We start from the raw sequence: 62,278 nt of genomic DNA, 5'->3' as shown, positions 1-62,278 counted from the left end.
ATCAATGTGTGGTTGCCTCTCACACACCCTCAACTGGGGATCTGGCCCACAACCCAGGCATGTGCCCTGAATGGGAATCGAACGAGCAACCTTTCAATTCACAGGCCAGCCCTCAGTCCACTTAGCCACACCAGCCAAGGCTAATGGGACTCTTTTAGATTCTCTATGGATCTCTTTCCATCTGGACACACTTTTTTTTTTAAACTTTCTCTGGTGCAAGAGAGGAGTGAACGAACGACTCCAGAGATTTTGGGCTCCACAATTATTCTTCTGTATAACTCTGGTCTCCAAAATGACTCATGGATGCATATTAACACATATAGGCATGCTCAGAGACCCACATATGCACACTCACTTTCATAAACACCTTTGTGTCCATTAACTCATATGGCACACGAGCACATACAAAACACCACACTCATACCCCACACTCATCTCAGGATCATGGTTGGCAGCTGCTCTGCTAAGATTTTTACAGAGCCTAGAAAGTGCATCCTTTTCTACTGGAGGGAACCAAAAGCCAGAGGCTGCCTTGCCCAGGACCACCCCTGAAGTGGCTGGTGGGCCAGACCTGAGTTAATTGACAGATCATACGGAGAGATACTGAACATTTCGCATATGACAGAACAGCCATTATTTGCATATCACTCTGAGACCAAGGGTTGTGATAAAGAAGAATTAAACACTTGTCAAAATGAATTTAAAGTGACAGCAGCGAAGGACACCAATTTGACCTCTCCAAGTCCAGGACAAGCCAAGACAGAGTTGTTGAGAATTCAGTCTGTGGGAGCAAGTTCCAGGACTTTGGGCCCAGAAGGCGGCCCCCTTCCCTCCCTTTCCTATGGCCAGTAGATGTCCATCATTCCTGCCCTTCCTTACAATATCAGTTTGGGGATCTGGTGTACTGGTGTCCCCTGACCCTGAATCTCTCCATTGCCTCCCACTGCTCACATGCCTCAAGGGTTTGCCTCTCAGACTCATCTTCCAATTGCTACTACAGAGTCAGGAGTCCCTGAGCTGCAGAAACCCCATCATTCAAGCACGTGTCTGGTTTCTGGAGGTCTGCACTTCTTTACTTGTCTGCACAAAGGTCAGTTTTATATATGGGTAACATTCCTGACCCCAAGATTCCAGAGTTGATATTAAAAGAGAGACTCGGCTATTTCTCTGCCATCCCAGTCCAACGCCAGAGGAACAAATAGCTGAGTGAGGCAGAGCCTACTTCCTTTAAATTTCCTGCTCCCAGAACTGAGTAGGTGGATGGACTAGCGCATCGTGCTGGACTCAGCAGAAGATCATGTAATAGTGAGTGGCGAAGATTCAAGATCTCTGAGGGCTGCCCTGGCTGGTGTGGCTCAGTAGATTGAGTGCTGGCCTGCACACCAAAGGGTTGTGGGTTTGATTCCCAGTCAGGGTACATGCCTGGGTTACAGGCCAGGTCCCCAGTTAGTGGCACAGAATAGGCAACCACACATTGATGTTTCTCCCCTTCTCTTCCTCCCACCCTACTCCTCTCTAAAATAAATAAATAATAATAATTTAAAAAAAAATATATCTCTGAGGGCTAACACGCTCATGTAATCTCCTAGGAGGCATGCCCAGCTTCTACAACATTCTCACACAGGACCTATATTGTCTCCTTATTTGTTCTCTGGCGTGAAACTTCGATTCTTTTGGGGGCATGGAAATATTAGTGGGAATTTTAACTTTCAATTTGCTTTTCTAGTTCCCAGGTCATTTGTCAGGACCTGTGTGGTTTAAAGGTTTCTAGGGGAGAGGAGGAGAGATGTAATTATTGTTATTTTTCAGGTGAGCTCAGAGAGTGACTGCCTGGGTTGGCTGAGCTACGCAGCATGCAGAACCGGGTCGGAACCCCGGTTACTTTAGCGTGCTGATTGTCCTGTTGGGTCGGCTCTCCAGACGCTGGAGGAAACTGCTTTCCCACCCCTCCTACCCCTCGTTCACCTAAGCGCCAGAACGCTTCAGTCTGGAAGCCAGTCTTGCAGCTCAACATCCTAGCCTTTGAATGGAAGGACCAGAAACCCATGGAAAACCGTATCTTTGACAACTTTATGCAGTTTTGAGGGAATTATCTCGAAAATATAGAGTTGCACACGATGGAGGAGGGTGCCGATGAAAGAGGCGGTCAAATCAAATTCTGCAGCTTTGAGTGTTTCTCCGCAGCCCGGACCCACACCACAGCCCTCTGGGTCGCCAATTCTCCAGCACCCCAAGTCCCGGGTTGGCCCAAGCCGGGGTGGGTACCGGGCTGCAGCCTGGGACGGCGCGGGCCGCTCCAACCACAGTTCAGAGCGCAGGGGGCGCGTCCGCCGAGCAGCCGGGAATGTCCGGCCGCTTAAAGCGTTCGCCGGCTCTTTTGTTCCCCAGACCCGGCCTCCGGGGAGAGGGGGCTGGGGGAGGGGACCGAAGGGGAGGGAAGGGGGATGGCAGGCAGCGGGCGGAGGGAGGAGGGCGGGGCGGACGCGGGCAGTGTGATTGCGGAGCGCGTACCCCGGGCGAGGCTGACAGATCGCCCGGGTAGGTGCAAGATGGCGCAAGCGGCGCTCCCCCGGCGCCCTCAGAGCTCCTAGGCAGGCAATGTGGCCCCAGCCCCCCGCCGCCCGGGCTCGGCCCCGGCCGGTACCCCGGCCCCGGCCCTGGCGCCGGTCCCGCGGTACGCTGTGAGCCGCGAGGGACCCCGGAGCCGCGCGTCGCCGAGTCGAGCGGACCGAGAGCCCCATGGCTGCTCCACGCGCCGCGCCCCCGCGCCGGCCCTGGCTCCTGCTGCCGCTGCTGCCGCTGCTGGTGCTGCTGCCCGCGCCAAGTGCTGGTGAGCGAGGGCGCCCGCTTCTGTGCAGCTGCGGACCAAGCCCCGGGAAGGGCGAGAAGGGAGTAAGCGGGCACGAGGGGCGGACCTGGGGAGAGCGGCGCGGACCTGCGGGCGGACCCAGGGCAGGAGCGACTTGCCCGAGACCGGGAGCCAAGCCGGGCGGGGCGGAGCCAAGGGAGAGGGCACCGAGGCCGAGCTGCTGGGGGCGGCAGTGGGATGCTGAGGACCCAGCCCTTGGAGGGAGACCGGGCTTAGCCCGAAGAGGCTCCAGGACTCGGGGACAAACCCGACGCCGGACCGAAGGTCAAGGAGCGTGGCAAAGCGGGAGCTAGGCAGGAGGACAGAGTTGGGGAGCGGGAGAAAGCAACCGGGGGGTGGGGATCAGGGCTGAGTCCCGTCCGAGGGGGCGATTTGGGATGCGGGGAGCCCGGCGGCGGGCACAGAATAGTCCGGAGCGACCAAGAAAGAGACTGGAGACAGCAGATGGAGAGTGGAGATAGGGGGAGGCCGGGACCCAGCGGGCCGCGCGGGGCAGACAGGACTGGATTTGGAGGTAAGACCGGGACTCGGAGTGCGCGGAAGGGACAGAGGAAGAGAGAGAGGCAGATTCCCGGCGGCTGCGCCAGGGGAGGGGGCACCCGAGAGACTCGCTGCGGGCTGAGGAAGGGGAACAGAAGCTGACCGAGAGCGAACGAGCGAGCGAGGATGCCCACGTGCCCGCCCTTCCCCGGAGTGTGCACAGGCTCCGGGACCTGCCGGCTTTGCTGCCCAGAGCATCGTCACAACACCCTGTTCTCTCAGTGGCTAATGGGGGCAAATCTAGTCCTTTATCCTCCTATCCTGGGCCGAATTGTCTCTTCTCTCAGCTCGGAGAAGCAGGCTATCACGTCTGCATCTAGGAGAAACTTTATCCCCCAGTTGCTGCACGAGGGTTAGGTTGGGGGCTGAGGCAGTTGAAACAGAGGTCATGGGAAAGATGGGTAAGGGTTTGAAGGGGCTTGATCCTCAAATGTCTTAAAATATTACATATCCACGAGGGTGTGGTGACCGCCTATAATCCCAGCCCTTCTTCTTTCTCTCCACCCGGGAGGGCGCTGGTCTGCCAGGGAAGGAGAGCTAAGGGTCGCTACTTTTCTGGAAATGTGAGGAGGGGTCTGTGGCTGCCCTTTCAGCCTAGGTGGGTTCGTATCTCCTGCAGTGAAATTGTAGCTGGTCTGTTGAGTTGCTTGTTGGAGAAGTTGGTGACTTGGCATCATGCCTGGGATTGGAGCGCTTGTCTTTCCGTTAAGGCTCTGCCTGATTTCTCCATCACGCTCTTTTCCCTTTCCTCCTTCTCCCCCTCTTCTTCCAGCTCCTCTCTCTTCTGCAGGAATGAATCTGTTGCTGGAGTAAAGGTTCTCGGAATCCCCTTTCCCTGAATTTTGGGAAATCTAAGTTGACCTTTGGCACCCCTCATTTCTCCTTAAGACAAAAGCATAACAACGGGGGGGGGGGGAGCATGGAATGCCCAGCACATCCTAAGGGAGGGGCAATACCATTGGGCCTTAGCCTAGCTTGTACTTGGTACTGGGCCCACACACCCTGCTCCTGGCCAGGCATCCACCAGGCCTTGAATGGTTTTGCCAGCAAAAAGAAGCAATGTTTTATTTCTATCTCACTTTATATTTGTCTAGAACTTTTTAATTTTTTTATTTATTGATTTTAGAGACAGAAAGAAACACTGATTTGTCGTTCCACTTATACATGCATTTGTTCATTGATTCTTGTATATGCCCTGACCCAGGACACTTTTCATAGTGCCTTTAAGTATGTTCATCATATTCACAACACTGTGACTCAAGCTGTATTGTTGTTGTTCCTGATTTAAATAGATGAGGAATGGGAAACCCAGACAGGTTGAATACTTCACCTAAGGTCACACTCTGAAAGTCTGTGATGCTTCATTGCTTAACCACGATGACCACAGAAGTGGCAGCAGCTGTGTTGGAATCGGTCTTGCTTTGGGATCCCAGATTTGCAACTATTAACTGTGAGACTCTGGACAAGTTGCTTAATGATCTCTGGGTTTCAGTTTCCTTGTGAAAGAGGAAATAGTATAAATAACATTCATCTCTCTGAGGTGGTGTGTTAAGTAAAATAGAGACACTTCATAATGCATAATGTTCTACAAATTAATAGATATTCCTGAGAACATTACAGAAAGATGGGGATGGGATGTACAGATCCAGAGAACTTAGAACTCCTGTGTGTGGAGTTTTTGTCTGCTCATTTCACACTAACCTCTCCTTTTCCTCTTATCTCCCCTGCACAATGCAGGTCTTGACCACTCTGCTGAACTGGCATTTGCTGTGGAGCCAAGCGATGATGTTGCGGTCCCTGGGCAGCCTGTAGTGCTGGGCTGCAGGGTGGAGGGGACCCCTCCAGTGCGAGTCACCTGGAGGAAGAATGGAGTGGAGCTGTCAGAGAGTACTCACTCCACAGTGCTGGCCAATGGGTCCTTGATGATCCATCACTTCCTGCTGGATCAAGGGGGCAGCCCTTCAGATGAAGGTGATTATGAGTGCGTGGCTCAGAACCGCTTTGGGCTGGTGGTCAGCCGGAAAGCTCGCATCCAGGCTGCAAGTAAGTGGGCACCTTTTGTTTTTATTCCTAGGTTGGGAGTCGAAGGCATGGGGAGCAGGGGGAGCAGTTCCATCTTATGCAGCCTTCTGGAGGACTTATTTCTCAGCATGGGTCAGTTGAGAGGGGCATCACAGTGATTTATGGTGGTGAAATTAGTCATATACTCACTTGACCGATTAGAATGTGATTTGGCAAGAATATAGCCAAACATGGTAGGGGGTAGAGGGAGAGAGAGTGAGCACTTCATCCAAATTTGTGCGTCTTAGTTTCCATATGCCTGTATACGGTGAGCTTCCTGGTCCACTGAGTGTGAGTCTTGTGTTTCAAGATGAACAGCTGTCATAGCTTTGGGTTATTTAAGAGATTTTTGAAGGGAAATTTTGGCTACATGGAATTTTTAATTATGTGCTGACTTTCAAACCTTTTGGGTAGGATAAAACCTCATTATACCAGCAATGACATTCTGAAGCTTGTCAAAAATTTGCTTTACAAAAAATATGGTAGAATGATTTTGAGTTATCACAATAATGGCCTAAACAGTACTCCCACTCACCTTCATGCAGACATGCTTTTTAAAAATTTTTCAGTTTTATCGAGGTATAATTGACAATAAAGTCATAAGGTACTTAAAGTGTATATTATGGTGACTTGATATCTGATGCGCTCTTTTGAGTAGGAGAGAAAAAGCCAGGCATGGTGCTTCAACTCTAGAATTGTGCTTTGCTTGAGCTGATGGTGGGTGATGGGAAAATGGCTGTTTCATTGCCCTGTCCTGCAAAATTCTCTCGTTATTGAGTGTAATCTGTGAACACTCATAGAAATGAGCTGCATAAACCAAAATTGTCTATGTATCTGGAGGAGATGGCAGACTGTTGGGGGGGGGCAGTGGGCATGGATGAGAATCACTGCTCTTGGAGAAATGACAAAAGTTTTGGCAGGTGTACATGTTCTCCATCCCATATCCCTATACTTCTCGGGGAGAGGGTTCCCTTAAAGAGGCTGCTTTAACTTTGGTTGACAATATTCTAGCTGATACTTATTAAGCACTTGCTGCATGAGGGGCATCCTAAGTGCTTTGCATGAATTATCTCATTTAGTCATCACAACAACCCAGAAAGATAGGCAGTTACCATCCCTTTTTTATAGATGAGAACGCTGACACTGAGGGGGACTTGGGGACATTCTGGTAAGCAGAGGAGCCAGGGCTGCAGTCCAGGCAGTCTGATCCCTACACCCTTCAGCTTAACTCCTATGGCATGCTGCCTCTTTCCTGTCTGATCGCTGACAAGTTTCTTCCTGGCTCTGAGGGCATTTGCACAGTTGCTCTGAACGGCTGGTGAGTGATGAATCGTTCTGAGGCAGGAGCCTTCTCGTTGAGTTGAAGATCCCCTTTGTTCTGAGGAAGGCTGGTCCAGGCCCCCATATGGAGCTCTCTGGGAGGCAGCCCTGGACCTTGAGACTCAATCGCTTCTGGCTCAGCGACGCCTCATTGCCTGGCCCTCCTGGCAGAGCAGGGGAAGGCTGGTGCAGCCTCTGAGCAGATGGCTGGGTGTGAGGAAGAGAAGCACGGACAGAGGGTAGGGACCTAAGGAAGCTTGCGGATGGGAGAAATGAGGCATCTCAGGAAGACCGCCCCATACTCCCTGGCCTGCATCAGTGCCAAGGGATAGCTAACCTCTGCATCACCAGCCTAGAATTCTGGGAAATAAATCCCCAGGTGTTTCTGTATAGTTAATTGTAAGTGTGCTTTTCTATAAATGGTAATACTTTCAAGATGTTTCATTTCCTTAAATTTCTAACAATATAAAAAATGGCACCAAGGGCTCTGCCTGTGGGAAGCAGCAGTGGATAAGGTCAGCCTGCTTAAGCTTTTGGCGTCTTGGGGACAGATGGGCGTGTTGCCCCCAAACACCGGCTGGCTGGTATGGCCTCTCTCTCCCCACAAGGCTGGTGGCCACAGGGGGGAACCAACTGAGTGGCTGGATCCCCTTTTCTCACTTCACAGGCTGATGTCCCTAGAAACCTCCAAAGCTGCTTAGCCGCCCAGGTTTTCTCCTTCAGTAATAACTCCCTGCCCATGTGCCTGTAGGCACTACAGATGTCGCGTGACATGAGAGGGTGCTTTGCTGAAAAGGTGTGAGGAGCCCTCTTCACTGCCTGCTTCTCCTGCCTATTCCACGGGACTGATGGGGAGGGGGCGTGCTAAGCACCCCTCACAGACACACAAGCCACCAAGAAGACTGACCCCAGTGAGGCACGTGAAGTCCAGGTCTGCATGGGCAGATCTGCTAGGGCATCCGAGGCCAACTGCTGGGAATATCCCCTTCCATCCCAGTGGGTTCAGATACTGCCTTTGGAAGAGGGCTTGACCAGGGAGGGCTAAACTATGGGCTGATTCCTTGGGGGCTTCAGTTCCAAGTGTCTCCCTTTTAGGATGGAATGGGTCAGGGTCCTAAGAGTAGGTGGGCTTCTAGCATGTCTGGCTTCCCTACCTTGCTTTTCCATATGCTGATTGTTTGGGTGCTGAAAACGGAGACACTTGTTAAGGAGGAGACCCTGGGCATGTTGACCTCTCTGTGGCCCAGTTGCCTCACCTGTGAAATGTACATCCTACTTTGTGAGGTGGTTGTGGGGACTAGCATACCCCAAATACTGCCTGACATGTAGGCACTTAGTAGTGAGAACCAGTACTTTAATCTTCATTTAAAGGCAGCTTCATGGACATGGCTAACAAAAGCAAGCTGCCCCAGTCTGCCCCCCACGCCTCCAGCTTTCTCCCTGCCTGGGATTCAGTCAGGGAGCACTCCAGGGAAGTCTATCAGAGTGGAATGATTGGAGCCCAAGTGGGACTTGTTCTGTTTTAACCCCTTCCTGGGAGGGCCTGGGGATTCTCCCAAGCCTTTGAGTATTGACTGAAACTGTTGAGACCCTTTGCCATCCCTCTGGAGGAGCTGTAGGGAGGGCGTATGGGTCACCTGACCCAGGGGAACATGTATACTGACTCATAGGTATTGAGGTCTGCATACCTCGATGACTCAAAGAGGGACAGGCTAGCTATAGGAGAGGTGATAATCAGGGGACCCACCCCGGGCTCCCCTCAGGCAGAAGCCCTCAGTTCCTGGTGTCAGGCCTCTTGGGGGAACTGGAGTGAAGAGCTGTGTGATCTAGAGCAGGATTTCTCAAACTTGATTATGCCTGTGAATTACCTGGGAATCATGATAAAATTCAGATTTTAAATAAGTAGGTCTAGGCCAAGAGGGGTTCTGCGTGTCTCGCAGGAGCCCAGATACTGCTGCTGCTGGTCCACAGGTGCTAGAGAAGAGCCCACTCCCACACCATAATCAGTGGTGTGGGGTCTGTAAGCAGCATAGTGAAGTCTGAAGCGCATGGGCTTCAGGGCCTGACCTAAGTGGGTGGGTTTGAACCCCTCCTCTGCTACACCTTGATCATGTGTTCTTAGCACAAGTTACTTAATCCTTTTGACCTCTGAAAAAAACTGGCATAATATCCCATCAGCCTATCAGGGCTATTGGAGGACTGAATGAGGTGATGTATGTAAAGCACCCAGCATAGGCTTGGCATCTAGGAAGTGTTCATTAAGTATTATTGTTAGTGTTAGGTACTGACCACTAGTCTAGGTGAGGTCCAGTCTGTTTCATTGCCTCTGTCTGAGCCTGGGGCCATCCTGCCTGGGCATGCTCAGTGGTTGTTATGAGGGTGGGCTATGGAGTATGGAGGCCACGAGAGCCTGGCTAGATGGACTTGGACAAGTCACTTAACCTCTGTGAGTCTCTGTTTCCTCATCTTTAGAATAGGGAAGTAATACTTACCAAGGAGAAATCTGGTGAAGAATACCTAAGGATAATATGAGTAAAGAACTTGGCAGGTACAGGGCACATAGAGAGTGTTCCTTAAAGAGTAACTATTATTATTCTGGGGAGGTATGAGAGATGAGAAATGTGAAGTTCTAAACTCTGTTAATTGTGGTGGTTCCAACAAGCCCAGATCCCTAGAAAGAGGCAGTGGGGGGTGTGGTGAGAAGGGAAAAAGTCCAGTTCTAGTCTCCTGCTGTCACCACCACCCTAGTAAGTCACCACTTCTCAGGCCCTCAGTTACCCACTTCTAAAGTCCAAATCATTCCCAACCTGCCTGAGGGAGGACAATTTAACCAGCTACTCTGAAATCCTCTTTCAGCAGCAAGATCCATGGTTGTGTGGGTCTGCGGGTAGAGTCTGGGCATAAGTCTGTGGAACCAGGTCTAGGTGGGGGTCGGGAAAACCATGGGCTGAAGCTGCTGGGGAGTATAGTTTGTGTGTGGGCTCATTGGATTTAGGGGGTCCTGGAGGATTTCTGTCCAGGGCAGTGGGTTATAGAGGGAAATGGTTCCTGGAGCATTGGCTGGTAGCTCTGGAGGCTTTTGTCACCTGGAGGTTATATGCTCAGATCTGGTATGTTGCTCCTCTCTCCTGAAAGAGCAGCTCAGGTGATGTAGCCCCAAGGAAGTCTCCCTCCCTGGCCCTCAAATACATGTGTCTGCCTACCCACTTGGACAGTAATAAGGCGCTGTAGCTGAAGTGTCACTAGTGAGTGAGTGGCCGTGCCTAGGCCTGCTCTCATGCCAGGCAGCTTACCCTTACATGCGCCATGGCACAGAGGTAGGTGCAAATGGGTGAGGTTCAGGCCCTTTGACCTGCCAGTCAGCACTCCACAGACCAGCCCCTTCTGAGGCTCCTGAGAAACTTAACATGTGATGGAAAGACCCTTGCCTGGAGACCAGGCATCCTGTGTAGCTCTGGGCAAGTCACTCACTCTCTCTGGGCTTTGCTTTTTCTCATTGTAAAATTGGGCTGTTGGATTGAGGTTCATCTCTGCCCTAAGGTATTAAGGCTTCCTTATCATCCAGCCAGTCCTTGGGATATGCCTGCCTTCTTTGGGCCTTTTCCCAACCCATTCTTGTCCCTGCTTCTCCTTACCCAGTCCTTCCCTAAAGACCACTTAGCTTACAGTAATTTCTTCTGTCCCTGCTAAGGCAGGCAGTACTTGTGGTCTGTGGTATTCAGGCTCAACCTTCCTGTCAGAGATGGCTGCTCACATTGCTAAGTAATTGTTTTGTGGCTGGATATTCCATCTGTCTCCTCAACTAGATTTTAAGCTCCTAAAGGGCTTCTCTTTCTTTTGGATTTCTCACTTTTCTTTCTTTTGTGTTTCTCACATCTCCTGCCTGTGGAGCTTGGTAGAAACTAAATGAACATGTGGCCTTCCGGGTGCAAAGCTCTGTCTCTTGTTTCTCTCTCTGCTTCTCTTTCGCTTTCTCTCTCTCTCTCGCCCTGTCTGTCTCTCCCCGGCTCTAATTGATAGCGTAGCTCAAAGGAACAGAAGCTGGTGAAGAGGGAAGATCGGCAGGGGAATATAACACACTCGGGGCACGCACAGGCTCGGGGTGGCTGCTGCTGTGTGTTTATCTCTAGAGGAACTGAGACTCTCTTCCTCGCCAGATGGGGTGTGAATCAGAGACCAAATTGCCTTGGTATCCCTCATGGCTGGGTCTTGGGGTCTCCTGCCTTGGACTTTTTTCCCTGGCTGAATGAGGCCTATATCCCCAGGCCCATTGGTCCCCAATTGTTGGGGAAAGGCCCCCCTCACTTCCACCCTCAGGACTTGAGTGTGGAAGTCGAATGCTTCTGGTTCCCACACCTTGGCTCCACTGTCGCAGGCAGCCAGCTGGCCCCTTGAACACAATGTGCAAATCTTCTCTGTTCCTGTTCCCGGCATTGTCCCTGGCCAGGCGCCTTGGCTGGGAATGTGGGCCGGTGAATAGGAGAGGCATTTGCAGCCTGCAAATGAAACAGGCCCCCAGCCCCCCTTAACTCCCTGTCCCCTCCCCACCCCCAGGGAGAAAGGACTTTTTCACTCCTGGCCTTCTTGTATTGCCTTTCTCTCTCTGCAGAGTCCCTGCAGGCTGTGTGTGTGTGTGTGTGTGTGTGTGTATGTGTGTGTAAGAGAGAGAGAGAGACTTTTCACAGCAGCCTGAAGGCTGTTCTACACAGCCTTCAATAAAAGTAGGATGGAACAGAAGGGCACCAAGATGGAAAACCAAACAGCTCACTGCTGTCTTTGTTTAAACTGGACTGAGTGATTCAAAACATGTCTGCCTTGTGTAATTAACCTGTGGCTCCTTCAGATTCTCTGGCCATAGCCTTGATGCAGCGAGGAACGCAGAGACCAGTGGTGTGTGTGTGTTCATGTGTGTGTGTGTATGCACACCTGTGCCTGTGTATTGCCACATCTATCTGTGTGGGTACCTGAGCATACCAGTGCATACCTGAAGGATGTGCATGGAGCCTGGGATTGGGGTCCAGCTCTTCTTGAAAGGTCTTCCTGTGGGAATCCGTCTCCCCTTTAACTTCGTGGCCAGGCTAGAGAGCTAGAGTAGACAGAACTGGTGCCAGGCAAGAGGCAGTGGTAGATGATTTTATTAGGTCTAGCAGGGGACCAATACCCTGTCAGCTGAGGTGAGAGAGAGGAGGAGACAGGTGAGTCCTAGGTCATTGGTGGGGGTGGAGGGTGGAGGGTGGGGGCTTCTATGATGGGCATGTGGGCATAGCCACAGTGCCTCTGGAAGCCGTAGTTTTCCTATTCGTTAGGTGGTGCCGGCAGTCCAGCTGCAGTCGGAGCCTGTGCCCTGTGCTGCTCCTTCCTCCCCAGAGGGCTGCTCTCTGATTTCTGAGCTTACCTCCCCTACCCCCACCTTTGTTCGCCCTGTTCCAAGAAATGCTAACCCTTTGCTATGGCCCTCAAATGTAAGGGAAGGGCAGAAGAGAATCGTCTCTACATACTTGAGCAGTCCCTGTGGCTTCCTGAGGTGGCTCCTGGACAGGTGACATTGGGACCCACTGAAGGTGTAGAGGGCAGAGGCTCAACAAAGTCCTGAAGAGGGGTGAGCAGGAGGGGCCAGATCACAGGGAGTGGGAGGGGGTGGACAGAGTGGGCTTCATACAGGCTGGCCAGCCACCTGGTTCTGGCAGTGGGAGGAACATTTCATGCCAGGGACTCACAGCCCAGCTTCTCCCTCCCACTTACCCTTCTCCAGCTCTTCTCTAGATCGAGGTATCCATGCTCTTTGACACTGCCACATACATAGCCCCTTACCCCTCCCTTAGGGTCTTTATCTTTATCATCCCTCGTCCCTACTTTCTCCTGCCTTGTCCTTTCTACTGTCTTCCTATCTCTAGCTCCTCCTTTTCTGTTGCCCTGTCCTTCCTCCTGCCTATGTCTCCATTTGTGGTGGTTTCTGGGTCCACCATCCTCTGCTGCCCTTAGAGGGAGATCTTTCTGTTTCAGGAGCAAAGTAGGTGAGCTCAGGCCTCAGCACAGAGCAAAGAGATAGGAAAAAGACAAAGAGAGCCAGGTTCATAGAGGACCCCAAGGAAAGGGTTCCTAGCCACCCCAGCAAGCTGAAGCTCCCCCGGGGGCTAGACCTTCACTGAGAGGAATCTGAGAACACTGGCCCCTGCTTGGGGCCTGTCTCTGAGCCTGGACACTGACCATAGTGGGTGGTGGGGGCAGCTCTCTGGAATGCTGGTGTTGGGTTGCAGTGCAGATGTGAGCAATGATAATGGGCAGGAACTGGACTTTCTGGTCTGGCTGCTGCCCCCAAGGCCATTGGAATGTGAGGGGAAACAAGCAAGAGGCCCCAGGGACTTGGGGTGGGCAGATGGAGACCAGACCACCTAAATGGAGAGGAAGGGACAGACCACCGGGAGAGAGAACCAAGTTCTAGCCCTGTCACTGAGTTGCAGGCTGCAACAAAGACATCCTAAAATTCCCAGTCCCTGTAGGACCTTGGAGGTCTTCCCAGCCTCCAGGTCGGATCCCAGGCATCCAGAGCTCTGAGAGAGACTTTGGAGCTCTTCTGGTCCAATCTTTCCATTTTATAGACTCAAAATCTGAGGACCTGAGGGGGTAACCTGCCCAAGCATGGCTGGTTTTCCAGCCTGGGCAGATAAGCAAGTCTCTTGGGTCCCTCGAGCTTCACTTCCCTCTGGCTTGAAAAGGGAGGATCCTTTTATATCTTCCCAGGGCAGACTGGCAGGCATATTTCTATTTTCTTGGGTCCTGCCATGCCCCAGGCTTCGTCAGTGATTGTAGTTTTGGATGTGAGTTTTAACCAACAGACCTTGGGTTGGGGGCTCCTAACATCCATGGCATATTATAGAGGATCTCTGAGCTTCCCGAGCACACTGGATGCTGAGCTGAGTGGTTTGAGGGCTACCTGTGTGTTAATGCTGGTGGGGAACTAACTAGTAGTTGTAGAAGCAGTCCTAGTATTATGGAGCTATCTTAAGATCTTTATTTATTAATTTAGTTTATTCCCACAATTCTGCTAATAGGTATTACTAGTCCAGTTTTACAAATGCCTAAACAGAAGCCCTGAATGATTAATTAACTTGCCCAAGGGTACAGAGTATGTTGTTGAACTGGGATTTAAACCCAGGTCTGCCTGACCCAAAATTCAATGGCTAGAGTTCCTTAGAAGGGGCTAGAGTCCTCTGAGAACATAATCAGTTTTAATGCCTCAGAAATAGAGGCATATGCAGGGTGGGAGTAGGCAAGTGTTGGAGTAAAGAATGGCTTAGAACTCTGGCCAAAGTGGGAGCCAGTTCTGGGTGGGCCAGGCAGGGCTACACTCCCCTGCCCAATCCCCAGGCACTGCTGGAGGCCCTTGGAGAGTCCAGAGGGCCAGTTAGGCCGGGATGCTTGGCTCTGAGTAGAGTCTTGCCCTACCTGTGTAGTTGGGCAGGGCTGGCTGGGGCGGAGCTGGCTGACAGGAAAAGAAATTGGGAGGGAGGGTGCTGGGGCTGCTGGAGGTAGAGGTGGGAGTTGCTTCTTTCCAAGGAGGGAAGACAAGCTACCCTCCCCCTGGGGCCCCCTCACCTCCCTTTCCCGTTCTAGTTTCCTGGAATAATGATGCTGATTGCTCCACATCTGTCATAATTACTCTTTGTTTGAAAATTCAGAACAAATCACAGGAGAGGAACTGGTGTGGCTCAGGAAGGATCCTTCTCCCCAGGGGTCCTGCTAGGGGGGGAGGGTAGTAGGGAAAAGCCATAATCAGGCTGGAGGAGCCAGGCTGCTGATTGTCCTTGCCTGGGCAAGGTGGCCTAAGGCCTCCTGGAGTTACATGCCCCTACCCCCACCCCAGGCCACAGTCCCTACCTGCTGTGGTGGCTGGGAGATTCTGCCCCCATCCCTACCTGAGCGTCCCCTGCCCTCTTGGCCCCACTGAACAATGGGTTGGGCGAAAGCTGCACAGTAACCTGAGCAGCACAGTGGCGCGGGGGGGGGGGGGGGGGGGTTATCCCCAAGGAAGGTGCAGGAGTCCTTATTAACAAAAAGAGTGGGGCAGTTGGGGGTCCCTGGAAAAAGGGCAGGCACTGGGTGTCTGGGGTGAGAACCAGGAAAGGGGCTGTTACTTCTAGGGAGCACCAAACCAGACCCTCTCGGGAGCCTGCAGCAGCTCTGGGTACTCAGTGCTTTCACATTCACTTCTCCGCAGCCCGACTTCCAGTGAGGGTCTTGCTTCCAGCTCCCATTCCCACCCTGAAGGACCTTGATTTCAGGGGCTAATAATTCCTGGAGCATGAGCTGGGCAACCCTCCATGTCCCCCTCCCAAACTAGCCCCTTCCCATCTGGGATTGTGTCTGCAAAGACTCTGCACTCACTTTTGTGGGGAGAAGTCAAGGACACCCTAGAATTCATCCCCAAACCCTACTTGTAATGAAACCCCAATGCTCTTGCCTGGGACCACAAGGAACTAGAGGCGCCCCGAAGGATCTGAAGCTGAGGTGCACATAGGCCTGCACTGAGAACTGGCTCTAGGTTCAGGCTTTCTCTCTCCCTTACAGGCCTCGGTTTGTCTTTGTGGGAATCGGGTGGGAGTACTGTCCTGCCCATCTTCCAAAGTGGAGAGGGCGAGTAGGGTCCTGCCACCACCCATCAGTGGAGGTACCCTTCATTTGTTTTATCAGGGCAGAAACAGGACCCCACAGGAAGTGCCAGGCTTGGAGGGGACACCTCCTCTAAGCCCACCATTATTGATTGAGGGCCGTGAGGAGAGCTTAGACTTGGCTCAGACACCATCATGGTTACTTCTGTGCCCTCCCTGCCTCCCACTTCAGCAGCAAAATGCATTTAAAATATAAAAATACATATTCAACTCATCCCTTTGTGACTATGGACCCATAAGTTCACCTTCCTGGGCCTCAAGTTTCCTTACAGGTGGCAGGTGGTGTGGAGAGGACCAGATTAAAAGATTCCTAAAGTCCCTCCCCGCTTCTAAAATTCTGAGACACTTTTTTTCGTGTGTGTGTTGTTTGTTTCTGTTTTTATTTTTGTTTTTCAGCACGGTTCCTCCTCCCTCTCATCGCCTCCCTGCCTCTCTCCAGGCGCGCTCCAGTTCTCCCCTCCGCCACCCTCCATTCCTCCTATCTCGAGCTCTCCTGGATCGCTGAGCTGGGTGGGCCTCCTCCTTTTGTAAATGTCAAGATCAAAGTATTGCAGAAAAAGCGCTCTTGTCATTCTCACCCTCTTTCGCTGCCCCCACTTGATGGCCGCCCTCTTCTCGCTTCAACCAGCTCATGCGTCCAAAGCTGCCAGCGGGTCCTTGGGGCTCGCGGGACCGTGTCCCCGCGGAGTTTTGCAGTGCATTCCGGCGCCGGTCCCCTGTGAAACCCGTCCCTCACAGACTCGCTCTCCGCCTGGGGGCCGAGCGCGGAGGAGAGTGGCTCCAGAGGAGCTGGCTCCAAAAAATGACCCCTGTCCCTTGCAGCAGGCAGGAGGCACAACCCCTCCCTCCCGCACAAAGCAGCCCCTTCTGGCCCAGAGCTGGGGGTGGGGGTGCGGGGGGGCGGGCAGAAGACTCGCGACTGAATCAATGTGCATTCAATTAACCCCGCGCCGCTCAGTCGCAAGACTGTCAAGTCACCGCGTCCCGGTGTGTCTGTGAGTGTGAGGATGCATGGGTATGAGGATGTGTGTGTGTGTGTGTGTGTGTGGAACTGTGTGTGAGTATATGTTGTCTGTGAATGTGCGTGTCCTTGCTTCCTGGAGCCCTCGGCTGGATGCCTGTGGGTCACTACTTCCCAGGCTGAGCCTGGCCAGTGTGGGAAGAGACTTTATCACTTGGTAGCTCGGGAACTCACCCCCACCCACCGGGAGCCTGGAAGTGGTGGTAGTAGGTGATAGGAAGCAGGAGAGTGGAGGTCTTGGGTTCCCAGCTCCCTTCCTCCTAACTGGCTTGGGGTGTAGGCCAGGGATTTCTGACAAAGAGCTAGAGCTAGACAAAAGTTTGTGGGCAGACCTTTCAACAGGCCAACTCTGGGAGGAAAAGGGAGAGAAGAGGGTCTCAGGGCCTTTTGTAATAGCAAACTTGAACACAAGGATGGGTGCTTGTTGCTTTAACAGTGCTTGGGAGTGCTCTCACCTCAGCGGCAGACAGGATTGGAGAGGGGGTACAGCTTTCCAGGTTTTGGTGACCCTGCTACTACTCTCCCTCTCCCCAGCCTCCTGCCCATGTTTCTCATATCACTGCTGTGGAAACTGAGGCGGAGGAAGAGAGAGTCCCACCACATACCAGGTGTACAGAGCTGGGACAGAAAGGTCCCGGTGCTCTTTCCAACACGTTGATTGGCCAAATGGGATTTGGGCTCCAACTTCAGAGCCAGGATCTGAGAGAATTGAAACCCACTATTTGACTTGCAATAAACAATTCTTGTATCTTTTTCTGCCATCTTCATCCCCTTTGGGTTATTTTTGTTTTGCCTCTTACATCCTGGCTTACATGGAATGTCACCCTCTTTCTGCAGTAATTCCCTTCGCCTAATTTTTGGAGGTCTCTTAAAAGTGTATTCCAAACCTCTAGTACCTTAGAGAAGCCCTATCTAATTTAGTCCCACTTACAGATTGGATTAGAATATTCTTCCTTCTATTATGTCAGATTATCAATAATGCTATTATACAGTCTCAGGATTGAGCCTATTTGATATTCCTACCCTCTTGTGTTTCTGATTTTGCTTCTCAAATCAGTCGTTTTCTCATCAAACTGTGACAAAATCAAGATAATTACAAGCAACCTGCTAACGGTGATAGGATCAAGGCTTTCCTGAAATAAAGTGAAATAGCTTTTTTTTTATATCAATTCTAGAAAGACGCATTGGGCTGTGTGCCCAGCTTTGCTTTTGGGGTTGGGGGGAATCAGAAGACTTAGTCTATTCTGAGACAGTGAATAGTATACAGCTTGTCCCTCTCACTGGTGTGCAAGCTCCTTGAAGGGAGGGGCTGGCTCATCTGCATCCCCAGTGCTGAGACATGGGACTTGGCCTGGAGTTGGTACCTGGAGAGGGTGAGAGAATGAGGAGCCATGGGAGTATGAAATGGGAAGGTAGGGATCCTACCTGTCTGCTGTAGGTCCCTCACTCTCTGGAGCCCAACAGCCTGGGGCTGGAGGAAGGGCTGATAAAGTTAAGTCAGACATTACTCACCAGGGGCTTACAGGGGTGGTTTCACCTAAACCATTCTTCCAGGCTTCTGAGTCGTATGTCCAGAGCAGAGAGTGGCCATGAGTGCATCTGTGTCCTGAGTCTCCTATCCTACACTCTTCTGGTCTTAAAAGGCAACCCTATCTCCCTGTCCTGTTCCTTTGAAACACTCTTCTTCCAAGGTCCCACTGCTGGCCACCTGGGGCCGGAGAGGGATTAGTCTGAGCAGAAGGTGTCACAACTTAGTGCTAAGTGGGAAAGACTTGGCCTGGTGAGTTCAGACCTAAGTCTTGCCACCCCAGGAGGGTGGCTACTGGTAATCAGTCACTTCAGGGTGGGACACCTTCCCAGGAAAACTGGAGAAAGTCCCAGGATGCCAGACCACTGGTCTCATCCCCCAATGAGCTAACAGCTAAGAAGCATCCCTCTGCCCTCTAGCTACTCATGCCTCTTTGGAAGGACTAGCTGTGCATGTACATGCCTACCTTTCTCTTTTCTTGAAAAGTCATAACTGGGTAACAAAGCATTCTGTGAATGCAGGTTGCTATGGTAAGGGGAGGAAAAAAAAAACATTATTTTACTCATTATCTTCCTATCAGAATACTCACCCACAGAGCATTATTTTTTAAGTTACTTATGGTCTTGGGTTTGGAGAAAGAAGATGTGAGGGGAAATAGTATTGAGTCTCTAATTTAGACCTGAAGGTAGCTCTTGCTTTTTAAGTATGGGAATATTTTCCAAAGTATAATTTATCTGGGGATTAGACATTCAGACACAGTTGCTGAAATCTGGGCAAACCATAAAGATATACATATAAGCAATATATAGTAACAATTATATTTGTAGTTCCTGTTTGAATGGTCATTTTATTTCTTTTATTTTTTTTTTTATTTTACGTGTTGATTTGAGGGAGAGAGAAAGAAACATTGATTTGTTGTTCCACTTATGTATAAATTCATTGGTTGATTTCCATATGTGCCCTGACTAGGGATCGAATCTGCAACCTTGGTGTATCAGGGGTGACGCTCTAACCAACTGGGCTACCCAGCCAGGGCCTGAATGGTCATTTTGGTCTTATAAAATGAAGTTAGTAGTCTGTGTAGCATTAGAATGACCTTTGATCTGCTAACTAACTGTGGTTTCTTTGGATACATTTTTTCTTTCTTTCTCTAGAACAGGAGACATTTAAGCACTGTTCTTCAGGGTCCTTGGGTCTGTGGAGTAGGCTCAGGGGCTGGAAATGGGGGGAAAGGGAGGCTAGATTGGTGGGGCTCCAGGGTTCCCACATCTTCCCCCATCCACAGCAGCTCTGCTTTATCTTTTTTGTTTGTTTGTTTTGGAGGTCTCTAAACCAACTGACTGAGCAGATCAGTTAACTAGGTTGATTAGCCTAAGCAGAGGAGATCTTCAGCAGCAGCAGGTGCTGATACCAATGAGGCTTACATTCTAGAGTCTTAGGCAGAAGAAATGTGACTCTAAGTTGAAGATTTAGGAGAATTATAAAGGAAAATATTATGGATCACATCTGAAGCTATGACCAGGGTTGATTCAGGAGAGGGTCAGACAAATAATGAGCTATACTTACATTTTTTTCTTCTTTAAAATCATGCTTCTCATCCATCACTGTTACAACTAGTGCTTGGTAATGTTAAGTATGGTTGGTGGGGCAGAGCAAGGAACAATTTTTGCTGCTTGTCACTCAGTCACTTAACATTGTTGTCCATTCTTTAACTTTCTCAAATATGTGGATGGCTGGCTGGGTGGATGGCTAGCTAGGTAGATGGATGGCCCTGTTTATGAGTTTGGCTATGGGTGGCCCACCAAGGGTTTATAATCTAGCTGTGGTAACATGGGCATTAGAAAAGATTGTAGCCTCAGAAAGGTCTCTGTGATTTTCCATCAAACGTGTGGTGTATCTAAGGGCTATGGGTTCAGACCAACGGCCTAGTGTTGATCTGAACAACATACCATTTGATGACCCCAATGTATTACGTTCTTCCTTTAGGCAGAAATTGTCTAAGGGCCTGTCAGAAGGGAGTAGAAAGTTCGTGCTTCCAGGAAAAGGAATTGAGGGATATTAAAGCAGGTCAGTTCTCAAATCCACAAATCTCCAAGAGTATCTATCCTGTACCTACCTTCCTCTGAGCTAGGTACTCTGAGGAATAGAAAAATAAGACACTTCCTGATCTTAAAGGATGTAATCTCCTTCTCCTCCCCTACCCACAAAGAAAAACCGAGCTTATTTGGTGGTGATGGTGAAGAGAAGGCAGCCTGAGAGAGCACAGAGAGTCAGGGTGTCCATCTGCATGGTGGTTTCCTTTAGGTCTGATTTCTAAGCTGAGCTATTTCACATCCTTCTACGTGAAAAAAGGTGAAATGCCTCAGGCTAGTCCCCTTTCTCATAATGAGTCAGTTTCCACGGAACTCCAACCTCACCTATCAGCCCACCACTATTCCTTAGATCAAAACAGTGGCCTCAGTTCTTTGAGCATTACATCCCCATTCCGAGACGTGGCTTTGCAGCTCATCTGTAGCTTGGATCCCCTTTCCAGTCATTGCCCTCTTGCTTCCTGACTACTCCAGTCCCTTCTTCTGTCCAGGCTCCCCACAACTCCCCATCTACCTTCCCCTTCTTTTCCAAGTCTTTCTCTCCTGCCTTCTCTACCCAAATCTCTCCCAGCCATTCTTTGAATTTCTCCAGCCCTTTCAGTTGGTGGCACACAGTTGGGTACTGAGGTATATAAATTCCCAACTCTACCAATTGTTTCATGTGTTCAGAACGAAATCTAATTAGTCTGTTGAAGGCAGGGCCGTGCCTGTGTTTCTGAGTCAAGGACAGAACTGGGCGGCCACAGTAGGTGCCCCTAAGAATCTGCTGGTGGAGAAAGCTCGGTGAGGACCCAGGGCTGGGGGTGGGAGAGGAGCTCCGGGCAGTTGTGTGTCTGCCTGCCCGTCTTCCACGGCAAGATACCCGCACTGCTCCCTCAGTTTCCCCGGGGCAGGGGCCAAAGCCAAGTCCGAAGGGTCAGGCCCAGCTGGGGAATTTGCACCGCTGGGGGGAGGGGGAAGGGTGGCGGGAAATGGTGCCTCGCTCGCCCCAGCGACATCAAACCCTCGTTTGGCGTGTGAGGACAATGGCTGTCTTATTTTCTCCATTCGCGGCGCACAATGCCGGATTCTCTCATTCACCCGCGGCGGTGCGAGCGAGGTAATTAGCCAGTGCCATTCAGCGCGAACACTATTGCTATGCGGAGGGGGGGCAGGGGGAACGCCCGCATCGGCGGGGATTAGCCGCGGGCTGGGGTGTGCAGCTGCGGCCACTTCAAAGGGGTCCGGTGGGCCCGGCGGCTGTGGGAACCAGCGCTGCCTCCCCCCGGAGCCGCCCCGCCGTCGCGGTCCCGGGCCGCTGCGGATGGGACCCCCGGTCCTCTACGGCCCGCCGCTGCGTTCCCCGCGCTGCCCGCGTTCCCCGCACTGCCCAGCCCGAGCCCCCGCGGCCGCTGTCGCCCCCCATCACACTCCCACTTTCATCTGGACCTCAAGTGCTTTTTTCTTTTGAGTCCCGGGAGTCAAAGGGCGAGGAAGGGAAGGAGCGGGAGGAGCCAGGGGGATGGGAGCTTGACACAAAGCGCTGACATCGGAGGAGTGGAGCAGATGGTCCCACTTACTCCGGCCCCGAGCGAGCCGCTCTCAGGGCCTCAGGCTCCGGGCGCTGACCCCGCCCGCCATCCGAATGCCTGAACGCCACCCCCACGCCCCCACCCCCGCGGGGGCTGAGCTCCCCCTACAGGCTGCTCCACCCGCCCCTCTGCCCACTCTGCGCCTCTGGCGTTACAGTCAGACTGCCTGGACCTGCCGGCCTCCTTCCAGCCAGGCGTGAGGGCTGGGCCAAGAATCTGCCCTGCCTGATCTAATGCTGAAGCCCTAGGGAAGATGAGGAATCTCAAGAACCTGGAAGACCAGGGGTTCCCAATCCTGACTATGCATATGAGACACACCCTGAGCTTTAATAGAAATAAAGACTCCTGAGTGCCACACCAAGCGTAGAGATTTGACTCTCTGGCAGTGGAGTCCAGAAACTTCCCTGCTATGCAGCCCCCTGGGTTATTGAGAAATGGCCAAGTTTTCTGATGGAGGAGCCTAGTCCAACTCCTTTATTTTTATTGAAGAAGTTGAGACCCAGGCAGAGAAAATAACTTACCCAATAGTAGACATTGAATTGTGGCAGGGTACGATGGAAGAGAAGATGACCACCCACCCACCCCCACCGCCCCAAGACCATATGACCCTTAAAGTCAGCAGCCAGGGGACAGTTTGCAAGGACTTATTATTTGTTTGTTCTAGGTGCTAGAAGGTAAGAAGGTAAATTAGACTCTTATCTTGCCCCCTTAAGGGACTCACAGGCTAGTAGCAGAATTGGTGTGTGAACAACTGAGTCTAACACAGTCTGATAATGACTAGGACAGAAGTACAAGATGACACATTCAAGGCAGGAATTCAGTCTGCCTCTTTTGGGAGATGTGGAGGTTGAAGGTGCTTGTAGAGGAAGAAGCCAAAGAGTTTCAGGCAGCCCTGGCTGGTGTGGCTCAGTGCATTGAACACTGCCAGCCTGTGAACCAGAGGGCCACCTGTTCGATTCCCCATCAGGGCACATACCTGGGTTGCTGGCAGAGTCCCCACTTGGGAGCCTGCGACTGGGGGCCTGCGGGAAGCAACCAACTGGTCAATGTAGCTCTCACATAGCAATGTTTCTCATCCTCTCTTTCTCCCTTCCTTCCTGTCTCTCTCAAAATAAATAAATAAAATCTTTTTTTTTTTAAGTTTCAGGCAGAGGGGACAGCAGAAGAAATTTAAGCATGAACATCTATGTCATGTTCAGAGAAGGCAAACTTGTCTCACATGGTCAGAGTACAAATCACATGAAGACAGAATTAGCTGGCATTTGAGGCTGGAAAGATGAAACAGAACCTAATAACCAAGACCTTAAATGTCATCCCAAGGAGAGCACCTTGATTCAAGGCAATGGAGAACCACCAAAGATGTTTAATGAACATATTGGATATTCAGGAAGATAATTATAGATGAAAGAGGACTAGAAGGCTGGAAGGGGGAAGCTATTACAGAAATAATAATAGTTAAGAGTGATAGGAACCTAAGCCAAGACAATGGGATGGAAAAGGGAGGGTAGGCTGAGATTTGGTGACCAGTTAGCTGCTGTGGGAGAGGATGGGACTGTGACCCCTGGAGACTCCCTGATCCTGCCATGGGATGTAGGTCCCTATCTTCCCCAAAACAGATAAAGCTTGTTCTGGAGTGTTGTTTCGGTAGAACTGCAGGTTTTAATCTCTTGTGGTTTGGTGTTGAGCCACCAGAAATTCTGTAGAGCCATGAGACATAAGTGCAGCATTGGATCAAGGTTCAGGAATAGAAGAGGGTCCTTTCATGGATGGAGAGGGACCGTTTTACCCAGTGCTTTCTTAGAATCTTAATGTTAGTATGGACCTTAAGAGATTATTCTATCTATTCTGTTCCACTTCCATTTTACAGATGAGAAAACCAAGATTAGAATTGAAAGGTCACATAGGAATCTGACAGAGGCAGGCATGATGCCGGGTTGCCTCTCCACTACCTAAGCCCTACTACATTAGTCCCTACAAACCCTAATACTGTATATGGCTCTGGAAATTTGGGGTAAGTATCTGTTTTTATTGAGTAGACCTCATGGTCATGTGAAAGCAATTTACTTAATAGCTCCAGCCTGGGCCCCCTAACCAGAGGCCCTGCCAGGAGGTGAGGGAGATCCGGTGTCCTGACCAGAACGACGGAAGTTAAGGATGTTGTGGGCCTGGGCAGGTTTACATAAGGAAGATTGGTGACCCTGACACGGGCGGAGACATGCAGTCTGTGGAGAGGGGCTCTGCTGGGCCTGGACATTTTCAAGCCTAAGGAAGAGAGTGATTCCCAAGTCAGTTCCCAGCCCCTGACCCTGCACCCTTGGCTGGCACTTGGAGGCAGATGTGCCTCAAAGGCTGCAACTGGATGAGACTTTGTAACTTGTCCAACTCAACTCCCCCATTTTACAGAGAAGGAAACAGAGGCCCAGAGAGGGGCTTTGGCTTTATCCAGATATGCAACAATATGAATGACCTTGAGAGTATTATGCTAAGTGAAATAAGTCACACAGAGAAAGACAAATTCTATTCACTTACATGTGGGATCTAAAAATAAGCTCATAGAGTCCTGACTGGTGTGGCTCAGTGGATTGAGAGCCAGCCTGAGAACCAAAAAGTCACTGGTTTGATTTCCAGTCAGGGCATCTGCCTGGGTTGTGGGCCAGGTCCCCAGTTGGGGGTGTGCAAGAGGCAACCAGTCAATGTTTCTCTCACACATTGATGTTTCTCTTCTCTCTCTTTCTTCCCCCCTTCCCCTCTCTCTAAAAAGGTCGCCCCCTGGGGCATGTACAGAAGACAACCAACAGATGTTTCTCTCTCACATCTATGTTTTTCACCCTCTCTTCCCTCCTTCCCCTCTCTCTAAAATCAAAAGTAAAATAAAATGTAAAAGAAAAATTTTTTAATAATAAAAAATAAAATAAAAATAAGCTCATGGAGTCCTGGGGATATAATGTACAGCATGACAACTATAGTTAATAATATTGTAATGCATTTTTGAAGCTGCTAAGGGAAGAGATCTTAAAAGTTCTCATTACAAGAAAAAAGCAATTCAGTAACTGTGTATATGGTGATGGATGTTTACACATTGTGGTGATTATTTTACAATATCTACAAGTATCGAATCATTATGTTGTACCCCTGAAACTAACATGATATATGCCAATTATACCTAAACTTACAAAATAAAAATAAATTTTTAAAAAATGACACATCCAGTTATTAAAAGAACTAAATCAGTATCACTGCTTACCCCTCTGCCTCCACCCCTGCAACTCACTCAACAGAAGCTACTAGCATTTCACAATGCTTTACCCTCCCCGCCAAAACCAGGAAAATAAATGCTCCTCTATTTTATAAGGCCCCAAGAGGAGTAGCCTACAGCTTGGACTTCCTGGATTGCCAAGTTGGAAGTGCTCAGGGAAGAGTACCCTTGGCTAATGGCCTTGGTTATTTATTCACCTGTGTTAATAGAACTAAGGAAACATGTGTGGCTCAGTGGCCATTAGTGGGGTGATAACACCACCTTATCATGGTGCTTATCTGCATTAGTTACACTATGAAACCTACCCCAAGTCCTGGGGGAATTCAAACCTGCTGTGTCATGGGTACCTGAATGTGAGTAGGCGTGGTGTTTATAAGGGTCTAGGATATTGTGTGCCTCTATGTTTTTCAGTGTGCATGTCCTTAGGTGTCATCAGTGATGTTGGAGCAGCATTTGTCTCCCCCACTCCCCAGGGCAGCTGCGGTGCAGGGGAAACAGCACTGGATTTGAAGAGCGCTCTTAAGTTCAAATGCCTGCCTTAACACCATTAACTAGATGTGTGGCCTTGGGAGCCTCCGAAGGGCTAGTAATTCCTACTTACTAGAAGTATACTGATTAAGTAATATCTAATCTTTGACCATCAATAGCTTCTTGCAGGTTACTGTGATAGGACCTAAGATCCTGACCTTGGTGCTTTCACCCTTCTGACATTTCTTTCTTTGTTTTTTTTTTTTTTTCTCATTACTGTTTAGCTCTCTTATACCCCCCATCCCCCTTTCTGACATTTCCTAAGAGCTTGGGTGGGAACATCTAAGGACAGGGCTTGTGGGATGGAGGGAATTTGCTCCTGGGGTGCCAGGATATCCTTTCTGACACATTAACAGTCAGTATCTGTCGAATGAATGCTTCAAGTCAACTCAGTGAGTCTGCTGTGTAAATAGGATGGATGGATGTATTTCCCAAACCAAAAACCAGGACAATCCTCTGACTCATCGTCTGATACATGGGATGAAAACAAAGATTTGAAATTGGGACTGCTTTTGCAAACCTATCAATGGGGTGGGTAGGGCAGTCATATGGGGTAGGTGTGCTTCTCTCCCTTTCCTTTTCCCGGAATATGTAAGACACCACTACTGAAAGCAGTGGGGGACACCCCCCCAGGGACACATCCAATCTGCTAAGTCCCACAGCACACACTCCCCCGAGCCCACTTCACACACTCCGCTGAAGACTAAAGGGCACAGGGGAGAAGCTCATGGCTTGATCTGGAGGAAGAGCTGGAGCCTCCCAGTTATGGGCTGAGTATTTAAAAGTAGGGCTTGAAGAGCTTTTATTTTCCTTGGGTTGTAAAAGCCCAACCCAGGGGCTGCAGAGAGCCCCAGACTGCCAGCCCTGCCGCTGTGCATTGGGCCTTCCAGTCCATTGAAATCAAAGATCGGGCCATAAAGGTCTGATGCTCACCAGTTCTACAGTGGACCAACAGCTGGATACAGGGACTTTCCCAAGCTGCTGCCAGCCCCCCCACTGCCTCCCACCTCTCCCCCATCCAGGCCCCCATTTGTCAGAGGTGGCTGCTGGGAGGGAGGGGATAGACGTGGATTTATGGCTGCTGACTTGAAAGACAAAGTTGTCTTTTGTGTTAGAATTGGGGTGGTGGTGGGGGAGTGGTGAGCTGGTGGTGGAATGGCAGGGTGGCAGGGAGGGGCTGGGGTTCAGGGGCCCAAGGCAGGGGGTGAGGGGCTTGAGGAGGCTGTGGAGGCAGACAAAGGGATCCAGAGGCTTCTCAGAGCAAGGTCACCCAGCAAAGACCCAAATGAATCAATCACCTCCCCCCACCCCCACCCCCAGTGAAGCTGAGCAGGGCCTCTGAACCATCAAAGTCCTCTGGGGCTGTTTGTAAGTGCTAGACACTGTCCATCCACATCCATACAACGCACAGAACTTACACACGCCCCTCCCCTCCTCTTCAAAACATACTCTGAATCTAGAACCTGAATTCAACTCTCAGACTCCCCTTTGGAAGCCCGGGGAAGTAAATATAGGTCTTCTAAGTTCATACTTTCCCTCCGCCAAATGACTACAGCCAATCAATATGGGGGTTCTTCCCTTTCGGATCCAAAGTCAGGGCAAGAGGAGGACCAGATAATGGGTGGATAGAAACAGAGTGTTTGAGAGGTTGATCCTGGGCTAGAGAACCCTGAGAACAAGACAAATACCCCACAAGGGACTGGGCAAGTCACCAGCCTCCCCAGGACTCAGGGTTCTCTGCCCTTGCTTCCCTCTTCCCCATAGACATTAGAGATAGAACATTTACAAGTGATTTGAGGAGTTTAAAGAGTGTGTGAGGTGGGCCTTGGCTGGCCTTGCCCTCTAAGGGCCGCTCTGCCCAGCTGCACCCCACCAGTGGCTCTGCCTGGTGGGTCTGGGTGGAGGCCAGAGTAGTCATCGGGTGTCTGAATTCAGCAGGTGCTTTAACTACACCTCAGAGAGCCACATCCATCCCCTGGAATGAGCCTGGCCAATAAAGGCATGAGTTTATGGGCTTCATAAACATTTTACTAGAGAAATCAAGGCCTCAATTACCCAATGGCCCCTTCCAACTGACAGCTCAGTCTATCGGAGCCTCTATGAAGCCACGAGGCAGAAGTGAGATAGAAGAAGCCCTACTCTGTTTATACACAGCTGCTCCCCCCCCCGACCCCCTCACCATTGAAATCTTGCAAATTCTAACTTGACTCACATCTCCAGAGGGCTGGAGGCTCTGCCACTAACTCTGTGAGCCTTAGCCTTTCCGAGGGAAAATGGATGCCCCTCTGGAGAGGAAGCTGCTACCCCCTTATCCCCCAACCCCCAGCTATACCCTTTCATAACCTCTTGACTCCCTTTTAACTCAGGATCCTGCTATTTTCCCTCAACAGTAACCAGCAAGTATTTACTAGTTGCCAAGGACTGTGCTAAGCACTTTATAAATCTAGCTCATTGCCTCTTCCTAGTGCTACAGCTCTGGTGACATGACCTGTTTATTCTGCCTACTCCAGAAGTGAGAAAATAGCTGAGAGGCTAACTTGCCCAAGGTCACACAGCTGATAGTGGCAGAGTTGAGTTTTGAACCCCATTCTGTATGATTCCAGAGCCTGTACTGTTAACCTCTTCACTGTAACACTACTTCACAAAGCTTTTACAGGTATTTCCCCACTAGGAGCAGAAACCTCGCCCTGTGAGTCATTCTCTGCCATGCCGTGGGACATCCCGGAATGCTGATCAAATGTGGGCCTTGTCAGCAACTCTGAGTCTGTGTCGGGGGAGCCGTCGGGGGCAAGGCTAGGCTAGTGATGAAGACGGAGAGGAGGAGGTGGCTCTCCAGGGGGATAGAAAGAGAGAAAGAGAGAAAGGCAGCTGGGGGGCTGAGACCTTGCCCGGGTCTGGACCAGCACCATCCAGTAGAATTTTCTGTGAAGATGGAAATATGCTGATGGTGCTGTCCCATAATGTAGCCAGTAGCTACTGGTGGCTATTGACCACTTAAAAGGTAGCTAGTGAATCAGATAAACTGAATTTTAAATTTTTATTTAATTTTAATTTAAATGGCCACATGTGGCTCGTGGCTACCCTATGGGACAGCACAGGGGAATGCTTACCACTGCTGACAGCTGAAATCTGCTCAGAGGTCCTTCTCCACTTCTAGGTGCCACATTCATTGTAAGGGGCCTTGCCCACACAGAGCTTGGCGAGAGGCTCGAAACTGAGGATCTCTGAACATCATCTCACATCACAAGTGGCTGAAAAGGGTGTTTTACCTCAGGAGATGTTTCTCAGGGAACAACCCAGACCTCAAGTGTTTGAAGGGCTCTTGTATAAAGAACAGAATTGTTTGTGTCTTCCACAACAGTACTGTTTAGTGAAAATCTAATATGAGCCACCATAGGTAATTTTAAATTTTCTAATAGTCACATTTACCAAAAAATGTTTAAAAAAACAGATAAAGTTAATTTTAATAGTACATTTTATTTTACTTAATATAGCCAAAATATTACCCATATATAATTGTTATTTTTAATTATTAATATTTTTATACTTTGGGCTGTCTTTAAAAATGTAAGCATTTCAACTTATAATCAACATCTTAATTGTTTATTATTATCAATTAAAATTATTAATTTTTTATTCTGGTAAAATACATATAATATAAAGTTTACTGTCTTCTTAACCATTTTTAAATGTGCCAGCTCTGTGGCATTAAGTACACTCATCTTATTATGAAAACCATCACTACCATTCATCTTTAGAACAATTAAACAATAACTCCCTTTTTCCCTCCTCCCCCAACCCCTGGCAACCACCATTCTAATTTCTGTCTTTATGACTTTGACTACTCCAGGTACCTCATATTCGTCTTTTAATTCTTTTGGGTTTATGCTGAGAAGTGGAATTGCAGGGTTATGTGGTAATTTTTTTTTAAGAGCTACCATACTGTTTTCCATAGTGATTATAGCATTTTACATTTCCACCAACAGTACACAAGGGTTCCAGTTTCTCTACATGCTTATCTACTGTTGTTTTTGTTTTTCCTTTTGTTGTTTTTTTATAGTAGCCATCCTAATGGGAATGAGGTAGCATCTCATTATGATTTTGATTTGCTTTTCCCTAACGTTCAGTGTCTTTTTATTTTATGCTAAGTCTTTGAAATCCAGTGTGTATTTTACACTTGCAGCCATCTCAGTTTGGACCAGCCACACACATTTAAAGGGCTTAAGAGCTGGATACTATATTGGAAAATGTGGTTCTAGAGGGAAAAGTTGGGAGCAGTGGGTAGAAACATATGGGATTCAGCCCTGTCCCTAGTATAAAGAGAAACGTTATGATCACCCAAGCTGCCTGAGAAGAGGCTGGGCACCCAGGAGGCTGCGTGTTCTTGGTCCTTGGCAGGGATGGATACAAGGAGGGGACTGGCCTTGATGGCCTTTGGAAGAGTCTGTAGTTCGTTGTGGTTCCTCTGGAATGACTGTGTGAGTGGAGACTGTCTGTGCCTCAGACCCCCAGTGGCACCGGCTTTTGCAAAGGCTGTTTTGAAGTCCATCCCAACATGCCCATTGATCTTTTTGTCATCACACACCGGATAAGAGTCTGGCCGTAGCCAAAGGGTGGGGGGCTGGGCTTGGGGGAGCTGCCAGCTTCCTTCCCAGCACTCTGCCTCGACCCTGCGCTGCCCCTCAGCGTCCCCCTGGAGCCTGTCTAATCAGATCCAGGCCTGACCTTGCCAGAGGTCCTGGACCAGGAAGAAAGCTTCCCCTCCCCTCCCTGAGCTGCTCTAGGTCTGGCTCTCAGGAGACCCCTCCCCTTGGGGTGATTTATAGGGTTGTCCAGGAGTTGTTTCCTGCCTGTTTCTGTTCTCTTCTAGCTCAGTGGATTGCTCGGCTCACTCTTTGCCCTGGGCTTTCCCTATGGCCTGGCTCTTCCCAAGGTCACGGTAGAGAGGGGCTAGGAGATTTCTTCCCAGATTGCTTGGGGACAAAGGTGTTTCTTCTTTCTCCATAATCGCCCCTAACAGGCCTTAGTTAACCCTGTAGCTCTCTCTGGCCCTCACACTTGAAGGGCCTCCCAACCACTGCCCATTACTTCCTCTCATTACCCAGCTTAAGCGAGGGACCAGAGACTGTCCTGCCTGACTGAGGTATCGGCAGGAGTGCCACAGCACCACCTTCATGTCTACCAGCCGCAGACAAAATACCAACACCAGCCACAAGTAGTGTCTGTAACCGCACAGTGGCCTCCAGGATGACTTGTTCAGGGCTCCAGGTGCTCTGGGGCCTGGCCCTCAGCCTCACATACCCATGCTTGCCCAAGGACCCTCTCCGAAGAGACAAGACAAGGCACAGTGTCCCCGTGGCTCTGGGTCCTGCTAGCACAAGCCAGAGGGGAAACAGATGTAGACCAAACATGTCCCAATCTGAGAGATCAGAAGAGGCCTAAATGGCCCCAAGAAACTCTCCCCTGACTTCCTGAAGAAAAAAAAAAAATGCTGTTACCTGTGAATTAGGAGTGAATGGAAGATTCCAAGAAACCCCAGCTAAGCTGAGTGGACAAAGTTCTGTTTATGAAGGCGGCGGGAGTCAGAGCCGCTCACCTCTTCATCTACTGACAAGAAGACTGGCATCCCGACATGGCCTGCCCTGGCTCTCATGATGGTCCCCTGCGCATCCAAGGGATTTGCAGGGCTGATCAAAGGGTTGGGTAGGGGTGTGAGGAAGGGGAGGGGAGGAGGGGCCTCTGCTATAGAGGACCACACCTTTCTATTGCACCCACCTTCCCTGGACTACATCTGTGTAACCAGCTGGGCTCCAAGCGATGGGACTGAAGAGCCACCTCCGGGACTCTTAATCCTCCCTGCAACTTGCAACATGGCGCCAACTCCCAGCCACTGAGAAGACTCCAGTCCAACCTGCAGTCCCCTCCGGGGTTACCTGCCCTTGGAGAGTGAAAAACTTTCTGGAGAACTAAGGGACACCCCAGTAGGGTATGGAACTTATGATTCCAGTCTGGTAGAACCACCAGTTGGGTCTGGGCCTCAGTTTCGCTTCATAAAATGAAAGGGTTGGCTTTAGATGAGTGGTTTCCAAGCACTTTTAAAGGCAAAGCTACCCTTCAAATGAAATGTTTGGGAGAACTGCAGTTGAGTAGAGCGGATAGTGAGGCACAGCAAGGTGCTGCTGTCTGATGGAAGGGAAATGTGGGGCCCTGAGCAGGGAAGGGGGCTCATCTGCATCCAAGGGGCCCCAGGGGACCCTTAGGAGTCCAGCTGTACCCATGTGAAGAGGAGCAGACTGGCTTTGCACCTACTGCTGTCCTACTCAAGGGTTCCTCTTTAGGATTACATTTAATCCATGCCACTGCTGGTGTTTAGTTTGGGGGGAGAAGGAGGGGCCAGAGGTAGAGGCCAGACTTTCTCCATCCCTAACGCGCCTCCCTCCTACTCCCCTATGTTCCCCGTAAAAAAGCACCCCTACCTCTTGTATCTCTCCTCAGGCCAGTTGCTAGCTCTAGGTGCCTCCAGGGAGCGCAGAATGAGGGCTAGAAACACAAAAGGATTCAATTCCTTAATGAGAAGGCATCTGTAGTCAGCAGTCCCCGCCCCTGGACCCTGGGGTGTGGGAGCTCCTCTCTAGCTGGAGTGAGGAGGGGGCAGGCAGCTCCCCAGCTCCTAAGTGGGCAGGGCTCAGGGGGCAGAGACCCTTGCCCCCAGGAGCCTGGGTGCCCTCTCCATGCCCCAGGCCTACTTCCAGCCATGCCCTGGAGGCTGAGAGGCCCAGAGGCCTTGAGGCAGTGCTTCAGCCCCCACCCCCAAGGCCCTGACCTGCAGGCCCTTGGCCAAACAGCCTTTGGCCTGAGACAGGGCAGGCTGACCTCCCTGGTGCTCCCTGCTCCCTAGGGAATCTTCTCACAAGCCTGATGGGGACACCAGCTGGGGCACTTGCCACCACCTCCTGCTCTGAGGGCCCCAAGGTGCTGTTTTTAAGGGCTGTACCTACAAAGGGACAAATGTGATTGATTGCCAGAATCACACACCAGTCACAGGAGCCAGAAGATACAAACCCCCACTCACATCCAGCCGTGGACATTCAGACAACTCAGACAGCGTACTCAGGGACAGCCACGTCCTCCTGGCAAACAACCCCACACACATGTGCGATGGTCCCTGGAGGCCCTGAGAGAGGAGAAGGCAGGGCAGGGGATTTTTATGCATGTTTATATTTAATGAACCACATGCAAATGAGATGGAGAACATGACACAAAAGAATCGGCCCCCAGAGGCTCTGGGAAGAAGGGCACAAAGGCTTTGCCTTCCTGGGCTGCCTTGGAGTCCAGAACAGGCTTGCTGATTGAGGGGGTCTGAGACAGGGTGTGCCCACCCGCGCCAGGGAATTGGGGGAGCAGGAGCCAGGAACAGCTCCAGCACCCTGGCTGCTGTGGGGGGAGGGGTCCTTCTGGGAGGGGACGACTGTCCCAGTTGATGGAGTGCCGGAGGGGAGGTGTGGCCTGCCTGGACAGATGGTGAGCTGCCTTCCCGCACTTGAAGCAAAGTGGATTTTAATGAAATCACAGCCCTGGTGCTGAAGCTGGAAATCCGAGAGGGAGGGGCTCCCTCCCTGGGCTTTATAGGGTGAGGCTTAGGGATGGGTGGGAATGAGGGTGGGAGAGAACACTTAACCAGCCTAATAAGAAGAGGTGGGGGTAGGCCTCAGCTCCTCTGTACCAGCCCCTGCAGACCAGAGTTCAAGCAGTTCAGATTCCCAAAAGGTGGGGAAGAGGCCCCTGAATATATATGATGCAGTGAAATGTAGATTGGTAGGTCTGACAGTCCTGATAGGCTTGTCACCTTGGATGGATATACCACTCCCTTGGGGTACATCTAGAAGCTGCAGAAGAACCGGGGATGGAGTGATGAGGAAGGGCAAGGAATGCTGCCCAGTGCTGGTACCCAGGGTTTAATGACAGGTGTCCCTGCTGGGCAATACCTGGACCACCTGCTTCACCTCTCTGGGCCTCAGTTTCCTATTCTGTAAAACATGCAGCATCACACTTAGACCTTGCTAAGGGTGAGTTTGTAAAAATAAACCAAAGCAGAAAAAGCAGGCAGCAGGACCCAGGAGCAGGGCTTTCTTTGACTGGCCTTCGTGGGTCAGCAGCCCAAGATTTCCTGGTTAGAGGTTTGTCATCCAAGAACTGATCCAGCTGTGCAAGCCCAGCCTGCGCAGCCTCTTAGGGGAAAATGCTCCCCACGATGGGAGGCTGAGTGAGTGCTGATGTGTCCCCGGGCTGAGGCCATGCGTCTGCCAGTTCTACGGAGAGCCCAGTGTTCCAGGGCACTAGCCCGTGAGCACCTCCTGCCTCCTCTCTGCTCCTCAGCAGTGTGCGTCTCCCACATGCCTGTGTCTGTTTCTCCCCAGCCATGTCAGACTTCCACGTGCACCCCCAGGCCATTGTGGGCGAGGAGGGCGGCGTGGCCCGCTTCCAGTGCCAAATCAATGGACTTCCCAAACCCCTGATCATGTGGGAGAAGAACAGAGTTCCCATTGATACGGACAATGAGAGGTGAGCCACATGTGGGAACACTGGAGGGAGGACGGAGAGGTGGGCCCAGGGTCTGGGCCTTGAAGAAGGGCTGCCCACCTGCTCCAGGGTGGTGTTTCTGCAACTGGGTAGAGAATGAGTATCCCCATGGCTTGTGGGGCCCAGATTTGATGCTCATGGATAAGCCCATAGGAGGGACTGTGTGCGACTGTTGTCAAGGCTGGAATTACGGGTGCATCCACGTGCAAGAGTCCCAGTGTGCGTCTGGGATGATGGCGGTGACATTGGAACAGGACCTGGGTGTTGGGCTGTGTCTGGGATGCTCAGTGTTCCTATGACCAATGGTACCAGTGGCTGGGCTGGTGGTCACCTGTGCCCCCTTCATCAACAGGTACACATTGCTGCCCAAGGGCGTCCTGCAGATTACAGGACTTCGGGCTGAGGACAGTGGTGTCTTCCATTGCGTGGCCTCGAACATTGCCAGCATCCGAGTCAGCCGCGGGGCCAGGCTCACTGTGTCAGGTGAGGGTCCGTGGCCCTGCCTACTCCTTCTCCCAACCAGCCTCCTGACTTCTCCCCACCCTCCAATCAATCCCCCTTCAGCTGGCTCCCAGAGACTCCTCAGCCAAGGGCATGCAGAGTGCATTCTAAGCCCAAAGCTGTGGGCTCCTCAGAGTGAGGGTTCAGAAGGAATATAAGGTCCGAACCCTGCCTCAGTTCTACCTGGGGAAGCCCAGCCTCTGCTTATCCCGGAGGCCTGCAGGGACAGGAGCAGCTAGATGGGTGTGAACAACATCCCGGGCCCCTGGCGTCGCCTCTCTGCCTGCAGGACCTGATTTCTGGGCTGGAGCTTGTTTTCTGCTCCCTCCCCCATGTCCTGGGTTGTGGGTAGAGGATGAAGAGATAAGAAGGGTCCCAGCTGATGTGAAGAAATGTGGCCTCTTCACCCCAGGCTCGGACTCAGGGGGCTACAAGGAGCCTATGATCCTCGTGGGGCCTGAGAACCTCACCCTGACGGTGCACCAGACCGCAGTGCTGGAGTGTGTCGCCACGGGCAACCCGCGCCCCATTGTGTCCTGGAGCCGCCTGGGTGAGCCTCATCCCAAAGCCCCTGTCTCTCCCACCCCTGTCCCACCCCCTGGGAGGGCCAGCCTCATCATCCAGCTCCAGCGGACTTTGAATCCTGTTTGTTCTCCGTGAGGGTCTGATCTCTACAAGGCCTGGGAGGGGGTTAGTTCCCTCTCCTTGGCAGGACAGGGAGGTCTGCCTGGAGGTCCGCCTGCTCGCCGCATTCTCCCTCCCCCCTGCGCGGATGGCTTAGCTCCCCGGGTTACCTCCTCCAGTCCTGCACCAGGCTCTCCGTGCTCCCCTCACCCTCAGGCTGGGCCCTCCAGGAGCCCTTGGCAGCTCTCAGCACTCTGGTCTCTGCCTCTTCTTGCTCTCGTCTTCCCTCTGCACTCTGGCCATACACCCCAGCTATGCAATCCCAGACCTCTCAAAATCTCAGCCGGTTGTCACACCCTTACTCTGGGCTCCCTAGTCTAGCCTGGCCCCCGAAATCCCAGGCCTAAATCCCTAGGCAGCTGAAGGAGAGAAATGAAAGGATGCAGATGGGCCCACATTGTCTGAGCAGAAAGGTCACAAGGGGAAGGAGAGTGGAGGGGCAGGGTGGGGTGGGCATTCACAGGGAGACTGCGCCACATTGTAGCAGCTGAGTGATCAGGGAAGGAGGGGGCAGTAGGCAGGATAATGGAGTAGATTTCACCACTTCAGGGACTGAATGGGGAGCTGTCTCCTTGCATTCTGACTGTGCTAATCTGATCCTGGGGTGGGGGGAGGGCTTGGTCCCTGGGAGAGACTGGAAAGAGTGGCCTCACCATTAGGAGGAGCCCATGGGCACTGCAAGCACCATCTGGTCTAACATTTCCCAAAGCATGATCTGCAGAAGGAAAGAATAGCGTGGTAGTCAGACAAGTTTAGGAAATAGAGTTAATCGGGTCCTTCTGCTGCAGGACTTCTCAGAGCCTTTAGTGACAGTCCAGGAATAGAATGGGTATTTGACCATGGAACTTCTTTCAAGAGGGACAAATCAGGCTGGGAAAGGCCCAGTTAATTCAAACACCTTAACTTCCTGGTTGAGAAACTGAGAGGAAGGGACTTCAAGGTCACCACTGAGTCTGTGAAAATGCTAGAATTAGGACCTGGGTCTTTACTTCTAGAGTTTTCTGTGTTGCTCCTGCCACCTCCACGGTGCCCTGATGTAATGCTCAGGAGGGAAGGTGCTGAGTCGAAGAATGGGGCCCCTCATCCACACTCATCTCCCCAAGCCCCCTCATCTTCAATCCCCTTCTTCCCCAGATGGCCGCCCCATTGGGGTGGAGGGCATCCAGGTGCTGGGCACAGGGAATCTCATCATCTCAGATGTGACCGTCCAGCACTCGGGCGTCTACGTCTGTGCGGCCAACAGGCCTGGCACGCGGGTGAGAAGAACAGCCCAGGGCCGGCTGGTGGTACAAGGTACCTATCTCCCCATCCCTGGGAGGGGAGGATGCGGAGCTCCCACACAGCCGCCTCCTCCTGCCCTATTCCTTGCCTCATCAACACCCCTGGCCCAAGCCCTGTTAGATTTACCCAGTTTCCTATACTTGCCCTACCCCTGTCCCTACTCCTCCCCAGGTCCCCAGGCCAGGCCAAAGGGACAGCTCTGCTCTCTCCTCCAGGAACACGTGTGTTGGGCACAGGAGGACATTCTTGGTCAATGGGCCCCCATGGGCCCCTTCCAGGTGCCAGCATGCCCTCCCCAGTCATTTCCACTTAATCTCAGCTGGCTTCCCCGCTGTGTCACTCACACGTGTCCCTTGCGCCACGTGCTGTTTTCATTCACACTTGCGGCACTTCCACGCTCACACCTGCCTGCGCGCTCTCAGCGTGTCACTTTCACACTCACACCCCAGCGCCTGCCTCACACACACAGCGGCCTCCACTCCCACGGTGAGCGGTGCCTCTGCAGCTGAGCAGGCCCCGGTCCATCCTCCTGCCCTGGGGCTCAACTGTCCCCTGGACTGGGCTTGGGTCCCCTTTCTCAGGGCTTGCCTGTGGTTGTGCCCTCCTGGAGAGCTGGGGAAGGGGTGGCAGAGAGGGGTGTTAGGGACTTAAATGCCCGTTTGTTTAGCATTCCATGTGCCGTTAATCTGTCCAAATGAAAGTGACGAAGCATTTCATTTCTTGGGTGTTAATGGAGGCTTCAGGCCTGGGATTGGAGGAGAGCGGAATTGAATGTAGGGGCAAGGGGGCCTGGCACTGAGGGCTCATCCATCTCCCCGTCATTACAGCCTTCGAGGTGCAGCCAAACCTATTAGGACATTTATTTATTTAACAATTTCTCTGAACAGGGAGCTCAGCTTGATTGCTTTCGGATACAAATGTCAGTCTTTTAAATAGTCATTAAAATGGAGTCCTCTCTTGGGTCTGCCTCTGGGGTTGGTGGAAGTGGGGCCTGCCACCATCTCCTGGAGCCTAGGCCCCACCTGGAGGGTTCTCCAACGGGTGTCGGAAGCCCACCCTGTCCCCTTTGCCCCTTTCCTCATTCTTCCACTCACCGCTGTCTCATCCCTCTTCTCCTGCCCCTCCCTGTTCCTCCTGCTTCTCTGTGCCCCCCATCCAGCCCCCGCAGAGTTTGTCCAGCATCCTCAGTCCATCTCCAGGCCAGCTGGGACCACAGCCATGTTCACTTGCCAAGCGCAAGGTGAGCCACCCCCGCACGTCACGTGGCTGAAGAACGGACAGGTGCTGGGGCCAGGAGGCCATGTCAGGCTCAAGAATAACAACAGGTACGTGTGTGGTGTATGCTGGGGTTGGGCATAGTCCGTGGCCTGGGCAGACTGTGCACCCCCCTCCAGGGAAGGACCCTAAGTTGGGCATTGGAAACTTGGGTTGGACACTCAGGTCTGCCACTAACCTGCTGGGGGAGCTCAGTTTCTTCATCTCTCGAATGGGGAGATTTGGCCACATGCAGGGGTTGTCTGGGAGGAGGGTGAGGAGGGTGGGGCCTGAGGCTTTCCCTCCCCCTGCAGCACCCTGACCATTTCTGGAATCGGCCCTGAAGATGAGGCCATCTACCAATGTGTGGCCGAGAACAGTGCTGGCTCCTCACAGGCCAGTGCCAGACTGACCGTACTGTGGGCTGAGGGGCTGCCCGGGCCTCCCATCAATGTGCGAGCTGTCTCCATATCGTCCACTGAGGTCCGCGTGTCCTGGAACGAGCCCCTGGTCAACACCAAGGAGATCATTGGCTATGTTCTTCACATCAGGAAGGCTGCCGGTGTGTGGGGGCTGAGGGGGTGAGGCCACTCTGTGGCTGCTTCTCCCACTCACTGTTCCTCGTCCCTTTCAACCTACATGTCCTCACCCGACTCCTCCTGTTCTTTCTGCCCTGGCTGCACTCACTTCATCAATTCTGGGAGGACTCCCTCATGCCCCTTACACTACCCTTCACCTCCCCAGACCCGCCAGAGCTGGAGTATCAGGAAGCGGTAAGCAAGAGCACCTTTCAGCACCTGGTGAGCGACCTCGAGCCCTCCACCACCTACAGCTTCTATATCAAGGCCTACACGCCACGGGGGGCCAGCTCAGCCTCTCCCCCCACGCTGGTCAGCACGCCAGGTGAAGGTGAGGCCTGGTTGTGGAGTACAGAACTGCAGACACTCAGGGTGTTAGCGCAGAACCCCCATGCACGCTTGTTCAGGTTGTGCACTGCACAGGCCGCGTGGGGGATGGTTCTATCTGGAGGAAGGGGTGTCCTTTCCTAATGCACGTAGAGGTGCTGTCTGAGCAAGCTAGGGTCAGAAGCCAGAGAGCTGTCAAGCTCGTGGGGGTCTGGGTCACAGGTGGAAAGTGGAAAAAGTCCTCACATCTTGGCCTCCTTCTCTGCCTGCAGCCCCCGCCCCACCCCCGCTGTCAGTGCGAGTCCTGGGCAGCTCCACCCTGCAGCTGCTGTGGGAGCCCTGGCCCCGGTTAGCCCAGCACGAGGGCGGCTTCAAGCTGTTTTACCGCCCAGCAAGCAAGGCTTCCTTCACCGGCCCCATCCTGCTGCCTGGAACTGTCTCCTCCTACAACCTCAGCCAGCTCGGTGAGGCAGACACAGCCAGGGCTTCGGGAGCCTGGCAAGGGTGCAGTGCCTGGAGCCAGGAGGTGGGGCACAGGAGTCATGTCTATTTCCCTGCTGGGACAGAGCCACCCACTGGTGACTGGCCAGTCACTCAGCATCCCTCCCTGCTTTCCGCCCAGATCCCACTGCAGTGTATGAGGTTAAGCTGCTCGCCTACAACCAGCATGGGGATGGCAACGCCACAGTTCGCTTTGTGTCTTTGAGAGGAGCATCTGAGAGGACAGGTGAGGGTTAGGGATGGGATGTGGGGCTACTGGCATTCAGGAACGGAGCCTAGGGATGAGGGAAGAAGGGAGCTGGGACCCAGGGACGGTAAGAGGGTGGAAGAGTGCATGCAGCCCTTGAGAACATTCTAGCTGTGTAACCTTGGGCAAGTTACTTAACCTCTCTGGGCCCCAGTTTTCTCCTCTATAAAAGAGGGATAATAATAACTACTTTATAGAGCTGTGTCAAGGATAGTCAGTGTTATTCTCAGTATCTGGCACATAGTGCTCAATAACTGGTAAAAAGAACTGAAAATTTGGGCTGGGGTCCCATAGGCAAGGGCAAAGGATCTGTGGACCTGAGGTGGGAGTAGCTCAGGGATAAGGAGCCCCACAGATTGGGTGTCTGGAGGTGCTTCAGACTAGGAGAACTACAGCCCACAACCTGCCTGGCTCCCCAAATGCAGCCCTGAGCCCACCATGTGACTGCCGGAAGGAGGAAGCCACCAGCCAGATGTCCACCACAGGCATTGTCATTGGCATCCACATTGGGGTCACCTGCATCATCTTCTGTGTCCTCTTCCTCCTGTTTGGCCAAAGGGGCAGGTGGGTGCTGGGCCAGGGAGAGGCAGCTGGACTGCTCTGGGTGGGAAGGCCTGGAGGAGGAGGAACCTTGGGGGAGAGGGGAGTTTGGGCTCACTGTCTCTATCCTTTTGTTCTCCCCCCTCCCACATCCCTCCTCTAACTCTTGGCTCACCCCTTAGGGTCCTCTTGTGTAAGGATGTAGAAAACCAGCTGTCCCCTCCTCAGGGCCCCCGGAGCCAGAGGGACCCTGGTGTCCTGGCCCTGAACGGGGCCAGACTGGGAGATCGGGGCCACCTGAGCCGAGATGAGAAACATGTGGACATGAAGGAGCTGGAGCAGCTGTTTCCCCCGGCTGGGGCAGCAGGCCAGCCCAACCCCAGACCCAACCCCAGCACCACGGTGAGAGTCCCTACCTCCTGGGAAGCTCCGACCACCTCCCGATCCTGCCCTCCTTTTCCCTTGGCCACTGGCCTTCGGCTTTCACCAAGCTCCAGGTCTTCTCCAGACACAGAACATGACCCTAAGCCCTGGGTGGGACTGGATTCAGGGCCTGGCCCTCTGGCTGGAGGGCTTGTGGGCCTCTGGGCCTCATGTTGACGCCTGTGTGTCTGGCCCATTTTCCAGCAGGATCTGGGAACCCCTGCCCTGTGTGAGGAGACTCAGCTCTCTGCGCTGCCACTTCAGGGAGTCAGCCTTCGGGAGGAGAGGACCTCGGAGGCCAAGGCTCCCTGCGCAGACCCCAATGCTGCCCCCCCATCGCAGGACACAGGCTCTGGCCTCCTCGGTGAGGGACATGCTGCCCCGCCTTCCTCAGCCCCAGCTGCCCCGTCAGCTCTCTTGGGACAGTAGCCAGTGTCTGGCCAGCTCTGGAGGGGAGCAACCCCCCATTCTCAGGTCAAAGGCAAGATTTTCCTGTCCTGTGGGACTCGGATGGGGGCTTCCCAGCATTTCTCACTGCCCCTCAGGTTGTCGAGACCTAAAGAAGTCTCGGCAGGGAGCCCCCTAAAGGACCTGGAGGGGTCTCTGCCGGAGCCCCTCCTTTGGGCAGATACCCCCTCACCTGTCTGGTACCCACATGACTTGGAACCGAACTAATGTTTTCTTTAAAAAAAAAGAAAAAAAAATCTTAAAATGGAAAAAAAAGAGAAGAGAGAGGAAGGTGAATCAGACTCCAAAAATATGCCCTTGCTGTGGCTGCCCCAACACTGTCACCCTCCACCAACCTTGTTTTCTCAGGATGGATGTTTGCTGTTTGGTTCTCCGCACCTACCTCAGCCGGAATGAATGTCCTTGGGGGAGTGGTCATGGCGTAGGCCCCTCCCCGACAGAGCCCTGAACGCACTCCTACCTCAAGCCCCTTTATGGGCACCCCCTATCCCCTCCCCACATTGTTGTCTGGAGTTTTTTTTTTTTTTTAAAGGAAAAAAAGAAGAAAAAAAGCACTTCCTTATTTCCAGGTGTGAAAGAAACCGTCTACCTCAAGGCTCACTGGCTCTGGGCCTGTGTTGTTATCACTGGACCCTCTGTCCTTCCCCTCCTCCCTCCCACAGCCCACTGTCTCTCCCCAGAGAGGAGGTCAGAGGCTAAGTCACCAAGGGTAGGCCTCTCGGGGTCTATAGAAATAAAGATGGAATTGGTGAAAGAAAATGTGGAGGAAAAAAAAAGCCAAATACGAGAGGAAAATCTGTTCCTTGAAATTAGAAATTGTTGCTCCAAACTAGGCACCTCCCAGTGTGCTGCCCACACTCTGTGTCATCTGGTCTCCTCTGTCTGTTCCCATTTTGACCCTCTCGACCAACTCATCCTTGACCGGGAGCCCCATGACCCCCTTTCCTCCTGGGCCTTGGGAGGGTGGGGTGTCACTCTGAAACCTGCCTGCTGTCCCACCCAGACACAGAGCCTGGAGCAGGCTGGCCCCTGGAATGTATTGTGTGTGTGATGGGTGTGTGCTTGCCTGCATGGGGAGGGGTCCCCAGCAGAGGTGCTCCAGACCTCTGTCCCTTGGGATGCAGCCAGCTTGACCCACCCCCTGGACAGTGGAAAGACCCCTGTCAGCAAATGTGGCCGGAAGCTATTTTTATACAAGGTGTGTTTAAGGATTTTTATGTTCTTGTGACTTCTTGTTTCTCTTTTCTGTTGTGTTGTTCTTTGAAATACTTAGTGAAAGAAGAAAAAAAGAAAACCAAGGAAGCAAATGCCTATTTTTGGTTACACTCAGAAACATTTTTTTAATAGCAGAAAGAAAACATCTTTTTAAAGGAAAAAAAAGATGTGTATTCCTTAAGTGTGAGATTAGACTATAATGTCCCTGACCCCCAACCCTCTAGGGACCCTCTCACTCTGAACTTTAGTTAATTAGCTGAAGAAGGTAGACTTTGTGATGTTTTCCTAGAAGACTGGAATTATGTCTGTGTGGACTCAGAAGGGCTTGTCTGCCCCTTCTTCCAAACACTAGCCCGCGCCAAGGGCTCCTCAAATGTCTCAGACAGTGCCCTCTGGGTCCCCGCAGCAGCTTCTCTGTGTCCTGCTTCATCATGTAACCCCCTCTCCTATGGGAAGGGTGAGTCTGGGGGAGAAAGGGGAAAGGGGGACCACATGGCCTGACTTGGCCTGACATGTGTCACACTATTCATTTTGACTGAATAAAAGTACTGTTGCCAAAGTAAACCTCGCATTTTCTGGTGACTGTGTCAGGTCCTGGAGGTGTGGGTGAGTGTGGGCCAGGCCGGACTCTCACGGGGTCAGACCCCTGAATGATAGATAACAGCAGACCACCGCTATGTAGCCCTTATAGGCACCGTGCATGCTCAGTCTTTTGCATGGGTGGGTAGGCTTCCTGGGCCTTCACAACCTCCCTGGGAGGTAGATAGTCTAGTTATCATTATCTCTAGTTTATAGAAAGGATAAGCCAGTTATGGCAGGATCAGACTCTGCATCCCGGCCAGGGTCTGCGTCCCAACCACTGCTCCGCAGCTCCTTAGCTGGCAGAGAGAAATCCTAAACCAGTCCCTCGGCTCTCTAGTGACAGCCAGCACTGAGCCAGGGCTGGGCAGGGCTAGGTGCTTTTCATGCATTGTCTATGAGGAAGAACTATTTTCCTTTCCCAAAGTTAAGGAAACTGGGCTCTGAGTGAGTGACTTCCCAGGACATGCGATCACAGCCCCTGCCCAGGTCTCTCCACTCCTCCCTGTCTTCTCCTCAATCCAGGCTCCTGAAGGCAGGTGTCTGGGGCTGCTGAGGCTTAGGATAGGTCAAGAGAGACCTGGCTAAATGGTGGTTGTGCTGACGACGGTCTGGAGGTCTCAGCAGGCTGGAAGGTAATGGTGTCATGCAACTCCTTAGACTGTCCATGTCCCTGCTGCTGCCGAAATGGAGAACCAGGGCTCACCACTGGGGGCTCTCCAGGTCTGCAGGGCTGAGTCCCTTCCCCAGAGGACCTTTGGAGAGGAACAAAACAGGACAATGGCTTGCAAGCTGGGTTCCCTGGCTGTGGCTAGGGGCATTGGGGAACTTCTCTGGGGGTCTTTGGTCTTCCTGCCTACCCTCACCCAGAGCAGCTCCACTTTCATCTACCTTATATGCTGGACTCTTCATGAGATTTCATTTGAAAACACGGTTCTGCTCCTGAAGGAATGTTTGAAAGGCCCTGGTCTGGCATTTCTGGAAGAGGCCTGCTGGGGTGGTTGGGGCTGAGGTCAGGCCAGAAACAATGATGATGCTGTGGCCGCTAAACTAAGAAAGAGCCTGAGAGCAAGAGGCAACTGATCTATGTATATCTCTTGCACATGTTCCTCTCTTTCTCCTTCCCTTCCCTTCTCTCTAAAAATAAATAAATATTTTTTTAAAAAAAGAATATACACAAATGGCCAATAAACAAATGAAAGAAAGGAAAAGTAAAACCACAATGAGAAATTAGGTCACTCCCACTAGGATGGCTAGAATCAAAAAGTCAGATAATACGAAGTTTTGATGAGGATTTGGAGAAATGAAAACCCTCATACACTACCGGTAGGAATGAAAAAATGATACAGCTGCTGTGAAGAAGTCTGTCCTCAACCCAAGACCCAGCAGTTTCATTCCTGGGTATATATTCAAGAAAAATGAGAACATGTGTTTTTTGTTTGTTTGTTTTGGGGTTTGTTTTTGTAATTAACAATCATTTGTATTGTACTCCAAAGACCAGGAGTCTATGAGTCTTAAGGACCTCTGTGTATCTCAGTGCTCTTCTCCACATTCTCTTCAGTCTGTCTCTGTAGCCTTGTGAGCTGTTTTTTCTCCCGGTAATGGATATTGCCCTTCTCCTTCCTCTTCTCTAGAGTGGCTGTAACTACCTGGTACTTCCAGCCAACTTCATGAGCCAGACACCCTAGACAGGCAAACCCCTGTAAGGGCTCCGAGCTCCTCCTGGCATCCACAAACCATCATGATAAAAAGCATCATCTGCCAGTCTTGGGGACTTCAAGTTCACCTCCCCAGTGGATCTGGGATCCCCAATTAGCCCACACAGCATCACCTGGAACTCACCGAAAACATGTTTAAACAAAAACTTGTACACCGATATTCATAACTGCATTATCCATAATGAATAAAAACTGTAAAATATCTAAATATCCATCAGTTGATGAACGATGAAACGAAATGTGGTATATCCGCACAACAGATTATTTTTTTAACATTAAAATGGATGAACCTTGAAAACATTATGCTAAGTGAAAAAAGCCAATCCCAGAGAACCACACGTTGTGTGATTCCATTTATATGAAATGTCCAGAATAGGCAAATCTTTAGATGGAAGGAATTAGTAGTTGCCTAGACTAGGGGTTGGAGAGAGATGAGGAGTGATTGCTAATAGATACAGGATTTCCTTTGGGGGTGATTAAAATGTTCTAATATTGTGGTGATGGCTACCCAACTTTGTGAATAGACTAAAAACCATTGAATTGCACACTTTAATGGGTGAATTGTATGGTATGTGAATTACATCTTGATAAAGCTATCAAATAAAACTTGCTGAAGAGGACTCAATGAGTTTATAAGTGATGTGTGCAATTTAAGTGTTCAAATGATCCAATGTTACAGGTAGAGATACTGGGGTGGGCAAGGCAAAGTGACCCAAGTGGAGGGTGAGGGCAAGATAAAGTAGAAAGTACGCTGGAAGGGAACTCTGCATCTGGCCTGGTCTCCCTTGAGCAGAGGGAGCCTGTAAGCTCTGTGCTCCTGGGAGCCGGGCTGTGACTGGAGGGTTTTGCTGCCACCCTGTGGAATTGTCAAAGATTACAGCAATGGGGACTAAGGCCTGATTGCTACCCACATCTGATTCAAACTAGCAGTTACACACAGAGAGAGAGAGAGAGACAGACCCAGCCAGCTGACAGTATTGACTTAAAAAAAAAACAAAAAACTGCAATCTAGCTATATACTTACTTGCATGGCTACCAGCAAGAAGCTGTAGAAGCAAAAGAAAATGTGATTCCCTGAAGTTCAGGATTAAGGAAGCCTCTGAAGAGGAGCGGAGAAAGGGGAAGGGATGTCCAAGGCTGAGGACACAGCAAGAGCAAAGGCTTGGAGGTGTGAAGTGCATGGTGAATCCCTGAGCGGCCAGGAAACTAGCATTTGCTGCACGGGGTCTGGCACTCAGTAGATGTTCAATAAATGTATAATGGAATTATTACTAGAGTTCCACAGCATACGCTTTTTGCAGAGTGGATGTGTCTGAGGAAAAGCCATTTGTGGCTTACCAGGTGGAAAGGGAAGCCAGCAAGAGGGTCAAAGAGCCTAGAGCTTCCTCACGGAAGAGAAAGAGCCTCTGTGGAGTCCTTAGTGCCCCAATGATGATGATGACACCTCTGTTATTACTTCTTGTGGTGTTTGATAGAATGCCTCCACACTACCTCCTCTGAGTCTTCTCACAGCCTGCACTGGGCAAGGATGGACTTACTGTCATTCTCCCATTTAACAGATGAGGAAACTGAGGCTGAGTGAAGTGAGGTGGTAGAGCTGGGGCTTAAACCTAGGCCTCCTTGTTCAAAGCCCGTGCTCTCAATGATTTCTTGTTATCTGTGTATTGAGGAGAAGAGGACAGGGGAAGTTGGGGGCAGGAAAAGGAGAGAAGAAATGGTCTATATTGGCTGATATACAGATTTTATTTTTGAATATTGAGGAGAGACCCAGGAATGTCAGATACTGGAGTAGGAGGATTGGGCATGTCCTAAAATGCAGGTTGGTTTAGGAACCTGCCAGAGCTCCCCATTGCTCCCACAGCAGTCAATACCTTTGACATGGTATTCAAGATCCATTCCTGAGTGGCAGTGTAGCTCAGTGGTTAAGAGTGCTGGCTTGTGTTTATAATCTCCATGCAGCCACTATCTGGTTATGTGACACTGCACATCCCTTAATCTCTGGTGCACACTTCCTTCTCTATATACTATGGATAGCCCTGGCTAGTGTGGCTCAGTGGATTGAGTGAGCACCAGCCTGCGAACCAAAATGTCGCTGGTTTGATTCCCAGTCAGGGCACATGCCTGGGTTGTGGGCCAGGTACCCAGTTGGAGGCATGAGAGAGGCAACCAACTGCACCTGGATGTTTCTCTCCCTCTCTCCCTCCCTTCTCCTATCTCTAAAAATAAATAAAATATATTTTTTAAATTATGGATAAAGATAGTACCCACCTTATAGGTTGTTGTGAGAAGTAAATAAGTCCGTTATGTAAAGCATTCAGGACCATGCTTGCTGCTATTATTATTATTATTATTATTAAGAACAAAGCCTAATTTCCAGTTCCTATCATTGACTCCAATCCTCCAAACTGGGATTCTGGCTTCTCTGGAACATGCTGTGCATAGTGTTGCCTCCAGGCCTTTCTGCAAGATGTTCTTTCACCTTAGAATGATACCACTCCTCCACCCCAGAGCCTTCCAAAGATCACCTCTTCCTGATCCCCCCTGATGCTCTCCAACTAGAACCACTTCTCCCTTTGCCCTTCTGCTGTGTCCTGCTTAACCCGCAGTCTCCTTCTGCAGCATAATACGCACAAGGTGCATTCCGTCGTTCCGGCTCTGAGAACTTCGGCTGTGAGTTTTCCAAGAGACAGGGACGGTGTCTTATCTCTTTATGACCCATTAATGTTGTCATGGAGCAGCACTAAACACTCAAGAAGTGCTTGTGAAAAGAAAACAAGAAAAAAGGGAATAACAGGGAGGGAGGGGAGGAGCGAGAAAGGAAGAGGAAGAGAAAGGAGAGAAAGATGTAAGGTGAATTAGAGGTGATGCTAAGAGAGACTTTAAGAGAAACCAGCCTGGCTCCATTGCCCTTCTAACAATTTTGGGGAAAGAACCTGGAGACTGGAGATTTTGGGTGACTTGCAATGCTTCGATGGGTCTTATTTTCACTCCTTGAGCCATGGCATTGAAGCAGACTTGGAAAACCTCAAAGTGGCTCTGAACTTGCTATGTAGCCCCTCTGAAGCTCAATTTCCTCATCTGTAATAGAGATAATAACGGTACTTATCTAATTGGGTTGTTAGGAGGATCAAATGAGAAAATAACTGGGAAATCCTTGGCACATGGTCCACAGTAAATGCTGTGTCATGATGGTGATGATTCAATGATTCCGAGAATCCCAGACATGTTGAAATAAAAAGCTGATCACTGCTGGGGAGGGGAGGTGCTTCCTAAGCTCAGAGAGATGCCTATTGTCCTAGCACCCGACCCAGTGGTCACGCAGAGGTCGCACAGGGTTTTCTCCTGCGCCTTCCCACCGCACCCACTGCCCCCAACAAAATACCCAAAAAAGACTTATGATTGCTTGATTAAAGGAAGCGGATACACAATTAATTTCAATTTGAGACTCACCCCCCAACCCATCTTTCAAAAAGAATTGCACACCCTATTCTAATTTACACACTGAATCAACGTGGAATTTTCCAGCGGGTTCTGAAGCCTTTGAAGTGACCAGACCAGACTATTGATTTATTTCCAACTACACTCTTTCTTTGAACCCAGAAGGGTCAAGGTTAATTATATAATAAAACACACTGCGCCCAGTTGCCCCCTCCGTGGGCGCAGGGAGCCCCCAGACCTTTTCGAGCAGACTGTAGATCGGATTTCTGATCCCTTCCCTGCATTCATTTCCTTCATCAGGGCCCATTAAGAAGAAGTAACGCCCCCTCTTCCGACCCCTCATTTCCTCCCTCAGAGATAAATTTTAATTTGCTAGAAACCAACAAAGAGGATCTGAGTACCCTGCTGTGGAGAAGTCTTGTTGGGAGCACCTACTGTGGGGGCTGGCTGGGAAATGGGGTGGGGTGGGGGTAGGAGGAGGGAAGAAAGGGACACCACCACCACACCACACCCCACCCCCACCCCCACCCCCGCTACACACACACCCCGCCAAGTTCGCCTCCCACGTGCGGACCAGGCGCCCAGAGCAGCTGACTCTGCGGGTGCGGCCGGCATGGCCAGTCCTGTTAAGCCTTCCTTGCTGGCTGAAGTAAGATAACCCGCTGGTCTTGGCTTCTCTGGTGGGTGCTCAGTCAGCCCTCAACAGCTGCGGGAGGTGAACACTGTCTTCGTTCGTCCCACTTTCCTGGGTGATGAAACAGGCGCTGAGTGGTAACAAAATGATTCCAGTTATCACAGTAGGAAGTGTTACGCCAGGCCTGGAACCTAAGCTTCGGTTTTCCTTGTTAAACAATGGATTCTTTTCCCTGCCTCCTCTTATCCCAGGGAAACAACATTGCAAATGTTCTTTTTATTTCCATCATCAAAAGAAAAAATAATGAGCCCTGGCTGCTGTGGCTCAGTGGATTGAGCGTCGGCCTGCGAGTCAAGTGTCGCTGGTTCGATTCCCAGGCAGGGCACATGACTAGGTTGCACGTCAGGTCCCCAGTTGGGGGCGCAAGTGAGAGGCAACCACACAAAATTAAAAAAAGAAAAAAGAAAAAAGAATGATTCAAAACTATTATATAATAGATAGTCCATAACCCAATGACCCCAATTGTCCCACAATGTTCATCTCAGCCATTTTCCCCCATTCAGGATCCAACCAGGAGTCACCCACTGCCTTGGTTGCCATGACTCCTTATTCTCCCCTGTTCCAGAACAGCTCAGCCTTCTCTTTTTTTTCCTGACATTGACAGTTCTGAAGGGACAAGGTCATTTGCCCTACAGAGTGACGCACAGTGTGGATTTGTCTCATGTGTCCTCCTGACTAGAGAGTCAGACCATATTTTTGCCATAAACAGTTCACATTTTAGGGCATTACATCTGGAGGCCCATGATGCCAACTGTTTGTGTCAGGGATTTTCAGCTTGTTCTCTGCCCTCCTGGAGGCCTCTGGTGTGGAGGGAAGGAGTGTGACTGGTTCTGCATGGGTGTGCTGGAGCCTTAGTAACGGGAGAAGCATGCTCTTTGGGCCTCTTCCAACCCCAACGATTGCAACCTAAAGCCTTGGGAGGAAACCCACCCAACACAGCCCGAGATGCACGTTCCTGTTTCTTCTCACTAGGTTTGAGCCTCCATGAGTCACCTTCGAGACTCTCAGACAAAATCTATTTCCTGTATTTCTCTCCTCTCTGCTTCTACAACCCTTAGTGGTTTGTCTCCATCTAGTAGAGGCTCCTGCTACCCCAGTTCGTCCAGGGCCCAGCCCGGTGCCCACCATAGAAGGTTCTCTATAAATATTTGCCAAACAAGTTGTAACTCAAAGAAAACCAGTCTGCCTTGTAATCAATCTCAGTTTCACATTTGAAAGAAAACTCAACATCCAAAAACAAACTGAAAAGCTGTTTAAGTCTTTGCTGAATAGCCTGGAAGAGGCACAGGAGGATGAATTACATTAGATGTTATACACCAGAGTCCTGAGTATTCTTTCTGCCCATTTCCCTCCCTGTTGGCTTATGGCCCCTCCTTCACCTGATTCTGCATGGGTGTGCTGGAGCCTTAGTAATGGGAGAAGCATGCTCTCTGGGCCTCTTCCAACCCCACCTCCAGTCTATTCTGGATTTTCTCTCATTGTTGCCTAAACCCCTCTTCCCTCAGGGTGAATGTGGTTCTACTTCAAGTAATTCTATGTCTTAAAATGTTTTTTGTATTAATTTAAGTTAAACAAGCAATACACAAAAACATTCTTCTTGTTTAAAAACAAGAAAGTAAAATGTTACATTATTTCCCCTCACAACCACTCCAAGTCCAGCCTGTTCTCCCGGTAATTGTTATCAGCTAATGATGTTCTTCCAGGCCTTTTTTTCTGTAGTTATAGACTTCCATATGCACCTAAATCACATACACGGTATACTAAATAATGCTATTTATATTTCCAAAGTGTTTCCAATTTCCAGTGCTACAACGGGCATCCTTGCACTGGCTTCCTGTGCTCATATCTGCATGTGTTTCTGCTGAGTAGAGACCAGAGGATTTGCTGAACTCTGGGGCATGTGTGTTGTGGGTCTAACCAGCCCCCGGAGTGATCCCAGTAGGTGACTATGTATCCCTATTCTCCGCCAGCAGCCTATGAGAGGACCAGGACTGTTTTGGTCTTGCAAGGAAGCTTCTGCTTCTTCCAAGGCTGCTCTGAGGACCAAAGAGAGGATCCAAGAGCTCTGTTCATTAGTAGACAGCTAGTTCCATTCCAACAATCTTAACTAATTTAGAAATGATTTGATAGCTTCCCTTATACAGCACAGACTAGGGACCAAGAACCCGTGTTCACACATTTAACACTAAACCTATGAGATAGATATAATTATCATGATGTCTGCTTCACAGATGAAGTAATTGAGGCACAGAGAAGTTTGGTAACTTGCTCAGGGTTACACAGTGGAAAAATTGGGATCAGATCTAGGACCTATGCCTCCAGAGCCTGAGTGGTAGCACGGTACAACACTGCCTTTCAAGCTTTGATGTGGGCATTCCACGCTCATCATTGGGCACATATATTTGTTTTTATTTTATTTTATGTTTTATTTTTTATTTTAGAGAGAGGGCAAGGGAGGAAGAAAGGGAGAGAAACATTAATCAGCTAGGCACATCTATTTGTTTTCTAAAGCACTATTCTTATTCTGTTATTTCATTTGAAGTTCTTGATGACTCTTTGGGACAGGAAGGCCCACCTTAGAGATGGGAAAAGTAAGGCTCAAAGAGAGGTCACCAGGCTTACAGCATAACAGGGACAGATTCTACCTCAAGAGGAACGAGGAAGGAAAAGTAATGCCATGTCCACAATTTAATGCCCTTAACCTGCCTCTACAGTGTCAGTCCAACCCTGTTTTAATTAAGATATCGAGAGAAAAGCTCCCTTAGGCTTGTCCCCCCTCACTCTGTTTATTCATCTCCTCTTCCCCACCTGCCTCCCTCGTGTCTTATTTCCTTATCTCCCTCACCTAGTCAGACGTCCATTCATCCTTTCAAGAAACATTTCTTGAACCCAGGAGGTGCCAGCCTCTGTGGTTAATGCCAGGGATACAGATGTGAATGCTGGAATTCTCCCCTGGGAAGGTCAATACCAAGTCAGCTCCTACCATCTGCTTGCTGTCCATCCATCCACCCTTCTCACTCCTGCTGCCCCTTCCCTCACCCCAGTTAGCAACAAGAGCCCCTTTTCTGCCTGCCTCCATTACCCTGTGGCAGATAGTGGAGAAGGGTTAAGACTCATGAAATATGAGCGAATGGGAACCAGCAGTGAAGACCTAGAGCAGCACGTTTGCAGAGAAAGCCTGCATTCCATGCCTGCTGTCTGCTCTGGAAAGGCAGGCTGCAGTCCCATGGAGTCAGCCCACCCAGAGATGCCGGCTCATCTGGCCCAGCAGAAGGCCCCATACCCCAGCCTCACAGATCCCAAGAAATGATAGCTGGTTACAGGGCAGAGAAATGGGCAGGTCCACACACTCTGTGGTGCTGCGTAGCCTACGGCACTTGGGATGAATGTGTCTGTGTATGCATGTGTGAGTGCATGTATGCGTGGATGTGTCATGTGTATGTGCTTGTGCATGTGGGTGAGGGTGTGTGCCAGCGTGTCCAGCCTGGCCATCTTGGCGTGACCATGCAGCCCTACTTTGGCCTTGCTGAGCCTTTCATCCCCACAGTGAGTGGGCCTGATGGGATCAGCTGTGTACCTGAAGGCAGAGCATTCTGATCACAGGCAGTGCTGTTTGTCTTCCTCCTGCTCTTATCTCTATTCCCCTGTGCCCAGAGCTTAGCATCAAAAAATGTCAGAGCCTGGAAGGAAATTTGGAGATTATCTAACTCAGACCTTCCCCTGACAGGAGGGAGCTCAAGCCCTGGAGAGGGTACTCATGCCTGGAAGAGATCACCCAGCCAGTCAGAAACAGCTGGGATGAGAATCCACATCCCCCGCGCCAGTTTCACATTCTTGCCACAATCCCACTGCCCGGACTTGTGTCTGCTCCACAGTCTGCAAATGATGGAACTCATCCAGGCTGGGAATGAGAACACTCAACGCTAGAGAAGGTGTCTGGGAGTCAGGAGCTACTTCACTATGTCCGCGCTGGGCCCTTCGTCACCACTCTTTCCACTTGGGGCGAGCATTATACCTGCTCTGGGAGCATATTCTGGTCTCCTCATGCTGGACTTTAGTTGGTGGTCAGATATGCTTTTGTTTAATTACAAATGGAAAATGAATAAGTTCTTATTTGATAAATGCAGTGGACAAAACTTTCAATAGGTGGGGTTCAGGAGAAAAAATAATAAATGGTATCTTTGATGAAAGTCTTGGAAATATTTTTGGAACAGATGAATGCAGGCTGACAGTATAACAGGAGCCTGGGAGAGACTGAACTTGAGTGGTTTTTGGTCCCTTCATCAAAACAAAAAAGGTCAGAGTCCTCTGTATCACCTCAGGAGGTAAATTATCTTTGAGGAGATGAAGAGGCTTTTCCATGACAGGAAAGAGGCTCCCTCCAACAACAACCCAATTGTTCTGTAAAGGGGGTATCATTGAAATTACTATGTATTCTGGAGACCATCCTGGGGCTGCCATTGGAAAGGCTGGATGGGAAAGGATCTTTTGAGGGGTAGCTCTGAAAGGAGAAGTGGATGGCACGTGCTGGTGTGGGTTCCCAGGGAGAGCTTGTATAGAAACAGGGGAGTCCAAAAATCCCCAGAGTTTGCAGCTGTGGGATGGGAGGAAGGAAGCAGCTTTCAGAATGCCTCCACATGCCTGAGGCTGGTTTGGATGCTTCTAAGGCCTCAGGTAGATGGGAGGGGTCTTGAACCAGGGGATGATATGGAAAAAGCAGACAGAGCCTACGTAAGTGTCTATGAATGGTCAGAACTGTTTGCAACACCCACTGCGTCAGAGGACGCAGTCAGGGATATATAAGCAGCTGCGGACATTTTAGCTCTCTCGCTCTCGTGTGCTCCCTCCATGTGGCTTGGAGGAGGGGTCTCCAGGCTGCTTTAAGAGGCTCTCGCCACGTGATTTTGAGGAAAGGAGATCCACGCGTTTTGCAGGAAGAAGGCAGTTTACAAGGAGGCGGAAAATCCAGGCGGTTCTGCATTGAGAGCTGGAGGGCACCACAGAACAGAAGGGACCTCCCCAATCAGAAGAGTGATTGGCAGCTGCTGGTAAAGCTGAACTGTGTTTGGAAAGTAGGGAAATGGCGTTTCTGACTTTCCTAAGACTGGCCAGGTTTGGTAGGAGGTTGGCAAGGATGTGTGTTTATGGGTGTTTTAAAAAACATAAGACTTAACAGCAGAAATCCGCAAATAATCTAAATCTATATAACTGTTAAATAAACAATTCTTTTTCTTTTTGCTAAACTCTGGTATTGAGAGTTATAATTCTGGCGGAGAAGGAAAACTCTGATTCCAAAAAAACTCCGCTGCCTTGCGGCATACCTCTTCAGGGGAAAGGCTAAGGGAGTAAACCCCGACAGAAAATCCGGAGCCGGAGTCCCTAAGGCGGTTTGACGTTGTAGTCAATACGGGCAACTCCTGCGGCGCACCTGAAGCCAAGCTGTATTGACTCCGTCTTTCCCTTGGACCCTTCAGCTGCGAAGAGAGGGGGGGTCTGCTGCATGGGCAACAGCAGACCCTCCATATCACCCTGCCCAGGCTCTGTAGCTTCAGCTTCACTGGAGAGGACACTCCAGCGTCATCGCAAGATGTCGATTCAACACGGGAGGAGACAGATACCGTGTCACTCCCGAGTCGGACTGCACAGCCATTCTCGGCGGTGCAGATAGACTCTTAAGAAGCTACACCATCGTCTCTCGAGGCTCTGTAGCTTCAGCTTCACTGGAGAGGACACTCCAGCGTCATCGCAAGATGTCGATTCGGCACGGGAGGAGACAGATACCGTGTCACTCCCGAGTCGGACTGCACAACCATTCTCGGCGGTGCAGATAGACTCTTAAGAAGCTACACCATCGTCTCTCGAGACGGACGGCTACCGACGGAATTCTGGCGGCGGGCAATCGAGCCCCTAACTAAAGAGCCCGTGGGTTTCTTTTCAATTGGAGCAGCCCAGGGGTTCTGTAACAGGCTGGGCGCAGTGGGTCCCAGCTGTGAGTTTGGGCCCTGAGGAAACAATGTGCTTGCCTGGGGCTGCCTTTTTGGCCCTGCAGCAGGCTGAGCACAAAGGAGTGTGAGAAATGCTCACAATAAAACACCGGGACACAGGACTTTAGCAGCAAAGTAAGGCGTTTGTTTATTCATGGGTCTGCAGAGCTGGGCACAGCCAGCCAAAGGCATGCACGCCCGAAGTAGACAAGGCAAACTGGTTTTATACTAATGCAATTAGCTCCCCCTCCTCTCTCCTTCCAGGTTCACAATCTAACACAATTAACTACTTAACTAAGGGAGTGATTAACTAAGGGTAATCTAGTTATAGGTCTATCTCCAACTTATTTGCAAAATTATCTAGCTGCATCTTCCTGTTACAGAAACGGGAGTCCAAAAACAAACCCCAGAGTTTGCAGCTGGGAGATAGGGAGCAGGAAGCAGCTTTCAGGATGCCCTTGCATGCCTGGAGCGAGTGGCTGGAAACATTGTTGCAAAGATCCGCTTTACTTCTAAGACTCAGGAAGATGGGAGGGATCTTGGACTGTGGGCTGGTACCGAGGGAGCAGACAGAGCTTATGTAGGGTTCTGTGAATGGTCAGGACGGTTTGCAACACCGACTGCGTGAGAGGACACAGTGAGGGAGAGAGAGGAGGCAGGGAGGAAGAGAAGGAGCTGTGGACATTTTGGGCTGGCTCTGGCTCTAAGAGGCGCTCTCTCTCAAGCTCTCTCTGGCTCTTGTGGGCTCCCTCCATCTGGCTTGGAGAAGGGATCTCCAGGCTGCTTTAAGAAGAGGCTCTTGCCAGACTGCTTTGAGAAGGAGAGGAGATCCATGCGGTTTGCAGGAAGAAGGCAGTTTACAAGGAGGCTGAGAATCCAGGCAGTTCTGCATTGAGAGCTGGAGGGCACCACAGCACAGAAAGGACCTCCCCAATCAGAACTGAGTGACTGGCAGCTACTGGTAAAGCTGAACTGTGCCTAGGAAGTAGGGAAACAGTGTTTCTGACTTTACTAAGACTGGCCAGGTCTGGGAGGGGGAGACAGGACTATGTGTAAATAAACAATTCTTTTTCTTTTCACCAAACTCTGGTATTCAGAGTTGTAGTTCTGGCGGCGGGCAATTGGGCCCCTAACTAAACAGCCCGTGGGTTCTGTTTCAATCGAAGCAGCCCAAGGGTTCTGTTACATTCCCATTCCTCTGTGTTTGGTGATGACAATCTTCCTCCTTTTGATCCCAGAGATATGTGTGAGCAGCTGCGGAATGTCATTTCCTGGCCCCTTTTCCATTATTCATCTGTTAATTATCTCCTACTGGTTTGAGTGTCACTGGCTTCTTTGTCCCTTATAGGAAGTGTCCCTTCATCCCCAGAAGACACCCAAAGTGAAGTGCTGTCACTGATTGGAGGTCCTCTGCCTTTCTGGAGGTCACACTGTTATCAAGCAAAGCAAGGCTTGTTCACATGGCACCTGGGTGTATGACATAACAATTAGTTTAGAGAAAAACAGGTCTTTATATACAATATTCCAACCTGCAAGGGCTGGGAGCACTTCAATTCAGAGCCCTGTTCTTCCATGAGACCCAGCACTTCCCTTGCTTCCCAAAAGGCTATAAGCCAAAACCAAGCCCAATAGGTCCCCATTCCTTATCTGTCAGCTCTCTCCTTCAGGATCTGGGGTACATTGTCATCAGCCTTCAAATAATACTCCAGGAAAGCATGTGCCATGTTACACTGGATCATGGTGAAATCCAGGAAAGGCACAACTCCTAAGAGAGTGTCCTTTCCATATGTCCTGAGTTCCAAGAGTCCAGATAGAGTCTGGGACTGCAAGGCAGAGTCTTTGGTGACTTCAGAGTCAGCTGGACCTGGCATGATCAAAGCAACAGCATGCTGGCTTTCTTACTAGTCCAGGCCCTATGGCCAGATCCTGACTACAAACTACATGGCCGTTTCTTCCTTCTCATCGCATACCAGCTGTTACAGAAACAGGGGAGTCCAAAAACAAACCCCAGAGTTTGCGGTTGGGAGATAGGGAAAAGGAAGCAGCTTTCAGGATGCCCTTGCATGCCTGGGGCTAGTGGCTGGAAACATTGTTGCACAAAGATCCGCTTTACTTCCAAGGCTTAGGAAGATGGGAGGGATCTTGGACTGTGGGATGGTACGGAAGAAGCAGACAGAGCCTATGTAAGGTTCTGTGAATGGTCAGAACTGCTTGCAACACCCACTGCGTGAGAGGACACAGTGAGGGAGAGATAAGCAGCTGCAGACATTTTTAGCTGGCACTCTGGGGCTCTCTTGCTCTGGCTCTGGCTCTCATGGGCTCCCCCATGTGGCTTGGAGAAGGGGTCTCCAGGCTGCTTAAAAAAGAAGCTCTCGCCTTGCGGTTCTGAGGAGAGGAGATCCACGCAGTTTACAGGAAGAAGGCAATTTACAAGGAGGCGGAGAATCCAGGCGGTTCTGCATTGAGAGCTGGAGGGGACACCACAGAACAGAAAGGATCTCAATCAGAATTGAGTGATTGACAGCTACTGGTAAATCTGAACTGTGCCTAGGAAGTAGGGAAACGGTGTTTCTGACTTTCCTAAGACTGGCCAGGTCTGGGAGGGGGAGGCAGAACTATGTGTAAATAAACAATTCTTTTTCTTTTCACCAAACTCTGGTATTGAGAGTTATAATTCTGGCGGCAGGCAATCGGGCCCCTAACTAAATAGCCCGTGGGTTCTGTTTCAATCAGGGAAGTCCAAGGGTTCTCTTACACAGCTTTACTACAAACTGCATAGCTGCTCCTTCACTACAGGCAGCATGGCTGAATCCCCTTCTGGCTCCTTCCTCATGGCAACTCCTCATCTCTTCTACATTCACTCCACCCACACTGGTCCTATGGAGGACCAGTTCTCCTACAAAGCTGCCTAGCTGCTATATCATGGCTCTGTTCCTATACACCAGACCTAGCCAACTCCCATCTACACCCTTTCAGACTGTCTAGCCCCTTTCAGACTGCTTGGCTTCTCTCCTCTTATGGCTGCCTGCCCTTATTTTATTTTATTTTACTTTATTTTATTATTTTTTTTTATACCAGGTTTATTGAGGGAAGAGAGGGAAAGGGATTAGAGGTAAGCAGAAAACTCCCGGTCCATCTCAAGGGGCCCCTTGGAGAAAGGGGGAAGGGGAAAGGGAGAAAGGGATAGGGGGAAGGGGTGGACACTCTGGGTCACCCAGAAGGGCTTGTAGGAATTTCCTCCTATATCTGCCTGCCCTTATTTTAAATTCTGACCCAGGGCACCATAGTCATTGTTATAAAAAGTGTCTTAAGCCTATCTTCTGCCCTTTTATCTGGGGGCAGCATAGCTTCCCTTCAGGAAAGGCTAGTATCTTAAGTCTATGATCTGCCTTTTTGCCCTGGGCTGTAGCACAGGTATTATCTAGTTACCAACTTGCCATAGATAGGCAAAGTACCTTAAAAGCTGTACTATCTCCTTTCCCCAAGCCTGAAATCTAGAGCTGTGGGGACTTTGGGGACCCCTTGCTCTCTTACACTTCCACATTTCCTAAGACTTACTACTGTTATTTCCCTGGCCTTGGCCAGGGGCTCCAGGAAAGATACACGGAGGCTGTTGGGTGGAGCATCTAGTCTGGCAGGAAAGCTCCAATGCAGGCATAGGGATAACATCCAGCAGAACCTGGGAAGCTGGGTGTTATCGTTGGCAGCCGTCCGTCTCGAGAGACAATGGTGTAGCTTCTTAAGAGTCTATCTGCACCGCCGAGAATGGTTGTGCAGTCCGACTCGGGAGTGACACGGTATCTGTCTCCTCCCGTGTTGAATCGACATCTTACGATGACACTGGAGTGTCCTCTCCAGTGAAGCTGAAGCTACAGAGCCTGGGCAGGGTGATATGGAGGGTCTGCTGTTGCCCATGCAGCAGACCCCCCCTCTCTTCGCAGCTGAAGGGTCCAAGGGAAAGACGGAGTCAATACAGCTTGGCTTCAGGTGCGCCGCAGGAGTTGCCGGTGTTGACTACAACGTCAAACCGCCTTAGGGACTCCGGCTCCGGATTTTCTGTTGGGGTTTACTCCCTTAGCCTTTCCCCTGAAGAGGTATGCCGCAAGGCAGCGGAGGTTTTTTGGAGTCAGAGTTTTCCTTCTCAGTTAACAGTTATATAGATTTAGTTATTTGCGGATTTCTGTTAAGTCTTATGTTCTTTAAAACACCCATAAACACATATCCTTGCCTCCCCACTACCAAAGCAGGCTAGCTTTAGAAAAGTTAGAGAAACAGTTTCCCTACTTTCCAAACACAGCTCAGTTTTACCAGCAGCTGCCAATCACTCTTCTGATTGGGGAGGTCCTTTCTGTGCTGTGGTGCCCTCCAGCTCTCAGTGCAGAACCGCCTGGATTCTCAGCCTCCTTGCAAACTGCCTTCTTCCTGCAAACCGCATGGATCTCCTCTCCTCAAAACCGCATGGCGAGAGCCTCTTAAAGCAGCCTGGAGACCCCTTCTCCAAGCCACATGGAGAACTTAGCTTCTTTATTCTGCATGGAGAAGGCCCCTTCACCAAGCCGCATGGAGGGGGTGAGAGTGGGGGTGAGAGTGAGAGAGAGAGCGCGAGAGCGAGAGTGAGAGCAAGAGCAAGAGCGAGAGAGAGCTAAAATGTCCGCAGCTGCTTATGTATCCCTGACTGCGTCCTGTGACGAAGTGGGTGTTGCAAACAGTTCTGACCATTCACAGAACCTTACATAGGCTGGGTGTGCCTTTTCCATACCATCCCCTGGTCCAAGACCCCTCCCATCCACCTGAGGCTTTGGATGCATTAAAGCCATTTTGCATAAAAAAGACACTAGCCACCAGCCTCAGGCATGTGGAAGCATTCTGAAAGCTGCTTCATTTTCCCCATCACCCATCCGGAAACTCTGGGGATTTTTGGACTCCCCTGTTTCCGTAACAAATTGAGTGCTGGCCAGCAAATCAAAGGGTCGCCAGTTCCACTCCCAGTCAGGGCACATGCCTGGGTTGTGGGCCAGGTCCCCTGTTTGGGGAGCGTAAGAGGCAACCACACGTCGATATTTCTCTCCCTCTCTTTCCCTATCCCTTCCCCTCTCTCTAAAAAATAAGTAATATCAAAAAAAGAAAGAAAACTAATAAAATTGACAACCTCGACAAGATTTATGAGATCAAAAAAAGAGAAGAAATAAACAATATTGGGAATGAAAAAAGTGGACACAAAGGTACAGCAGAGCCCTAAATGATAAAGAACGTTAAGAACCATGTGCCAATACGGCAATAAAATTTAAAACTGCAGAGGAAATACTTTCCGGGTCATTTTATGAGTTTTATATCCTTGATAATAAAACAAGGACAGTACTGTAAAATAATGTTTTTATAGGTCAATTCCACTAAAGAATTTAAATATAAACGTTTAATCATAATATTAGCAAATTGAGTCCAACGATTTTTAAAATATAATATGATCAAGCTGGGTTTTGCAACAGACTGAATGTTTGTGTTCCCCCAAAGTGGGAGAAGGGCTATATAATCAACAAAGAATTACTATTTGAAGTCTGGAGTCTAGAGGCTGTGTACAAAACTCTTGTAGTCACTAAGAAAAAAATGTGCAATCTAAGAAAAAATAGGCAAAAGACATGTATAGGTATTTCACAAAAGAGAAACCAAGAATGGCCCCAAAAACTTTGAAAAGATGAGCCTCATTAGTAGTAATTAGAAAAATGTACATTAAAACCACTGTAAATACTCACCTGGCAGAGGAGATACCATGATCACGCAGTTGGTTTTCCCAGGGTGAGGCTTATCCAATGCACTCTGGATGACCCTTGTGATTTCCTCAAATGTGGGAAACTCGACACAATTTGTGCTAGTGGGGCGCTATGTTCACTCACTCCCCTCAAAAAAATAAGTAAATAAATGAACGAATAAATAAATAAAGCCACTGTAACACATCATTTCATATCTACCAGATGAACAAAAATTAAAGTCAGCATACTAAGGGCCAGTAAGGATAAGAAGCAATGGGAATACATAGAAGAAATTGGTGGAAGTGTTAATTTCGCGGACAATTATTATACCTATCTGCCCTAGATGCAGTGATTCCATTCCACACTTTACAGAGTATTTGCACTTGCTCACCATGAGTAACATCATTCTAATAACCATAATCTGGGGGTGGGGTGAGGTGTGGGGAATTCTCCATGAAGGGAGAATGGATCTATAAACTGTAGTCTGTTCATACGTTGTAATACTACAGAATTGTGCTGTCTGATGGTATTAGTCACAAGTGCCTGTCGAGGGCTTGAAATGTGCTAAATGTAAAATATACACTGGATTTGAAAGATTTGGTATGAAAAAATAAAGTGAAACATTTTCATAATCTTTTACATTGATTACTTGTTGAAATAATACTTTAAATTATACTACAATCAAGCTCGCTGGCTTCCCCTTTTGCTTACGGTTTTTGAAAAGCTTAAAAATCCCCTTTTTTCAATTGGTAGTACTGCAGTGAAAAAATAAACAAACGATACAGTATTTACTATTAGCAAAATATATGGGAACCCGAAAGACTTCCTTCTTATACGCTTTTAATGTGCAAGTGAGTTTAAAGCTGTAACTACAACCAGCACGAAAACATACACGCTTCCAACCAATAAATATTCATGAGCAACTTTTTTTTAAACAGCATTATCAGCCTTGCCGAAACAAGGCCTCAAAAAATTAGGTTAAAACTCAGAATTGTCCCTCTCCACGGAAATCTTTAGTAAAAGGCGAAAGATTTATACGATCTGAAGAGAAACCAGAGTATGTAGCATTAACAGCTAAAGCACACCTCGGGTAAAGGAAACTTCTATTGCACTGACGGTGGCTAGTCAACGCCAAGATTCAGTACCTGAATGAAGGTTTACAGTTTACTCTGTAAATGAGAATCTAATTTTCAGAAAATATAAGTGGGAAGAATTTTAAGTTTTGCGTTTTAAAATTGTACTTGTTGCAGTGCACTGTGGGTATGTAAATAAGGCGAGTCACCGTTCTTTCGATTCCGGAAATACTTTATTCACACGGTGCCTTGAGTCACCATTAGGGGGCGAAGCGGAGAATTGGCTGACAAAAATTAACGCCGTCTATCACACCAGTTTTATATGTTTTATGTATTTATACATCTGAGTTTGATTTCTGGTAAGTAAAGACTTTGATGTTATATTGAAAATAAAAAAAATAGCAAATGAGTTGCTCACACAAAATTCAGGATTGTGGTTCCTCCCTTCCGTGGGGATTTAGGGGTGTGCCTGAGAAAGGGCACACGGGTTTTTAAATTTGACAATTTCCTTTTTTTTAACTGCATGGTGAGCGCACGGGTGTTTGGCTTGTTGCTTTTTTTAACCGTGCACCTCCAGGGTATACACTCTGGGTTATTTTGCATCTTTGCCGTTTCAGAAGAATCCCTGGCAGTATCCTGTTTAAAATTAGAGCTTGCTTGGTTGGTTTCAGGTTTCCTGCCCTAACTGACGCTAGTGTCGCATGAAATCTTGTATTCGAGTTTTCGACCTCCCATCTTTCATCCTGTGCTTTTAAAATGTGCTGTTGTTTCCTCTGTGGCGCTCAGCTGCCGGATCCGATCAGACTGCACGGACTCCAGCATGGTAACTGAACAACCTTGGCAAAGGAAACTACAGCCCCCGCTCTCCGCCCCCGGCGCCAGTTGCTTGTGCAAACATTCCACTTCCCAACTTTGACAATTTCTCTGAGCTGGCACATTTGTTTTTCATTTTGCTGATTGTCTTGCTAACAAGTCGATCATATCTGACATATA

General features: G+C 50.2%; 1 protein-coding gene and 2 non-coding genes across 3 annotated transcripts; 2 read left to right on the top strand and 1 right to left on the bottom strand.

Annotated features, from left to right (window-relative positions):
• Positions 1 to 2,535: 2,535 nt before the first annotated feature.
• IGDCC3 (immunoglobulin superfamily DCC subclass member 3) lies at positions 2,536 to 41,027 on the top strand. Its single transcript, XM_090272036.1, has 14 exons — positions 2,536 to 2,830; positions 5,147 to 5,452; positions 33,871 to 34,015; positions 34,386 to 34,516; positions 34,947 to 35,084; positions 36,353 to 36,511; positions 37,659 to 37,824; positions 38,068 to 38,315; positions 38,498 to 38,662; positions 38,931 to 39,122; positions 39,281 to 39,385; positions 39,832 to 39,970; positions 40,129 to 40,348; positions 40,574 to 41,027. Exons 1-14 carry the CDS (start codon positions 2,740 to 2,742, stop codon positions 40,796 to 40,798), a joined length of 2,430 nt encoding a protein of 809 aa, XP_090128162.1. The 5' UTR covers positions 2,536 to 2,739; the 3' UTR covers positions 40,799 to 41,027.
• A 19,180-nt stretch (positions 41,028 to 60,207) lies between these two features.
• Positions 60,208 to 60,363, top strand: LOC150016650 (U1 spliceosomal RNA). The gene has a single exon (XR_016510107.1). It is a non-coding gene; the product is annotated as a U1 spliceosomal RNA (small nuclear RNA).
• Positions 60,364 to 61,157: 794 nt separating this feature from the next.
• On the bottom strand, positions 61,158 to 61,273 carry LOC150016649 (U5 spliceosomal RNA). The gene has a single exon (XR_016510236.1). It is a non-coding gene; the product is annotated as a U5 spliceosomal RNA (small nuclear RNA).
• Between the last annotated feature and the right edge of the window lie 1,005 nt (positions 61,274 to 62,278).

The sequence above is a fragment of the Furipterus horrens genome, unplaced genomic scaffold, assembly GCF_987537825.1.
Source record: "Furipterus horrens unplaced genomic scaffold, mFurHor1.1.pri manual_scaffold_3, whole genome shotgun sequence".
Classification (NCBI taxonomy): domain Eukaryota; kingdom Metazoa; phylum Chordata; class Mammalia; order Chiroptera; family Furipteridae; genus Furipterus; species Furipterus horrens.
This window is presented reverse-complemented; position numbering and strand designations above follow the sequence as displayed.

Excerpts from the sequence above, each read along its gene's own strand:
- IGDCC3 (XM_090272036.1), top strand. The coding sequence starts at position 2,740 with ATGGCTGCTCCACGCGCCGCGCCCCCGCGCCGGCCCTGGCTCCTGCTG. Across the intron at positions 2,831-5,146 it reads GCTGCCCGCGCCAAGTGCTG|GTCTTGACCACTCTGCTGAA; the intron begins GTGAGCGAGGGC and ends TGCACAATGCAG. Across the intron at positions 34,016-34,385 it reads ATTGATACGGACAATGAGAG|GTACACATTGCTGCCCAAGG; the intron begins GTGAGCCACATG and ends CTTCATCAACAG.